We start from the raw sequence: 72,089 nt of genomic DNA on the forward strand, positions 1-72,089 counted from the left end.
ATATGGTAGCAGAGTGGTGCAAAAAGTGGGGTATGCGTATAAATTTGCAGAAAACTGTACATTTGTGTTTTTCAAGAAAACGTACTCCACATCAAGTTAAATACACAATTAACTCTGAGCAGGTTTCATATGTACCCGAGTTCAAGTATCTTGGTGTTTTCTTTACCTCCACCCTGTCGTGGCACCGCCATATCGAGTATATTTCAGCCAAGGCATGTTGAGTATTAGGATTCTGGCGACGCAATACAAAACATTATCCATTCCAAACTAAGCAGCGACTGTATATTATGAATGTTCGCTCTATTCTTGATTATGCTTGTACTATATGGGACCCTTGGTTAAAGAATGACCTCCAGAAGTTAGAAAGAGTGCAAAATTTAGCGGCCCGTTTTGTGTTCCGAAATTACATTAGGAATTTCAGTGTATCGCGTGCGAAAGAGATTGTTGGATGGGAACCATTAGAACAACGTAGAAGGGCTCTTAGGCTGAAGTTATTTCATAATATATTTCACTCCAGGACTTTAAAATAGCAAAGAAAAGAAGAAAATGTGAAATGGAAAAATGGTGTTTGAATGCTTACGCATTATTAGGCAATTTTTGGAATTTCTGTACAATTTCGCTTTTTTCTTCTGTGTCCGGGCAAAATTTAGCTTGCCGAGCTCGCCAAATATTTTTTTAAAGTTTTTTGTGGACCCGGACATCCCATGTGCTGTCCTTAATTTTTTTTCGAGGCTACAGGGAACAAGTAATAATATCAGGTAGAAACTGGAATCGCTTTTCATTCAACTGTATATATATATGTATGTATATATATATATATATATATATATATATATATATATATATATATATATATATATATATATATATATATATACACAAAAATGGTTTCGACCACGGTAAAAAAAGAGAACAGATTTAATAACGTTTCGGCCGAGGGACCGGCCTTCTGACGAAGGCCGGTCCCTCGGCCGAAACGTTAATAAATCTGTTCTCTTTTTTTACCGTGGTCGAAACCATTTTTGTGTATATTCTACCGGCGTCCAGGAAAACTTTGTTGCTGTATATATATATATATATATATATATATATATATATATATATATATATATATATATTGTAAGGCGAGGGAAGACCCCACACAAGTCGGCAGCAGTACCAGCAGTCTGGGTTTTAATCCGCCCGTCGGTGACTCGACAGAACAAGCCACTCGTGACGATGATTATCTACAGATGATGATTATAATGGGTATGCACAGATGAGAGATTGGCCCTACCAACTCACGGCAATTGACCACAGCATATATAAGGGTCCTACAGCGAAGCAAGTGCTCATTAACGTTGAATGCTCTCACCCACGCCCGCAATATATATATATATATATAAGGTTAGTAGAGACAGAGACAAACGAAAAAGATGTAGAAAATAGAAATAAGTTTACTGACGTTTCAGGGAGAGGACTCCCTTTCTTCAGAGTACTCTGAAAAAAGGGAGTTCTCTCCCTGAAACGTCAGTAAACTTATTTCTATTTTCTACATCTTTTTCGTTGGTCTCTGTCTCTACTAACCTTATTTTTTCGCGCTCTGTGTGAGTTTTTATCTTTGCAGACTATATATATATATATATATATATATATATATATATATATATATTGCCAAAATAAAAAAAGGGCTGACATAGCTGTGATAGTAGTATTACTTCATAACTAAACAACGTGTAATCAAGTCATATGTGCCGTGAGATTAATACGAATTGTGGCGTTTTATTTAGCGCACGAGGAAAAACCTACATAAAAGTCGTTTATGTCTTAAACATTGTAATGTGTTGGCACTCATAAGTAACAGGCGCAGTCACGAAAACATTGTTTCTGTTTGTCCGGTATTTTAGTATATTCTAGTCGCAGCTTGAAGACAAAACGTAAATCTCTGCCGGGCGTGAGGTCACAAAGAGCATGCCGGGCGATGTAGGACACAACGACACAGCAATGCGAGACAGAAGGCACACTATCAACGCGTAATGCTGCTGCTGCGAACGGAATTTAACTTCCATCTTGAGCAAATGAAGCTCGGCAGCCGCTAATCGTGTTTGTCTTTTAATAGGCGTAACATTAGTGCTGGTAAATGCCTTAAGTGGAGCGTGGAACGCCGATGATAAGGACACACATCGAAATAAGCGGCCCGAAAGCCGGCGTCCCGCGGGCCGCGCTCGCCGCAACCAGTCCGGGAACGGTGGCGCCGCGGTGGCAGTATTTGGCTCTAGGTGCACTCACGCCGCTTTGGAGGCACGCGGCAGGCCGCATGGTGCCTGGAAGGGGAAGTGTGATGGGCGTTTTATGCGCGCCATGCTTGGGCGCTGCACGAACCACGAGGAAAATATTAACAGTCCGCTAGGGGCGCTGCACTAGGGAGGGGAGCGGCCTTGGAAGGGTTTGTCGCATCCGACTAAAACCTCACCACAAGCGCCGCCAAATCGGCCTAAACGCACCCAACTATGCTGGCAACGCTGTCTTTTTGGCCTCAAAATCTCTCCAACTTTGGTGTGAAAAATCGAGGGGCTTTGGCCATGCTGACAACGCTGACGACGTTGTTTTGTGCCATGTTTTGTGCATTTCTTGTTTCTTGTTCGTCTGTCCGTGCTTTTGCGGCACCGTTTCAACAGAACGGACGGACGGCTTGTACGCTGTTGTGGTTTGAAATGGCAGCTGTTATTCCAGCTGACGTTCCTAGGGTGCTACCGAGCCTCACGTCGATCTGCGCCTCAACTTCAAACATTCAGCTTCGACGACACAAAGGCGGAGACTTAGCGAGCTCGATTTTGTGGCCGTCTACGTCGGTGGTAGCGACAAGCTCGTCGTGTTTAGTCATCTGATATTGCGCTTTTTATACCCCGAAGAAAACACACAAGGTGTTGCTGGCTTAAGGGCTCGTGGTAGAAGTGTAGGCTCATTTTAAAGTGGGTAAGCTACGTGCCATATTTCTTGCGAACGCGCACCCGCAAGCATAGCGTCGTGATTTTATTTTTTCTTACGGGCTCATATGCGTAACTGAGCTCGAATCTGCTAGCTATGGTGTCACTATGCTTACTACTGGTGACAGTTATTACACCGAGGTGAACGTTCACAGCCTCAGTAAGCAGAACAGGGGTTCTGGGTTGCATGCACAAATGCAAAGCGGGCACAGTTTCGGAGGTATTTATTTCGGTATCTTATGTCATCGAAACGTCGCTCACTGCTTCCATTACAGGGGCTGGTCGAAAATTTCCACTACAGCCGGTGCACGTGTACGAGTGGCCGACGGGTGACCTGCGCTGTTTCTGAAGAGAGACAGACCTACCTCTAGAGACTGCTTGTCGATGCCTTGGGCTAAGGGCGTCACTGTTCTCGTTGCGGGTGTAAGTATTTCGCAAAATCTGCGCTTCGCAGTCTGTCTTTCGTAGGCACAGTGCAGTGAAAGTATATTCCTGTGGAGAAGCTGGATTATATAAGCGTGCGTGCGTGTGTGTGTGTGTGTGTGTGTGTGTGTGTGTGTGTGTGTGTGTGTGTGTGTGTGTGTGTGTGTGTGTGTAAAAATACAATTTGCACCTGTCACCACAATTTCTTGTAATTTTTGTAATTTTTTAGGAAACATAATTGAGAATTCCTAGCGCTCGCATGCAGGAGTTAGAAGATGGGATGGATTCCACAGGATACATGCCGCGACTTATTCTGTTCAGGGGAAAGTGAAATGGAGACACTCGATGCTAACAATGAACAAATACTGCGTACCATGTGGTGCACCCACCTAATGCACTCACATTTGGTGCCCAAACATTGGTGTTGAGTGCATTCAAAGCTGCTGTTTCTTTTTTTTTTATCGCTAAGATTGCACTACAGAGGTTGCTGTACATGGTCGTTTTAGAAGTCAGTTATTTATTGCAATTTACTAATGAAATTGCGTTTCGGCAAAAATTTCCTCAAGCAATGCAAGTGGGGTTTTAAGATTAAAGGAGCCTCAGGTAATCGAAGAATAGGTAGCCATCGCTACTTTTTTGCTGACACGGGGCACTCCTTGACCGGCCCCACATCGCCAGACGAGAATTTTTCTCACATTGCTCATGCCGTAGTCATCATCCTGAGTCTATTTGTGTACACTCCAGAACAGAGGCCTGTCTGCTCCATTTCCGATTTCTCCTATCCTGCTTTATCCAAATCCATCTGTTGCCAACAGGTTTTCCTCTCAAACTCATCCACCGAGTGTTCCGTTTTATTCAGGCCTCGCATTCCTTGATTGCAACCTTATAGGTGTGTGCAAGATTTTATGTAACAAAAGGTGCTTTTCAACGAGTAGTGATGCCAAATTCCTTGATGAAAAATTAATCATAATGTTTGACTTCGATCTCTACGTACAGTGCTCAGCAATTGAAACGCGATACTCTGAGCGCGTGGCTGCCGGTGCTTGTTGCGCCACAGGTGAGCGCTTGTGAAAGCGAGCTGATGCATTGTAGTATACGATGAGGGTGAGATGGTTCGTGACGCATGCTTAGTGCATCCGGGAGACAGCCCTTCAGTGTGTGGTTCTTGGCGGCGCCATAGGGGTGCTACATGCCATGGCTTCAAAACGCTGTGCCTGCGTGCTGCGCCTCGCCGTGCGAAGCTGGGCGAGCGGGCACCGCGCGCATTATGAAGAATTTGAATGCACATTTATCGCGATGTGTTATTGTGGCCCGGCGCAGCACGCAGCCGCAGCGTTTTGAAGCCATGGAATGTAGCACCCCTATGGCGCCGTCAAGAACCACGCACTGAAGGGCTGTCTCCCAGATGCACTAAGCATGCGTCACAAATGCTCTCACCCTCACCGTATACCACAATGCGTCAGCTCGCTTTCACAAGCGCTCACCTGTAACGCAACAAGCACCGGCAGCCACGCGATCCGAGTATCGCGTTTCAATCGCCGAGCGCTGTACACGGTCACTGGCCAATTTTTTTGGAATGTCCAATAATTCGAAAGGATCAGTGGCACTGCCATCTACCTGGCTGTGCCAGTGTATAACGACGTCTGAAATTTCATACGGTGAAGTTATTCGCCATCTGATTTTTCTATCTTCTTGTTTGCCGCGACGAGAGGTCCAAAATGGCCGTAATCGCAGCAGCCCCAATTCTGTTCTCTTTATCCCACAGCCTTTAACTGCAATTTTCACGTTCCCTTCCTTCACATGAAGCATTACAAGTTTCTCCGTTGTGGGTTACTACCAGTGAGATTGCGTTATCCGCGCACATTTGTTTTTTCAATTGCTTTCACATTCTCTTTTTTTATGCTAAGTAACTTCAAATTAACCAATATATTGGTTGCAGCCAACTCTTGCAGCCAACATTGGCTGCAAGAGTTCCACTTTTGTGCAAGGCTTTTGTGGTACGCTTTCTTGCATGGCTTTGATGTCGTGCTAAAAAACCTACCTCAAGGAACAAGCCATGCAGTGAGGCTTGTAAGTTTGCATGTTGTGCGGCAGAGCCAACTTTTATTTCTGTATTAAGCTTAAAATCAGACCTTGAAGTGAACCAGAGAACAGTAGGCCATTTGCCCTTAGGAGCGCATGGAAAAACAAGTAACGAAGCAGTGCACAGAGGAATGGCCTGAGCGGCATTTCCAGTTGGAGAAGCTCAGAGTAAAATATGTTTTGAGAGGAGGCTGAGAGCAATGGATCGACGTAGGTGGACAGCTAAGGTGTTCAGGTACATATACATGAAAAGCGTGGACACGCAGTGGTTAAGGGGGACTAGATGAAATGCAGAAACAACAGTGGAGAAGCTAAGACAGCCAAAGCAACCAAAAGGAGGCAAGGCAGATAGAAATGAATAAATGGAGAGAAGAAATGGAAGAATTTCCACGATAATTCTAAGGGAAGCATTTTGCTTCTCGAGGCTAGGACAGATTGCTTGTGAACTGAGAGCTTTTTGGGAAAGTATACACAAAGTGATGGGGTATGCGCGGTCTGCGGAAAAGAAACAAACTATGCGGCACATAGTGTTTGAATGCGAGGGTATCCATCCAAACCTAGAGGGAAATGTTTGGCTTCCGGAAGCCGCAGGGTTTCAGGGTAGCACAGAGGAAGTCAACTTCAGGGCTGTCGAGGCGACAAAGAGAAGATATTCTAATAGAATGCTGGTGGATGAAAAGCAGACGGGAATATTGCCTAGGACAGCTACCACGTGTAACAGAAAGAATAAGTATTCTGTGCCTAATAAGTTTTTTTTGTGCCTGCCCTAAGAGCAGAGCTAGTATTAAATGCGTGTAAAACACAGGTATATTAGTTGGTTTTTTTTTGGTAAGATGACATGTCATCACCCCGCTACAAAAGGGATACCACTATCAGTTATCATCATCATTATTAATGAGGTGCAAGCCTTATCTGCTCCATGAGGCGAAATATTTAGTGTTATAAGCAGTGAATGGCCCTGATATTTATCAGGTACGCGTGGAGCATGGCTTATGAACAAAAGTGTGCTAAAAGCAGAAATAACATAAAAAACGAAAGCAAGTCCTTGGTGGCTGCGTGGCTCAATAACCTCCCATCTGGAGCCATCAGATTGCCTGGTATTTGTCGGGGCTGTTGGGGGACTACATGCTTGTGCCTCAATAGCACGCCAGGCGATCCTATCAGTTTACATGATGTTTCTCAAAGGTATTGGAGTTACTAGCACCGTGTCTTGGTATGGAATGTGCTTGACGTCGGGTGTACTGCTAGATTCTGCACCAGCTAACTTTGGTTGACCAGGCAAGTACAATGACAAGACCAAAGTGCAGGAAGCATATAATGCCAGCTGAAGCCACAATGCTTGTTATTTAAAAACCACATAAGCAGACTAAGTGCCCCAAGGAATTTTTGTAAATTATAAATGCTTCAAACAGTAAACAATGTTGCAAATTGAATTAATAGCAAACACTAATCATGAAGAATTTTAATTTTCCCAACTTTAACATAACATATAAATAGACATTTAATTTTGTCTTTAAAATATTTATTGCCTTGGTGGACTTGCTTATTTTACCCATTTTTTAAATGTAAAACTGATGCTTCACTTATTTATTCAATTGCTTCGGTTAAAGTGAAGCAGGAAATTTGTAACGCAAGTTAAAGGTGTCATGGCCATACAACTTTTCATGTGAAACACATATAAACATTTTTTCTTGCATGCTCATGCTCTCAGCGCTGCTGGAGCAGCAAAAAAAGTAAGGAAAGGACGGAAAAAAACACTTTTCAAAAATGAACAAGGACTGGAGTTAAACAGCTGTATATCATGCTTTTGCTGACTGGGGTAAATTGAACAATGCCAACTGTTCAGCTATAAGGTTAGGATAGGTTAGGTATAAAAGAACTTTCATTGAAACACAGCTTTCTAAGGTAATCTGCTTGCCATTTCTTATTTAGAGGGCACCCCTTAAGTGCCCACTTCGCTTCTGTGGTTTCACGTCGCTGTCGGCTTCGGTGTAACCGAATAAAGAGGGCACCAGAGATAAATGAGATAGAGCAAACAGGAAGGTGGAGGTTCACATCACTGTCGGCTTCGGTGTAACCGAATGAAGAAGAGGGCACCAGAGATAAATGAGATAGAGCAAACAGGAAGGTGGAGGAGGAAAGTATGGTGAAAGTGTGAGGGGGAGGGCAGTAAGCAGAGGCCGCGCGAGACATGCTCGGCGGCAGTGATGCACTGTGATAAAACACCAGAGTTGCGCCCGCTGTCGTGTGTTCACTGATGACGCGGTCACTTCTGAGACACAGCAGCTACGCGCCGTCACCGAGAAGACTGCAGTTTGCACTGCGCTCCGATTTGGCATTGGGGTATCGTAATCTTGAGCAACCTTTTTTTCCCCTTTCTTTCTTTACTCTTTTTTTTTTCCTTTTGAGAATTATTTCTAGCTCAGTGTTCAGAGAGATTCACAGTATACTAGTTACGTATTATCATGTTTGCGATTTCTTCTAGTGCAGCCAGTGGTGAGCAAATTCAGTGTCCGATATTCTGCTACCAATCATATCAAAATCACTCTGTACAAACTGCAATGGAGGACAAAACACGCATGGACTGCCGACATAGCTCATAACATTTATTTTGCATTCCAACTTTTTAAATGCTCCTTTATCCTAATACGCACAGTGGGCAATGGTATCATCACGCTGGACTCCAATGTGCCAGTGTATTTGTCCAACAATGCTCAAACCATAGAAGAAATCATTGTTTCTGAAATAAACCAAACAGAACAAGCTATTCTTAGTTGAGCGCCAGTTTTCTTGTGTGAGCCATGAATCTGGCGGAAAAGCCAGTTTGTTCTATTTCACACATCTGGAGAATGTAGAAATGTGTGGAAGCTTACCTCAGGTGCCACACACACCTGATTGAACATAGCTTGCAGCATATGGAAAAAACAGTGAAAACATGTCTGTTACTGGTGGCTGGTCACAGAAAAGAACGAATAAATTCCGGACATTTTTTGAAAGACAACTCTAGCAGCAAGCCACACGGTCCGCAGAAGCAGCGCGACACAGGACAGTGAGCGTGCTCACCCACTGAAAGACAGCATAACTAATTACTACTACTATGTGTGTTTTATTGGCGCAAGGGCGTCTGAGGCCAAAGAGCGCCAGGACAATGTTTGTTCACGTTTATTGCTAAAATACCATGGCGATGATGGTGATGTACTTGATAAAAATAGTGTATAGATGGGTGTAAAGGGCCCTTACTCTAAAAAGGGAAGATGATTAAGATGAGAGGTAACGATGATGTTTAAGTGTGACAGTGCTGGGGGCATCATAACATGACCCTAGCTCCAGCGATGGCAGTGACGTCCCTGAAACCTGTTATGAAAACGCTCCGAACCATCCTCACTGTCAGCGGGTGGCCCTGATGTCACACATGGTATGAGATGAGTGCTAAAAATCCAATGTCAGCGAGGTAGGCTAAAAGGCGTTCACCTCCGATCGGGGGTTGATCGGATAAAAACAAAGATGGGTGTAAGGGTATCGTGTAGGTGTATAGTTCGGGGAAGTGTCGTTTCCTTGCTTCATGGTATGCAAAACATTCAGTCAATACGTGGAGAACTGTAAGTCGTCGTCCGCACTTCTCACAAGCAGGTGGTGCTGTTCCGTTTAAAAGGTATGAGTGAGTAGCATGTGTGTGACCTATCCTTAATCTACATATTGATATTTCTGTGAACCTGTTCCGTTTGTCTGTGTTGTATAGCATAACTAAATAAAAATACCTTGTATGCATTAAAATTTTCTGCCAATCCATTATGGTGACACAATTGCTACAAGCGCATTCTCATTGCACCATAATTTGTAACAGCGAATTCTGTTTTGTGGATGAATACCATGCTACTTTGACTTTGTTTTTAAGCTTAATGAGTACCCAAAATCGCAATAATTGTAAGTGGCCTTTTAATTTAGCGAAATGTCGATGCTCGTCTGGTAACATTGATGTAAACAAACTTCCAAAATGGCGGCGCCCATGTCTGTTTACGGCAAGTGAGTTATCGAACTCAAATACCGCTTAATAATTATTTACGGTCTATATTACGAGGTTTTCGAGCTTAAGTGACGCCCCCGAAGCCCAAATAGCTTCGAAGCCTAGCGATTCTCTACTGTTAAGCTGTGTATAGTACAAATACCAGTGGAATCGGCCGACCTGCTTACCGGCGTTGTTGCACGTCCCGTGGCTGTAACTTGGTTGCTTCATTGCTTGCGGCTGTGCCGTTGTTTTTATAGTACTCCTTTGATGTTCAGGCATGATTTGCCGTGAATGAAACCTGCCTGGTTGCATCGATATCGTTGAAAACCGCGAAGAATGACCGTTACGATTTGCCGATCTTCGCTTCGAGAACTTGTGACGATGCGATGACGATTGGATGTCTTGTGAGTGAGAGAGTGCGAATCAGTCAGTGATAGAACATTCTTTTGAAAACATTTAAATGTGATGAAATCTGATTTTTATGAGGTTGAAATTTACGGATAAATTTGTCCGCGGTAAGGCGAGGGCGACGCTCACAAATGTTGCACACATCGGTGGCGCAGCTGCGGGTATTGCGGACGTTCAATGGGAATGCGTAGCGAAAATTAGAAGTTGATTAAACACTGAAAGCGTGCATAATAACCGAACATAATAGACAGGACGAGATTGCAATAGACGTTTGCATGTTTTGGAACATGCAGTGAGCACCTTGCTTACACGTTGGTTGACTTCGATGGCCAAACAATTATGGTGGTTTTTGCTTCAGCTTTCAAATATTACCCCACAATGGAGTAAGCTGGAATGCTATCCCCATACACTGCAGGGTGTCGTTACGATCTAAATGTCCATGCAATGCATCCAGTACTGTGGGCCCACTGTCGCTCAGCTGAATGCGGGGGAGTGTCACATTTTATCAGAAATGTGATGTGTGCCTGACTGTATCAAAATTTGCCCGGATCCACAGTAGAAACGTCAGGAGTTCCTCCACCACAATTTAATCTGGCTGGTGTTGTAGTGGCCAAGGCCAAAAGGCGTTGTCTAAGAAGCTACACACAAGTTTATGCATCTTGCCTATGCCACTAGTGCGTATGTATACAAAATATGCGGGCACGCATATATGCATACACCAGCATATATGCTTACAGAATGCAATGCATGCTAGATGAAAAAAAATTGTTTACCTAATGTCAATGGATGTGGTTGTGCTTGCACCGACACTAAGCACTGCTTAGTGACTGTTACTTATGTTGTTCTGTGTGACTAGTACAACCACTATTCTGGGTTCGACAGTGCATGATTACCTTGGCATTGTTTATGCTGTGAAGTTCTAAAGCGTGTGGCTAAGGCGTTGTGCTGCTGAACACGAGGTCGCGGGTTCGATTCCCGGCCACGGCGGCCGCTTTTCTAATCGAGGCGGAAAGCAAAATCGCCCGTGTGTACGAGGTTGCGGCGCACGTTAAAGATCCCCAGGTGGTCAAAATTTATCCGGAGCTTTCCACTATGGTGTGCCTCATCACCTGCGTTGCGTCGGTGCATTAAACCCTACAATCAATCAATCAAGTTCTAAAAGCGTGATGATGAACACAATATCAGCTGAATTGCATGGCCTGTTTCTTTGAAACTATTGGAGGGTAGAAGAGAAAATGTTTGGGCATGTTGGTTCATACTCACACGAGAAACATAGTGCAGTAAAACACAAGTCGAGGACGGGACAAGTGCACAGTTTCAACAAATTCTTTATTGCAGGACCAGCGCATATAAACACATCTGGCTCGTAAGAGGAGAAAAGGAAACAAAAACAAACAACAAAAGATGAGAGACGAAAACCGCCACGTGGTTTGCAGGGCGGGAAAACAAAACGTACAAACCACATACAGACATCTGGCCACTAGAGAAACGCTACTTTTTGCGCACTACTTGCCATGAATGGGGCTCCATTTTTCAAATTGATGAATACCAATTCGGTTGTGTTTTAAGAAATATTACAAAAGGCAAAAGTAGCAACTGGTCCTGATAAATAGTGATTATAAAAGTTCCCTCGGCTTTCTTGCAATTCTCAAACTTACTAAACTTTAAATCGGTATAAATTGGAATCAATAAGCTCACATGCCAAATTGTTTTCGTGTCTGCGCTTGTGTCACGCAGTGGTGTAGCCCCAATCTAGCACATCAGGATGGCTAGGTTCTGCTGTCTCACCCTTCGGAAGACGCTCCTCTCCGTTTTCTTTATGCCGACGCACGGGCAGGCTAGGGCAGCAGCGTCCACCACTCTAGCCAGGCCGTGGCCGACGCTGCAGCGTTTGGGACGCCGCCCCCGCGGATTTCAAGTAACGGCTGGCAGAATCTCTGGTTTCACTCGTTGTAGAGCCACGTGTGAGAAGAATTCAAGGGATATCCCATGGGAAATTGTTGTGGGCGTCGTTTAAAGCTTTGCTTTCCAACAGTTTTTCGTTTTTATGTTTTTCTCTCTTTCTCTCCTATTACAGGCCAGATGTGTTTATACCCGCCGCGGTGGCTCAGTGGCTAAGGCGTTGCGCTGCTGAGCACGAGGTCGCGGGTTCGATTCCCGGCCGCGGTGGCCGCTTTTCTGATGGAGGCGAAAAGCAAAAACGCCCGTGTGTCCGAGATTTCGGCGCACGTTAAAGATCCCCAGGTGGTCAAAATTAATCCGGAGCCCTCCACTACGGCGCGCTTCATCGCCTCCGTTGCGTCGGCGCGTAAACCCTACAATCAATCAATCAATCAGATGTGTTTATACATGCTGGTCCTACAGTAAAGCATTTATCGAAAGTTAGCTCTTGTCCCTTTGCTTCTACTGTGCTGTTTTCTGTGTGGTCTAACATTGTTACTCTTTCTTTTTTTCTTTCTTGCACGCATATTTCGGCAGACTTCACAGGTTGACAAAATGACAGGTGCAATTCAATAAAGTAGGGCACCTAGCAAACTTATACTAAAATTTATCTGTACTACTTGCATCACTACACACTGTCACAGCCATCACTAACTCGGGGGAGGAGCCGCACCCCACTAATGAGAGGGTGGGGAATGATGAGTGGGATCACGACTGTGCTCACAAGAAGCAGATGTGGTCCTCACTAGTGTAAGAAAGTCATGGAAGCGTGATGCAGCTTCTTATGTGTGACAGTTACGAACGAGTAGAATGCCGCTGTCTCCCTTCCACATCATCATTCCTTCTCTCGGTCTTGCCATCTCTGACATGCTGGCCACGTCATCCAGCAAGATGAAGAGCATAACATTGCCCCTTCCAAAGGGGCAGTGTTATGTCACCCATGCCTCATTGACATGTACCCTCCTTTAAGGAGTGCGTGTGTGTTTGCTCATGCATATATGTGAACTTTCATTGTGCCATGTAATCCTGTAAAAGGAGAAATTGATTTTTTTCTCCTTGCAATCATTTGTCTAACTGTTACTGCCCATTTTTTGTCAGGACCTGTTACTCCCAGGGAGCCACAAGCCAGGACGCAACAAATTTGGTATAAACTTGGCACCACTTGTTATGTTGCTGGAGCCCAACTTCTGTTCATGGTCAGCGGAGTAGGGTGCCTCATCTGTTTGAGCAGCGTGTTAGAGCCAGGACACTTGCGGAGCAAGAAGAAAGTGATTGCTGTGGAGCGATTCAGTGATTTTGTTGCTCATGCCCTGCCAAAGTGCACAAAAGAATAGTTTTTGCAAAGAATTATTAACACCGCTGAACTTTTTTCTTTGCGTGTTACATGGCCAGCAGCGACATGGCCAAAGCATTTTTCATTTTGGTTCCTATCGCTTTGGTACGAGGGCGTGGTTCAAAAAGATATCCTGAAGATAACTACATGTACGGTTCTCATTGCCGGCCTTGACCGGGGTCAACTGTTGTATACCCAACTTGGTCACTTGTAGGGCTGGCAAGCCACCTTGAGGAAGGTGCTACAAGAGGGGCGCAGCTTATCTGAAGGCGCCACAGCCCCTGAAGAAAGTTTTGTCGAGTAGTGCTCCTGCTACTGCAAAACATTATGCTTCCGCGCAAGAATGACGGCGTTGCCACGCTTGAAATATGGCCAAGTTGGACCTGTTTTGCACACACTCAAGCGTTTCCGCATGTGCGCAAACGAGCGTCATGCCAAAAAAAGCTTCTCCATGTAACGACAAAGTTGGTAAAGGTTCTGAACGTTTGAATGAACGGGTATGCTCAAAAATTAATAATGGTAGTCAAGCAGGCAGATATAGTACCTGTGTGGTTTAGTTGTGCACTTTGACTTCTGCACAGGTGAGAATCGGGTCCGGCTGACTGATACTGACTTGTGACTAAGTGCTGAATTCGAGGTGCTCACTGGTGATATACATACTGACTGGAACGGTCGGTACTGATTGTTACAGCCACTACATCTTGGGCCAGCAGTCACACTGTGAGAAAAGCGAAGCTGGTGAGGTTGGAGATTATTTAGCCCCTCCTGACGGGGCGTACCGCTCCTACCGAGCAATTGTTTGGCACACTGACCCCCATTGTCGCTGGCTGCCTCGGGTAGGTCACTATCTATGAAGCCAGTCGTGGTTTTAGCCACAGCAAAGTAAAAAAAACAGCGGAGATGGATAGATCCTGTCTTTCATCCTCTTCAGCTGACTATACACATAATCCACATGGATTGTTTATGTATTGTTGTTGAAGTGCAGTTATATTGAATTTAATTTCTCCATGTCAGAATATTTCTCCAATGTCAGAATATAATTTTCAATTGGTACGTGTGCCTTTCATGGCCACTGCTATTGTTTTTGGTGCCTACAGTTTTGTACACCTCAATGTAAGCACGCAAATGACACAAATATATTTGTTAATTGCAGTTGTACGCCTTATAGCATAAAACCTGCATTACAAGTGTATGTCGGTGTATATATTTGTGTGGATTGTTATGAATAAAATTTATTTACTAGTGCGATTCCTTTTTTTGTTTGCATCTTGTCATTATAGTTTGTATCTGCTTGTCCAAGTGTCAGTTCTACCCGCCGCGGTGCTCAGTGGCTAAGGCGTTGCGCTGCTGAGCACGAAGTCGCGGGTTCGGTTCCCGGCAGCGGCGGCCGCTTTTCTGATGGAGGCAAAAAGCAAAAACGCCCGTGTGTACGAGATTTCGGCGCGCGTTAAGACCCCCAGGTGGTCAAAATTAATCTGGAGCCCTCTACTACGGTGCACCTCATCGCCTGCATTGCGTCACCGTGTTAAACCCTAAAATCAATCAATCAACCAAGTGTCAATTCTACAAGTAACCTTGACTGCCAGGTCCTGCTTAACAGATTGAAATGAAAATATGGCAGCAAAGCAAGCCATAAATCCTACTTTATTTTCACTAAGTGCAGACAATATTTTTACTGAAGAGTCGTCAGTTCGTCTGTGTACACTAGCTGGCAGGAAAGGCCTCCACGGCACTATTACAAATTTAAAAGTTCCCAGTCATAACATGAATGGGATGACAACTTGACCAAAATGTTTAGAGGTGGCACAACTTTTCACTGCGACCGATAGCGTTATCTACCTGTCTGCTCTTGCCTGAAACGGCAATATCAGGTGTACACCATGGTTTGCTCACTGTTGAAAGAAATACCCTAAATCCTGAAGGGCTGCGATAAAACACCAGTCTGTCAAGGGAGCACCAAATTTCTAAGTCAATACAAAATCTGAAAGTAAAGGTCCTCTATTAGTCTAATGTAGTTAGGTGACCTCAGCAGCTGAAATACGTATCCTTTTTGCAGGAGGAGAGGGGGGGGCTTTGTTTTACGTGCCGAAGCTGCACATGCTCCTTGAAGGACACCACATTAGGAGCTATGGATCAAGTTGTACCACTTGGGGGCCTTGAAATGTGCAACGAAGTCTCTATACAGAGGTTTTCTTTTCCACCTCTACCAGAAAAATGGCTGCCACAGCTGGGATTGAACCCATGTCTTCGATGATGGCAACAAAACATCCTAGTTGCTGGGCAGTTACAGTGGGTTACTGCAAGACACGCCTGCTTAGGTCGGCTTTATTGCACGACACCTACGCCATGCAAGAAAGCCTAATGCATGCAAAACGTTGCCCAAAGCTAATTTGTTCACTCTGGTGTACATTAGATGAAGTGGAATGTTACCAGTAGAGTTTATGAGCTGGGAAGAACCATCTACTCAAGAGAACGGCATGAGCAAGACATTGAGTTATTACTTGTTGGCAATGCCTGCAGTAACATCTTGGTCCTAGTAGGCATGCATAGCAAGGGCCTCTTTTGAATGACTGGAAGGACTGCATCCAGTCAAATATATACTGCTATTCACAGCATGTTGAAGAACCACATCCATGTTTGCCAAATTTTGTTCACTGCTCCGCTGTTTTTTCTTCACCTTTTTTTTGTACCATTTTCTAATCAGTGCACACTCTCTCGTGTTAGGTCGTGATTGCCCAAGTTATCTTTGACTTCAGCTTTCAAAGCTGTTACACTAAACCAATGATATTCATAATCGAACACAATTTATTATATTTGCAGTTACTTTTTCTACTTGCATGTGATTTGCAGTACCGAATTTTATCATTGTACACTTCTAGAAAAAAGGAATATCGCAGGAGTAGTGCATCTAATTCCTTTGGAAGACAATGTTTTTGTTTTTGCAATCTGATGTAGCATGCACAGTCGGCGCTTCATTTTCATTGTTTTCTGTGAACTACATATCCTCCATTATAAAGAAGAGTTTGGAAGTCTTTTGACTACAGGAAGTGCAAGTAGGAGCGCTTGAGTGGAGGAAGCACAGCTTGGTCATCGTTCTGATTTGTTTTTGTTCAGTACGACGACTGTGTGTGACACTGAGCTTCGATATCAGTTGAAATAGTTGGCCTGTCCTTCCGCCAGTGGAGCCTGTGGGGCCAATACACTGCACAAGCATGAGGCAATAAAGCCACACAGGCCAGAATCCGGATATATATATTGTAAGAAAACTGCGCCTCTCTCACAAAGCCATCTTGATTCCGCGAGCTGGGGCTCCCCGCTTTTTCCGCCCCTCCAAGTTGGTGGCTTCCCTCTTTGCTGTCGTAGTAAATTGACCACTGGCCATGCACAGCTCCTTTTTCCCAAGGCTTCACACCTCTACAAGTACCAGACTCCGCTTAAGATGAACTCCATGTGCCATGATTAAGATGAACAACACTTTTGTTCACTTGTAACATCCACAACGCAATAACGTCCGCTGAAGACGAATTTCTGGTAATACAAATTTTCGCCGTCCCCTCGAGTTTGTCTTAATGTATATATATATAATGCTAACCGTCTCTCCGCACTATCGTCCGCTGCGCATCCTGTGCAGCTACAGCACTCACTAAGTGGGTCCAGATGGACCCTGCTCCTAGTGCCTCCACACTATAACAGTACCCTGTCCTTGCCAATCCCTGAGAGAGCATGCGCCACTATTCAGGGCACACACAGGCTTGAATGACAGGCTTCACTCAACAGCGGGCACAACACTACAAAGTGGGGAACCTAGTGCTCCCGCATAAAAATAGTGCTGGTGGAAACGTTATCTGTTGTGTAGTCCTCTAAACATCTTGGCTGTGACTCTTATAAGGCAAAAGCTGTGTCACCAACGGCTACTGCAGACCATTTTTGAAATAAAACTTTTTCCAAGATCATACCAAGGTCACACCGAAATGTGCACAACTTTAAAAAGGTCGCCTCCAGATGAAATCTTCCGACTGTTTTCGGTACCTTTAAAGTGTGCCATGCTTTGTGCAACAATAACACAAGGAAAGATGCACAAAATTTGTGGTAAGAAGTACGCTAAGCCCCTTGTTAGTTGTGCTATGAGACACCTTTGAGTTGACATAAAGCTTTCATTAGCCAAATCAGCTGATGTATCAGGGACCACTTGAAAATGTGCACCATCGGTAGAAAATACAGTGGCCGCTTGAGTGCAACATTGTGATTGTGCACCCAAGTTGACAAAAAGAAAAATAGTGGAAGAAAGCACGGATGTAATGGCACATAATGTAACAAACATTTCGTATCAAATGAAAGAACAATTTGTGAGTGAGCCCCCTGTTTATCAATCTACTCCAAGGAATGTGCTCTTGCCAAACGCCTGTGACCTTTTTTTATGCTTCTTATACCTGATCCTGTGACCTTTTTTATGCTTCTTATACCTGATCGACATACCCTAAATAAATCGGTTGCAAGTAGCGCCCGTCCTTTCTGTTTAATGTACTTGTGGTCTTCGCACCCAGAACTGATGCACGTACCAATGAGCTCTTGAAGAGTCGTTGGAAGGTAAAAGTAGCTATGGTGCAGCTGTTCCACTAGTAGAAACAGAAAATCCGGGGTGATTGGGTATAAAACAGATTTTCACCCAGAGGCCAAATTGGGCATAAAACAGCACATCATCCTATCCTAACGCCGAATGCAAACACAAAACAGTGCGGCACTTTTCTGCTGTATATGTGGCAATTGTTTGGAAGCAGTCTGTACCTGCCTTGCTGACATAAATATAAGCGAAGCAGGCATCATAAGTGGGTAGCACAGGTCACAGCTGTAACTAGAGCTTCTATGTACAGTTAAAAAGCATTGTGCGTTTCGTTGTTCGCCCTTCGCACAAACTTAAGACTACATGCTCAATAAATTCTTCTGAACGGAACATGAATATACCGACACACGTCAAACTATGCGACTACAGATCCCACAGGCTAGAATGCACTACTAACATACTGAAGCGGAGCTTGCACGCTCTAGTAGAATGTAAAACCATGTTGAAGCACACTAGGTTATCTAGAAGTTGTGAGTTATTAGTCACTACTGCTAGGCATATTCCATCACAACTATGAGATAAAAGTGACGGCCGGAAGCACGCCGGGCAATACACGAAGCAGCACAGGCACCAATGTCGAAAGCTTGCAGGAAGCGTAACGCTCGCCTTCTACTCTCAGATTACTTGGCACAAACGGGTGGTGGTGCTGCACCAAATGCACCACGGTGAGCCAACTTCACACAAGGATCGCACGGAAAACACTCAGCAGCAGTTTGAAGAAAGCAACCAGCAAGAAGGGCACATTGCAGGAGCTTCCAAATAAAGCTGGGCTACTGATTCACTGTAGCTCGGCAGACGCGTCCTGTAGGTGATGGGCAGCATAGCTGAGCGAAGCGACTAAAACCTGACCGCAACAAGGTCATCGTTCAGTGCGCGTTGCAACACTTCACACAAGGATCGCACAGAGAACACTCTGCAGCAGTTTGAAGTAAGCAACCAGCAAGAAGGGCACATTGCAGGAGCTTCCAAATAAATCTGGGCTACTGATTCACTGTAGCTCGTTAGACGCGTCTTGTTGGTGATGGGCAGCACAGCTGAGCGAAGCGACTAAAACCATCGGCGATGCTAAAACCTGACCGCAACACGGACGTTGTTCAGTGCACTTTCAAGTGTTGCCAGCGTAGCCGTGAGGGGCAGCGTTCAGCGTCGGTTGCGGTCAGGACGAAGCAGTGTTGCCAGCACGCGTTTGTACAGTATGCTGGCAACAACATCCGTGTTCCAGTCAGGTTTTAGTCGCTTCGGGGTCTGTCGCGTGCGTCGTTCGGCGTCGTGTGTGTTCACCTCTCAGCCGAGTGTGTCGTGCTGTGAAGTCTCTTTCGTTTTTTTGCTAAAGGCTAAGTGTGCGCGCTGTGTTTATCGTCTTGAAGGTACGTTGTGCTTTTTCCTTGTGTATCAATATTGTCGGAAATGTAGTTAAACTTTCAAGCCCGTCATGCCGCCGAAGCCACGGACATGCTTTGTGCCCGGCTGTACAAGTGACTACAAATCTTGTACGAGAAAGGCATCGCTATTTCGACCACCGAAGGACGCTTTGAAAAGGGAGCAGTGGGCTCGTAATATAAAACGAGCGGACAAAGAGCTCTCCGATAACTGTGGTGGTTGCGAGCGGCATTTTGAAGAAAGGTTCATTGAAAGGTCTTGGCAACATGTCATCGGCGGCGAAGTTGTGCACGTAGCGCGCAATCGACCGCGTTTGACTGACGACGCAGTACCTACTGTGTTTACCGATGCTCCGAAGTATTTTACGAAGAGAGCCCCGGTAAAACGAAAAAACAGAAATCTCTGTGAGCAAGGCCCACCACCGTCCAAAAGGAAACGGATATCTGCAGCAAGCGACACGCCAGCAGTCGTCTCGGAAACAGACGTGGAAGATGCAGATGAGGGAGCCCAGCAAGAGATATCAAGAGAAGCAGGAACGCAAGACATATGCGGCAGTCTTCTCTTGCCAGGCCCGGGCTGGAACAGGCTGTGCTTTTCAACGGATCCAGGCACTGTTTTGTTTGGCCTTTGCGAGCTTGAGGGCAATGAGATGGACCATATGTTGTTGCCGAAGTCGGTTCAGTTCAGAGAAACCAAGGATAATCCGGGCGAGGCGTTCTGCTCAGTGTTTCTCAGAGGGAAAGTGCATTTGGAACGGACTGTCATCCCGTCACAGGAGCTAGCTCAAGATTTGCTTGACGCAACTCATTCACTCGCACTGTGTGTAGGTTGTGGGTTGACGCCGTCAAATGGCAGCACGTATGTATTGTTTGCTGGGAATTACCACTCCGTGAAGTATACTCTTTCTGCTTCAGAGAGTGGACCGTGCATTTATTGTAAATACTTGCGCAAGCTCCTGCAAAACCAGCTTTCAAGGAGGAGAAAGAGAGGTGTGCCAGTAAACCGCGTGAAGAAGCATGCGAAAGTACGCCACCACCTACCGATAGCTCAAAGGAAACTGCACAACATTGAGAAGGAACTTGAAGCCATGAGGTCAGCCGATGAGCAAATTGCAGATGAAGTCCTGGATGAAGTTCTGGATGAAGGGCTGCCATCGAAGCAGCAGCTGGCAGTGAAAGCATGTTTTAAGGCAGCTGCAAGAAAGAGCACATCTGGAATGAGCTACGAGAAAGAGTGGGTATTAGAGTGCGTGCTTCTCCATATGAAAAGCCCCAAATTGTACGAACACTTACGTAAGCACAGCACAAGATACTCGTCTTACCCAGCCGGACCTGCCTTCAGCGCTACATACGCAAGTTTAAAAGTGGCTTTGGCTTCAATGACAATGTGTTCAGCGCACTTGCAGTGAAAACAAAAGAGATGGACACCTGTGCTCGTCATGGTGGCATTGTGTTTGATGAAATGAAGTTGTCCGAAAACTTCAGAGTAAACACAGCAGGTGAGTAGTAGTTAAAACTGCCATTTCAGTGATTTCTTTGACCGTTCTTTCATCCTCTATTATTGAACTTTAACCCTCAGTAGATTTCAATTCAGTGACATCCTCACTTTAATTTTGGCAGTAATTATGGGTACCATTTATATTTAATTTCAGGGGCTGTTCAAGGGTTTGTTGACCTTGGAAGGTTTACGCCTGAAGGAGAAACGACAACTGCGGCAGACCATGGGATGGTTATGCTCTTTCAAACATTTCAAGGTGTGTAACATTTATTCTCTTTCATCGTATTGCTCTTGTTTAATTATTGCAAAAAAAACTGTAATTGTTACTTGTTTAGAATATAATTTGCTTAAGAAGCTTGATTTGTACATTGAAGGCATGAACCAAAGAGAGAATTTACTGAGTTTACCCAAATATGCCCGTGAGCTTTTCTACATGCCTCACAGACAACTTCCCCCTTGCCCTCCCCCCGAAAGGATATATTGGCAGCATCTGCTTTTCTTTTTTATGCTGCAGGTAACTGGACCCAAGTGCTCGGTGTCTTTTCATCCAAGGCCAATGTCAAGGCAGAAATACTTGAAAAGATCTTGCTTGAAAGGATACTTCTGGCTGAACAGGCTGGCCTTTTCGTGGACTTCGTGACCTGTGATGGTGCCTCATGGAACTGAAAAATGTGGAAGTCATTTGGGATTCATGGTACTAAACTGTTCTTTTTCAATTGCGTCATTGTTGCAACATGACTAGCTGTAAAAAGAATTCTTGATGTGCATAGCCCTATTGTTTTCATAACAGGCTGTGTGTGGTTCTGATTAGCAGTGCCCTCATTCCAGATATCCAGGAATCTTGACTATTGCTAATCAATCTGTTTGTTTTCCAGCACGACCAGGTCAAGTCAAATGCAAGACTACGCACTCTGTGGATCCCACGAGGTCTCAGCATTTTTGCTCAGACATCCCCCACCTTGTGAAGTGTCTTCGCAATCATTTGTGAGCACAGGTTTCACTACACCCGATGGCAGGGCATGCGTTCAACATATAGAAGGAGCTTGAGAGAAAGACAGAGGTTCTGTTACCCTGAAGGCCATGCCAAGTCTAACAACAGCACACATACGCCCGAATTCATTCGAAAAAATGAAAGTTAATCTTGCTTTCAAACTTTTCAGTGATGAAGTGCTGAAGGGCCTGTTTCTATACAAAGCAGATTTAGAGAAGTCTGCTGCTGACAGCATTGCACCAACAGAACAGCTGGTGAAGCGCCTGAGCAGGGTAATATCTATAATGACGTCAAGACAGCCACGAGATGGACTAAGGCCATCATCGCAGAGCACTGCAGACCTTGAGGACTTCCTTAAGTTTTTGGATAACTGAGAGGAAGCAGCAAAAAAAGAAAGAGGTGGGTTTGTAAGTGGGAGTACTGCTGAAGGTCTTCGGGTCACGATACACGGTACGTTGTCATTGCTGAAATATTTAACATCTGTAGGCTTCAAGTTCCTCCTAACCTCTAGGCTCAGCCAAGATAAGTTGGAAAACTTGTTCGGAATTTTCCGCCAGTATTCAGGCAGTAATGACCACCCATCCCCAGACCAGCTTCTCGTTACCGTGAACTGTTTGAGTTTTTATAACTTGGCGCGAGCCCCAAAGTCGGGTAACAGCCAGGCGGAAATGGTGCAATCCCTGCTTAGCTCTCCATCTACAACAAATGATGCTGTTTTCAGCCTTCAGGACATAATCGAAGACATGCTGGAGTTTGGGGATGTTGACGGTGCGAGTGGGGCAATTCGTTCAGCATTGAATTCTGACCACAGCAGCTACGTGGTAGAATGTAGTGACAGCCGCCTAATTTATTACATGGCAGGCTATGTAGCGAGGAAGTTTCGAAAAAAGAATGCCTGCTCGGAGTGCGCATCATGCCTCACGTCTAGCCAAACAGCAGCTATGTGCAACGAAAACAGCACGTTTACAGCACACTTTGACAAAGGAGGCCTCGTGTACCCTTGTGAGAAGTTGGGCAAGCTTGTGTCTGTGCTAGAGGACGCCTTCACAATGTTTTTCTCACAGGAAAAACTTCATGCTTTCAGCATGCATGATTTCGTCACTTTTTTAAGCAGCCTAAAATTTGAACAAGTTGGTTGTGAGGCTCACTGTACACAGCTTACAGCAAAAATCGTGCATTTCTATGTAGTGACACGACTGCACTTCTTTACTAAGGCCCTGAATAAAGAAAGAGTTGCGCAGAGACAGCGTCAAAAGCATTTGAAGCTTCGGAGATGCGAGTAGGCGCTTTCACGCTGACATACTCGACGTGATTTTGTGAAGTGTAAGCAAAAAATAAACTGGAACATGCCTTTCAAAATGTGCTTGTGTGTACTTATTTTGCAGGTGTGTACTGATTCCCAGCAAACTTAAACTGACAGCAATTATGTTTCCGAAGTTCACTATTGTAAACCAGTTTTATTGGGCGTCACACGATTTGTTTAAGGAATGCATAACAAATAAACGCGATCAAGGCAGCTGAACCACGAAAACCAAAGTTAAATCATAGGCCGGGAAAGGCCGATACTTGCGCAGGTTATTTCGCTTTGAAGGCGTGCAGACTGCCCTTTAGATAGAAGTGTTATTCAACGTCGTATTCCTTCTCCAGTAGCTAACGTGTTTTACGTTTTTTTCTGTTCGCATTTCTAGAATCCTGGTCGCGTTTGATTTGTTGATAGCATACTGTTTCATAACTGCAGTGCTGAAAGTTGGGCAAGTTTGTGACCGTTCGTGATGAAAAATAGCGCGGAAGGAAGACCGACGGTACGATGCAGACAAGAGGAGGAGGAAAATGACAACATAGCTATTGTCTCAGTTGTGGTGTCCCCCTTCCTTCTGCGCTATTTTAATCATTCAGTATGCGTTCATGTTCCAAGCTCGTCCGCACGCGCACGAAGGCCGCCCTTGCCTCGATATGCCAATAAAATATTGGCGGCAGTTACCAATGCACCTGGATCAATATCTAGGCGCATGTTAACATTGCTAGTGGATGCATTCATTAAATAGCTGTTCTAGCTCTGGAAAAAGAAAGGAGCTCGTCTGCGTAGGTACTGAAAGACGCGAACGAAGAGTGCAGCAACGAAACCGTCTGCACGCGACATGTATCAGCACCAGTTCCAAAGTACATCGTCCTGTCAGTCCAGGCTTCAATTGAGCAACTGCTTGCGCCTTTTTGCGTAGCATATTTAAGGGCGCAAATCAAATTTCCGCCTATCAAGGGTGATTTCAGAAGGAACGCAATGCCAGTCGCCTGCACTCCGTACTTGCGGTGCTTGCAGAGGCGGCATAAACGCGCTAGCGCTAGCTCCCTCCTCCATTGTGGCGCCACCTAGGAGCTGTACTCGCTGATCTGCGCAGCCGCTCGCTTGCGCCCGTCCCACTTCCCCTTCCAGACACCATAGCTACGCTGGATTCCTGCGATGTCGCTCACGCTGCTGCTGCTGCTGCTGCTGATCCTTGGCGGGCGCGGCGCCGCCCGCGGCGGTTGCGGCGCAGCCGTAGTGGGGGCTTTGTGCGGCATGGATAACCGGAGTGACGTCATTACGGCGGCTCGTGAAAAAGGGTCGCGCAACTCTTATAGCGTCTTCGATAAACCCGCACTGGTGTTGCCCCCAAAACCGGCGTGGTGCACAGTGCCCCACGACGGTGCGTACCGAAACGGAGCGTTGATCGAGGACAAACGGGGCGGCTATACCCAAGCGCCATCTCTTAATCTGAGAAATCAACTCATAAAAACATTCACAAGTGGCAATGCAGCACTGTAATGAGCCACTGCACTATTAGAAAGTGACATTTATTGAAGGCCAATGATTATATGTACGCACAACTTAAATCTGTCACAAATGCGGAACAATGTACCGCCAGCGCTTCCGCTAAAGAGCTACATACAAGCTGCTTCTAATCTTCGCTTGAGCCATAATGCGAGTGCCTGTTTTGTTCCGCCCTTCCGTTACAGCAAAACAAGTAGGTCTTCATGGTCTAGGCACTCCAGTGACAGTTCATGATAATTCGATCGAACGAAACCCAGATGGAAATGATTTCCACTCCCGGCTGTGTTATGAAACAGGAAATCATTTCCAGCCGGAACTGGAAAACCTACTTCCAGCCTGGAATGGAAAAAAATCTGGCTGGAGGTTACAAATTTCCAGGCTGATTCCCAGGTAGGAATCGCACTTTTTCCGGCTGGAATTGGCTCTGATCTTTGTAAAATCTATCATTTCCAGGTGGAACTGCTTCCATTCCCAGCTGTAAATAGCTTTATTCTCGCTGGGATTTGCAGAATTTCCAGCCGGAAGAGTGTGTATTCCTTGCTGGAAATAGCTGGTTTTCCTCAAATTTCTTGGTGGAAAAGCATGCACTTCCGGCTGGGAATTATTTTATTACTTGCTGGAACATGCACAAAATCTCACGGGAATTTACGAGACTTCTTCCTGGAAATTGTTGGAATTTTCATCATATCCAGCCGGGAATTCATGCCTCGCTGGGAACTCGTTTCTAGCTGTTTGCCGAGATTCCAGTGTGTGGCCACTACTTGCCGTAAAGTGTAGGAAAATAGTAAAACAAAAGCAAAATTGTTCATTTGAACAGCTGTATTGTACACACTCCTGGGATTTACATGAGTTCACTCAGGCGCATCTTTTTCAAGTCTAAGCTTCCGCTTGACGTCTTGGATCTTGTCGCTGAGTGTGCACAGCACACGAGCCGCAGCGACCTTCGTATCTTCGTTGCGGATGCGCCCCCAGTGCTCCAGGCAGGCTACAAAAAGTAGATGAAAATGACATGAATGACTGCTAGCAATTCCGTGTAAAAGTACTCACCATACACAACTTCCACCTTCGCTGGTGTGAGCTGTTTTACAGCTTCCTCCTCGGTGTCCTTTCCAGATGCCAGCTTGGCCCTCACCGATCGTTGGGAAAGTTTTTCAACCCCCCAAATAGCTTGGGCTGCATCGCGCACCAAAATGGTGCCCTTCTTATTTTTGAACATGTTTTCCGCCTGCTGCTTCTGCACAAAAGTGTTGTTGCAGAGATGAAACTAGAAAACAGAGTGCAGTGCACAAAATATAAGCTCCGATCACACAAATAGTACAAAGCATTTTTCTGCTGCTTGCACTTAAAAGTGTTGTACATAAGTACTTACAAGTCCATCAGGGGCCAACGAAAAATCCGGGATGCACTGCTCATTGTCCGGAAGCGGTGCAGAATCCCCTGCAGCTTCAGAAAAAATGACAGCAAACGTCAATACTCATTTACAACAAGGGAAAGCCAATAACCAGAAACACTAGTCCCCAACAACAATTATTTTACAGTAGACAAGATTACAAGTATATATGAAAATTCACAAACTGAGAAACAAAGCAATTTAAATATTAGAATCACACATAAGGTGAACATTATCTCATACCGCAAGCACTTCACTCAAAGTTGGCCAGTATTTCACGCTAGAGTATGACCACCTGGGGTTAATTATTTGCAGTATGCAATTTCAATATTAGAAGTTAATTTCTTCCCTGCCTGGCAATTAATCTCCTGATAGGCATTGTGATGATGCTCTTAATTGTGATGCTTCACTGAGAAATGCCGTATTCCTGCTGGGGGACACTGAGAGCGGCAGCCCAAGCTGCACAATGGACTCCAAGGGTACAGTTAGGGTGACTGAGTATCACATGATGGTGGTGGTTCACTGTCTGTACATTTTTCTTTTGAATGTTTGCCAACTAGATCTTTATTCATTGCACCCATCTCGTCAAGATATGGTCGCCAAAAAATTGGCGGAGGGGGGGGGGAGAGGGTAATTTAGGTTTTTCGAATGTAAGCACTTTGTGCATCGCGAGTCTGCAAAAAATGGGTGCTTAGAATCGAGTAAGTACTATAACTATCCAGTACTCAACCATCGGAGAAAAAATTAATTTAATCGTTGAAAACTCGCACTGGAAACTTTTGTTCCCAGGTGTACCTGCTGAGCGATGATGGCTTCTTGAGCCAAAGGCATAATTTCTACTCTTAAAATGAAGTGTTGATCCAGGCATGAATCCGTCGCTTCGAAAAATTATTGAATGCGCTTCACACTTGCCACCAATTGCCTACAACACAAGAGCTTGATTGCACGCCACACTAAATTAAATATTAAGTAAAAAAAATTGTACCATTCTCACAAGCAGTGCTTGTTGTGTCACTTGCTGCCACAGATGGTAACGGCACAACCTGCTCCTGGGTGGCCCTGCTGCTGCCTGAGGCTATTCCTGCATGAAATAGCACAGGAAGCTTATAAATCAATATGTAAAGTGTGGTGAAGGCGGTAGCAGCATCATCATGCCAGCCATTTAGGCCCACACAAAAAATTAAACGTAGTCATACTCAACACCCTAAAAACTATGACACCCCAGTTTGGAACAACCAGTACTTCAAAATTTTCTTACCATTCACACTCACTGCAACGCTTTGCAGCAACTGGTGTACTAAAAAAAGGAAAGAACAATATCTATGCACATCCACACAACCACAAAACCCCGATTAAAAAAAGGACACAAAAACTCACCTGAGCTTAACTGGCTCCCTACTTTCCCTTCAAGAAACTTAATGCGTTCTCGAAGAGAAGCAGTGTGCTGCTGCTCAAGCTCGAACTACTGGCGCCAAAATAGCGCCTCTTTTTCGAACTTCTCAAGCTCTCCAGTAGAAATGAGCTCATCATCTGACTCTGAGGAGCTCTCAGGTTCCTGTCGGCGTTTTTTTGGTGCCTGCACATAAAAACGTAACTCGTGTTCCGGGTCAAAATACCCAGGCTAACAATGCCTGAATGAACTTTTTTCCAGTAGCATAGCCCTCTTGCGGTGGCCGACCAAACTACACTTTGGAGATTATAAAAGAACACGCCCCCTCTTTTCCCACCTTACCCGCACAGTTGAGGAAGCCGTCCCAGGCGTCACGCATTGGTTTTGGTGGCAGAAAAAGTTTTCAATGGCAGCTGTAGCGCCTACCTATCGGCCACTTTTAAGGCTCAGAAAACGGAGCAGCACTTAGCTGGCTCGGCGTTCGCTATTGGCTAATCCAATATGGCATCGTTTTGTTTACATTTTGCCTCCCAAGAGTGGCGGATCGGTCCCTGGAAGCGAGTAGCGCATGCGAAGAGCGCTACTGGAAAAACGTCCATTGAAGCGATCAAGCAAAAACTAGTGAGGTCAATCATAATAGTAAAAATTACACCTTGAACTGGAACTGCATTCACAGCATAAATATCCTTGTTTTGGAGGGAGGGGGGAAGGGAGTGCAGGCATGCGAAATGGCAATACATTGTGCAGTGCAACCTTCCAGCAAGCACTCGTTTGGCATTTGCAGTTAGTGACGATCGAACAGGTGCCCATGACTGGCTGGATCTCAAACAAATGTTAGGGTCGGACCGGTAAATAACGCTTCAGAGAAAAACCTCGACAAAAGGTATTAGAGCTATGCACTGACAATTAGGCATTTAAAATATATTGTTCCTTTTAGTGTTGACATGTCTCATAGCACCTTTGCAGCTAGTTAAGTATAGTCACATGCAAAATTATCTCCTGATAACTATAAAACTAGATATTAAAAAACGCTTTTCCAAATTACAATAAACTTGTTGCAGCTGGAAGAGGTGATTGTGTTTCGCCTGGAGTTTTTTTATACTGCACGGTTTTACATCCTGAAGAACACGAGCAAAACCAACGGTAAATTTCTTAGAGGTCTGCTAGAATAAAAATCAACCTAAAACTCCTAAATGGCACAGAACAACATGGGGGTTCTTTACCTGTGCAGTCCCTCGAGTGGGAATCGCAGCTGCAGTCGCCTCCAACATATGTCATATGTGCTGTTCCAAAACGGCTTGAAATTGCCGCTTTTTTGCAGCGGCCTGATTGCAATGTTTCTTTTTGGTCCTGCAATATCAAAGTATTCTAGTAAAAATCTAAAGAAATAGGTGAAAATGGAATACACACTCAAATATGGCACAAATACTTTGGCCTTTTGGAAAATCAGGCCACATGTCTTGCGTTTTTCCGCGCAGCTGCCGCCTCATCGTCATTTTCATCCTCAAGGTCAGAAGCATTAATGTGCGGAATGGGAGCTCGCTTCGTACGCCGCTTCATCGCCATGTATTCTCCCGTGGCTGCATAAAAACCCGAAAAAATAACAGATTGGACTTTTAAAAGGTGTGATAGAAAAACAGGCAAGTGGAGAAACAAGTTATGCCTATAATGGTCACACATGCCCGGACACAAGCAATCTCAATCCACGCGTTATGAGCAGATGCCTCTCGGACAGTCCGCAGAACGGAAAGTCCACAGAACAATCAAGCGCACCCCATGTACCAAACCACCCGTTCCGTCATTGAAAACGATCGCTTTTGGCCAACTGTCACTAGTGGAATTGTTCGATTTACAGTCCAAGACCCAGCGTGGAAGTCTGCGGGTAGCCCACGGATACCCCTAGCGCTAAATACATGTGCAAAAACGAATGCAGGATTGCTTTTCTGAGGGTGATACGGTGACTGATAATCGAAGCGCCACAATACTTCCTTGTGGCAGTAATTTCCGCACAGCGCCACCAGCAGAGCAGCGTTAGGGCTAGACATGTAACTTCGAACATTCAAACACACATTGCCAAAAGCATAAGTGGGCGTAAAATTTGAAGATTCAGTTAAATCAACAAAAATGTGCACACACATGCGAGTAGGAGTATTTGCACGACATACTCCTCACTATTTTCCTCGCTCGTGGGGTCTTCCCATTGGGCTGTGTAGGTAGCTCTGTTGTCGAAGTCGTTCTCGTCACGCGGGTCAAAATTCAGTATGTCCTCGACTGGTATCTCATGCAACCTATTGTCGATGTCTTCGACGAAGCGCACGAGAGCATACATGCTTTCTTCGAAAGCGGAGCGATACCGCCCCAGCACGCCAAACGATTAAACCCTGACAATACAATACGCAATACTACGGTGACCACGACGACCACAGCTTGGAAAAAGACGCGCCTGAACCTGTTCAACGCTGAACGCACTTGTAAGCGTGAGCACCGACCCCTAGGTTGCCTATCTGTTGCAGTAGACAAGCATGGTCACAACTGCCGTATTATTATTTCACCTACGTGTTTTAATAGTTTTGTTTTTATTTATAGAACAATTTATTATTAAAACCTAAATATTTTTGGTTCACGAAAAAGTAGTGCGACATTTTCCCCACATTTTTTTATGCAATGAAATGCAAGCAAGCGAAGCCGGCGAAGCCGCCAAGCCAAGCTAGACTGGCAGTTGTTGGGTCCCGCCCGTTCGTCGGCACACCAACTCCGATCGAGTTTCTTTCCGTGTCGCTTTAAAGGAATACACAACCATCATTGTACACGCTGTGCGCGAAGCATGGGGCCATCGAAAAGACGGAAAACCCATCTTGACCCTGGTTCCAGTGCCCCCATTCCGGGGGCAATACGGTGGCGTATGTGTAACAATGCAAGTGCTGTCAACGCCGCAAATTGCGCACTGCGGCCCCCGAGTCCCGGTAGTCAGGGATTTGCGCCAGCAAACGAAGATTCTGGGCGAGCAAGCGAGGACTTTGCACAATCCAGCAAAGACTGTGTAGAAGGAAGTCCTCTGTATGGCGACTGGGACAAGCTGTCTGACGATCCGGGATCACCTGCTCCGGAGGCACCGCTCCCTGTACCGGAGACATTCAGCGACGCGGAGGATGACGCAAACGACGTAGATGAAACTCCAGCAGCACACTCCAGTCTGAACAAAAAAGCACAACCCCGATCTTCGACGCCAAGGAGCTCTTGAAGCCGTTCACCGAAGATTCGGCTTTCACGCGCGGTGACGCGTACACAATGCTCTTAGACGTCGCGATCCGGTTCGGGCTCTCTTGGACGGCAATCGAAGCTGTGCAAAAGCTGTTTAACAACCTCATTGGGCAAAAAGCATTTCCTGAAAGTAAATACCTATTGAAGTTCTTCGGCGTGGACTTGGGTGATCTAGTCTTTCATTTTTATTGTGAGGACTGCATGCCTCTCCTAGCCAAAGCCACCGCCAGCGTTGAAGAACGCCAGCAGCTGGAAGTCACGTGTGGACAGTGCGGCAAAGAGTACGTGGGGAGGGAGCTTGTGCGTTCGGGAAGCTTTTTCGTTGGTCTGCCTTTGAAGAAACAGCTTGGCTCGCTACTTTCGAGCAAAACCGTCCGCGATGCTGTAGCCACAACTTTAGGCAAACCTTCCCACAACGTTGGTAGTTCAGGAATGAACGACGTTACTGATGGCCACCACTATCAGTCTGTGCGCTGTCAGAGAGGAGTATCTTCCACTGACTTGACCCTAACCTTGAATTCGGATGGGAGCCCAGTTTTCAAGTCATCAACGTACAGTATATGACCTGTGCAAGCCCTCCTGAATGAACTCCCCCCTTTGCTGCGCTGGGCCAACGTGATGATGCCATTCCTTTGGTATGGCAAGTCAACATCCAGATATGACTCTTCTCCTTCAAGATTTCGTGGATGAGATGGAGGAGCTCAACAGAACTGGGGTCATCTGGACGTCCCTGAATGGATGTGTGCATTCCAAGGCAAGTTCTTTCTATTTTTGCTTTATTGTATGTTTCAGGCCTAACCTTGTAGCATTCTTATCACTGATTCTATACTTTGTGTGCAGGTGTTCTGTATCTGTTGCTGCACGGATGCACCAGCTAGGGCAGCAATGCAGAATGTGAAGCAATTCAACGGCTTCTACGGCTGCAGCTGGTGCTACCATCCTGGCACCAAGGTTAGAGGTAAATTCTCTATTGTTTTATTCAAGTTGTCATGGCGAAGTTTTAGCACGAACAGTTCTTAAGGGCTGCCTGTTGTTGGCTTGTGTTAAAGGTACTATATATTTGTAAACTAAGTTCACAGAGCAAAATTTAGCTTGCAACCTTAGTAGACTCACACTATTCGCAGAGTGGGCTGTCACTGATGACATTGCTCAGTACACAAAAGCGTGTCAGTGGTTCTTTCCTCAGCAGATAGCTACGGAAAGCGTGCATTTGTCAAGAAATGGCTGCCGAAAGTACCATGAAAACTCATGAACACTGCCCCATTTCCTATTCTGGTACCGCCTCCTTCCCTATATATGTTAAGCCAATGTGTTCAAGTTTTTGGTGGTAAATTTTTCAAGATGGTTGCGCATATTACAAAATTAAGGCATGAATTTTTTTATCTTCCAATTTAGGCATTGTGAAGTACTGCGTAGACGAGCTTTACCCTGACCAAACTGATGGTGAAGTCGTTGAAGACACGACAACCGCCTACAATGAAGATCAGACGATCCGAGAAGTTAAGGGGTCATGCCCCTTAATAAACTTGCATGGATTTGCTGCTGTCTGGTCATGGTGTCCAGATTATATGCACTGTGTGCTTTTGGGTGTAGCACGTCAAATGGCTGACATTTGGTTTTCCGATCGCCTGCACAAGCCGAAGAGTTCAAAGGAGCCTGATGACTCGGAACCAGGGTTCTACATTGGAAAAAAGTCTCAACTAGACTTTTTAGAAGAAAGACTGTGCTCAATCCGCATGCCGGAGTGTTTTAATCGCTAGCCACGATCACTACTAGCACGCAGCAACTGGAAAGCGTCAGAGTGGCAGTGTTGGTTGCTGTATTGCAGTGTGCCCTGCCTCAGTGGTGTGCTTGATGACACCTACCTAGACCACTGGAGCCTTTTTGTGGCTGGAGTGTACCTGCTGCTTAAAGACTCTGTCACGAAGTCGGACATCGACCAATATACACGGCTTCTAACTCAGTTTGTTGTTGGCGTGCAGTTCCTGTATCATGATCAGGAAATGATGTACAACGTTCATCAACTGCTGCACTTGCCGAAGTCTGTTCTGCTGTTTGGCCCATTGTGGGCACACTCCTGTTTCACATTTGAAACAAACATAGGCCGACTTCAGAAGCTAGTCACCTCAGAAAATGGTGTTGCCTTACAAATAGCAACGCGACTGCTCCTACAAATCAGCTTTTCTGCCATGAAGGCTTCAGCGTCGGATCATGCCCTTGCACGCATGGGAAAAAAACAAATCCCACTGGCGACCTTACTCTACTAGGAAAAGCAGAAGCAGTAGAGGGCACCCTTATTTCTGAGCATGTACAGTTTCATGGTAGCGAAGTGACAGAGTTCAGGAGGTTGAATGTCAGTGGTGCTATTATTTGTTCCACCAAATATGACCGACATGTGCGCATTGACAGCACAGCAGTACTGCTGCAAGGGGGCATTCGCACCAAAACAGAAAGAATATTTCGGGCTAGAGAGGCGAGTGGCACAGAAAGGTTTTCCATTTCGGCACATGTGTATGGCCCCAAACCTCTGCAGCCATGTGCACACATAAATGAAGCTCGGCGCACGAAACGTCTAAGGTTGTCTAAATAGTCTAAATAGACCACAATGCTAAATAGACCACATCTAAATAGACCACAATGCTAGACCTTGCGTGCACCTCTCCATTGCTGGCAGGGATTTTTTTGTGTGACCTGGTGAACAGCTATCAGTGGTCATGAATTAATGCATAAGGGCATATATTCATTCTTAAGAAAGTTTGACTCATGGTAGCCAACTTATTGTTACTTATTAAGAAATGTATTTTAATGAAGTGTGTGCTTTGTTTTGTTGGTTTGTTTACCACTTGTCAGGAAATCCTCTGCTGTTACTGTGCCTTTTCTGTTTTTGTCATTTTTGAGCGGTTTGTGTTTTCCATCTGTATAGCTATGTTGTTGATAACATGTTCCTGGTTTTTTCAGATATTTGTGCGTACTGGCTTCTCCAGTCATTTTTTTCTGCTGTTACAGAGCTATGAGCGATTTTCATTGCACCACCGTTCTTAAATGTTTTTCTCTTTCTGTTAAATGAAAAGCCTTGGGCTATTTGTATTGTTTTTCTGCATTGTCTGGCTGCACACCGGTTCCTCATCCTGTTGTGTTGCAAGTTTCAGACTGCATCTGACCATCTTGAATAAGAGAGAGAGGGTTGTACTGCTCAGATCATTGTGGTTTGATCTTCAGTGTTGCTGATATGATGGCATGGTTGGAGAATGGTCCTGATTTGTGAAAAATAGTTTGCAGAACTGTGTGGTGCGTGAATGCTAATTGTCAGCGGTGGGTTTACATTTTCCTGACTGCGTGTATTCTAGTTGATCGAAGTGCACCAGCTTTTACTCTGTTAAACTTTACTTTGTGCTGAGAACTTGTGTGCTCTGTGAATTCTTTACATTCAGTCACTTATTCAAAACTGCTGCCTGTTTAATAAATCTTTTTCCTGAGATCAGACAGCTCATGCGTGCCTGCCCTCCTAGCCCCTTAATTCACTTTTCTAAGAAAAAAAAAACACGCCACCGACGTAAAAACCCTTAGGAATGTGCAATGCTGAATCATTGAACATTTGCTAGCAGTTTATGCCATTCCTGTTTATCCACAGTAATGAGTGCACAACCAAAACAACAAGTAAACAGATCAATGCACACTGGTCATCAAGCAGCCAGCGCCAAAAATGTTCATTTCTTTTCAACTCTGCCTAGGAGACAGCAATACAACTGAGAAAGTTGGTGGCAGTATTTCCAATGAAAATGTCAATTTAGGGCGGGAGCACTATGGAGCTGCTGCATACTGCTTTTTATGTTACCTTGTGCATAATTGTTAGCAGTGTGACACCAGCTGGATCTCCTCCAGCTACACAGTATAGTGGTCATTCTCATTGAGGAATCAAAACAAGAAACAATCTAATGTAATACAGTAAAGTACTATCTTGTGTGTTCTTTCAATCGGAAAACTTGGAAGTTGGGAGAAGAACGTTGCCGTCACGCTTGCACATATTGTAATTGAAGTAATTACTTTTGTTTGGAAAAGTTAACTTCCAAAGAAACTGCCCTATACTCAATGCTGCCAGAAATCTGGGTAAATATAGACTGAGAGGGGTAATTATAAAGCAACAGTTGCACCAGGGTACGCAAGTACAGATTACAGCATGGTTGATTCAACTGCACCAGTTCAGAGTTTGGAAGAACAGGATCCCAAGTTCTGTGAATTAAACCTCTGGAACAGGCATAATACACAAGTGCTAGAATTCATGCACGCTGTACCCTTCTAATATGATTCCTTTTTAACATTATCTCTACAGATGCAAGTAGCATTGATATAGCTTTGAATCAGGGGAGTGATCCGAGAAAAATTAATTTCCAGCAAGAAATCGTCATTTCCTGGCTTGATATGCCCATTTCAGCATGCTGGGGAAATATGGTTTACAGCTGGAAAGGATTCCAGCCAGATCGTAAAATTGCCGGCCGGAAAAATTGGTGTTAAGGCTGGAAATTCTTACATCCAGCCTGGACTGTTTATGCTTCCAGCCAGAAACTGCTGTTTACAGCTGGAGCTGAAAAATCATGCTGGAAATGTGGCTGGAAATGCTCATTCCCAGCCAGAAAATAGAGCTCATTTTCATCTGGGAACGAATGCCAATCCCCAACCGGCTGGCAATGCATGCACCCTTCACTAAAGTACACGAAGTTCGCTTCCTCATTTACAATCTCTGGCCGTTGTTACCGCCCGTTCGGAGCCTGTCGCATCATTGCCCGATGAATTCGCAAGCAAATCATCCTTGTCAGCAACAACCCCGCACGGGGCACCTTGAGCAATCTTGGTGACGGTGAGTGGCGACACCGCGTACCCCGAGCCCCCCATACTTAAGCTGTCACCTACCGTGGCTAGAAGTTGAAAGGTGAAGGGTTAGAAGCCATGAACGGTGGCCGTCGGAGCCTTGGTCAAGCTCCGGCCGATGGGCTCCCTGCCTGTCTACCAGGCAGGGAGCTCTGGGACCTCTTTGACAACTAGGGTAAGGTCAAAGAAGAAAGTACCCCCGTATCCCTGCTTTCCAATGTATCGTATGGCATTTTCCAAACCCCCCCCGCCCAGACGTGATCGGCCCCCGAAAAGGGGCCGCACCGAAGCATCTTTTCCTCCGTTGCAATCAATCTCGCTCAAAAAGCCCGATAATTTCTCGCGCTTTCTGATCATGGAGTCTCTTCACAAGACAAAACCAATCACTTCCCAGTCCGTGTTTCTAATCTCCAAGTATCTTGAAAGCCTTGTCGGAAAGTCGTACAAGGCTAAGAAACTGAAAACGGGAGAACTTTTGATTGAGGTAGACAACAAACAGCAGTCCGCAAACCTTCTTTCACAAAGGCGCATTGTCAATGTTGACATCAAGATCACACCTCATCGCAGCCTTAATAGCTGCCAAGGCGTGATCTCTGATCCAGATCTTATAAGTGAAACTGAAGCCAATCTGCTCGAGGGCCTCCATGATCAGGGCGTGACGGCAGTGAGGCGAATAACCATACGCCGAAACGGTCAAATCATACCTACCAAACACATCATCTTGACGTTTGACCGCTCAACACTTCCTGAGTCGGTCAACGCAGGCTTCGTTAGATGTCCGGTCCGACCCTACGTGCCGAATCCACGCCGCTGCTATAAGTGTCAGCTGTTTGGCCACGGCACAAACTCTTGTCGTGGGAAACTGACGTGCGCCAAATGTGCAGCACAAGATCATCCAACCGATAATTGTGAACTGAGCACTTCACATGTCCGAACTGCCAGGGACCGCACGCTGCTTATTCCAGAAGTTGTGAGAAGTTCAAACAGGAGAAACAGATCATTGCCTTGAAAGTAAACGAGAACATCACCTTCCCCGAAGCGCGAAAGAGGTTCGCCTCCTTCCCTCTGGGCAGGTACGCCGACGCAGCTCGCCGGGGGGCGGAGCGGCGTCCGGTTTCGGCGGGGACCCAGTACCGCGAGTCGGACTTGGTCCCGCCGCCGCCCCCCCCTGGGTTGCCTCTGGCAGCCCAACCCGCCTCCGCACCGCTCGCTGAGCCGGCAGCGGTTGTGGTGGCAACCTCTTCCGTCAGGACCGGTGCCGCTCCCGTCCGTGCCTCCCCATCGTCCAGTGCGTTGGAGGGTGCCATGGACACCACGAGCCCCGCACCGGCTCCCACCGCCACCGCACCGCCCGTGCCACTTCTGGTGCCTCCGACACCACCGGCGGTGGCGGGTCAAACGAAGGGCCCCCGAAGGGGGGCCAAGTCCGGGGGGGCCCGGTTCGACGGGCACACCCAGGACATCGGACGACGAGATGGACGTCGTGCCGTTCTTGCCTGCAACGCAGCGCAAGGAGCGGCCTCCGACGTCCAAGCCTACAGATAGGCCGCCCAAAACGCCCAATCCAATAGTCACAGCCCCGAAAGACGACACATAAACATACACACTCCATTAGCTCTCACACTAAATAATGGGAAGAGAAAATATTGTTCAATGGAACTGCAGAGGCCTTCTGAATAATCTTGACGACGTGTATGAGATTATGCATACCAATCAGCCAAGTGTAATGTGTGTTCAGGAAACACATTTGAATTCTAAACACACAAATTTCTTGAATAGTTACCTGGTATACAGGAAAGACAGGGATGGCTGCACACACTCTTCTGGCGGTGTGGCCATAATCGTCCGGAAATCCTTAGCATGCCACCCTGTCACCTTGAACACTATCCTTGAGGCTGTAGCAATACGCTTAATAATATTTAATAGGTTGATAACGGTATGCTCCATATACATTCCTCCTGATGTTACACTTTTTAGCTCTGACTTCGAGGCGCTGGTTGACCAGCTGCCCGAACCATACATTCTAACAGGCGACCTTAATGCTCACAATTCTCTTTGGGGCTCTTCTCGTACGGATGCCCGGGGTCGCCTGATAGAGAGGTTTCTTACATCCTCTGGAGCATGCCTTTTCAACAATAAACAGCCTACATACCATAACATAGGTGACGACACATACTCACACCTTGACCTGGCTATTGGCTCTGCAATTCTCTTTCCATGTCTTGAGTGGGGTGTGGGTACGGACCCATATGGTAGTGACCATTTCCCCACTTCATTAACGTATATAGGTACAGGCCCGAGCAGTCCATCTTCCCATAAAAGGTTTAATGAAGCAAGAGCTAACTGGAATACATTTACAGAGACATCCAAACTACACCACACATTCATAGGACACCTACACGTTGAAGAAGCTACCCAACTGCTCACGGCGCACATCCTCGACGCCACCGAAAAGTCCATTCCCCACGCCTCTGGTGCCCCGCGCAACCAGCGGAGGCCGTGGTGGAATGAGGACTGTAGGCGGGCGCGAGAGGCCCAGAACAAGGCGTGGGGTGTCCTTCGTCGGTACCCCACGCCGGGTAACCTCATTTTGTTCAAACGGGCCAAGGCGTTAGGAAAACGTGTGCGCCGTGAGGCAAAACGAGAGAGTTGGCGTTCCTTCATAACATCAATAAACTCCTACACAGACCCACGGAAAGTATGGACAAGAATACGCAAACTCAAAGGACAACAAACACACAGCCTGCCTCTGGTCAGCACAACAGGGGACACACTCGAAGACCAGGCTGACACCCTCGCACAACACTTCCAACACGTGTCCAGTTCGGCACACTACGCAAACACTTTCATGAAACACAAAGAAACGGCCGAAAAGAAGCCTATACTAGATAACAATAGGTCAACATCTTCTTATAACTCAGAGTTTTCACTGCATGAGCTGAGGGCTGCTTTGAGCACGTGTAAACCCTCAGATCCAGGCCCAGACAACATCACATACACAATGATACAACACCTGCATGCAGACGCTCTTCTAACACTCTTACACCTATATAACAAGATATGGCTTTCGGGGCTCATTCCAAACTCTTGGAAGGAGGCTATAGTTGTTGGTTTCTTGAAAGAGGGAAAGGACCCGTCGTCCCCCTCAAGCTACCGTCCTATAGCCCTGGCGAGCTGCCTGTGCAAGCTCTTCGAGAAGATGGTAAATCACAGGCTCGTGTACTTCCTCGAGTACAACGGTCTTCTCGAGGGCTGCCAGGCAGGCTTTAGGGTGGGGCGATCGACGAACGATCAACTGGTAGCTCTTGACTGATACATCAAGGATGCCTTCGCGCATAAGCAGTATTGTTTAAGTGTCTTTTTCGACCTTGAAAAGGCATACGACACCGCTTGGCGTTATGGGATCCTTAGTGACCTCAAGACATTCGGTGTTTCGGGTAACATGTTGAACACTCTTGTTAGTTACTTGTCATACAGAACGTTTCGAGTAAGAGTTGGTTGTGCACTCTCAAACGTTTACGTGCAAGAAAATGGCGTGCCACAGGGTGGCGTGTTGAGCTGCACTCTCTTCATAGTAAAAATGAACTCTCTTGGTAAGGCACTGCCACCTACAATCTCTTATTCCATGTATGTAGATGACGTGCAGATATCCTATAAATCATGCAATATGTCAATCTGCGAACGTCAAGTCCAGCTTGGTGTGAAGAAACTTGCCGGCTGGGCCGACAAGAATAGTTTTGAATTAAATCCTGTAAAAAGCTCTTGCGTTGTGTTCTCCAGGAAGCGCGGGGTCCATATGGACCCAGACATTACTTTTAATGACGTGTCGCTTCCTGTGAACAAGGAGCACAAGTTGTTAAGTGTTATGTTTGACCAGAAACTCACATTCATTCCACACATCAAGGAACTTAAACATAAATGTCTGAAAACAATGAATATACTTAAGGTTCTCTCCCATCAATCTTATGGTTCCGACAAAGAACTCCTACTACGGCTCTATACTGCTTTGGTTGGGTCTCGTTTAGACTATGGCAGTGTGGTATATGGGTCGGCGACTAAAACAGCGTTGCGAATGCTTGACCCAGTGCTACACCTGGCGCTTCGTCTCGCCTCGGGTGCTTTTCGCACTAGCCCTGTCGAGAGTCTGTATGTCGAGTGTGATAAGTGGAGCCTTGAGAACCAACGAACGTACATGGACTTGCTATATGCTTTTAAAATTTCATCACTGAATAATCATCCTTTTTATCCTGTCTTTAACGATACATCAACATCTCTGCTCTTTGCAAATCGCCCATCCGTTCTCTGCCCTTTTCACTTAGAGTGAGAGAGCGAGCCTCGGATCTCAGTGCTTCGTTTTTAGATGTGTACAGGTCATCCTTTTCTAACAGTTTACCACCTTGGCAAGTTCGCCCTGTGTCGTGCGACCTTTCTTTTATGAGACTTGACAAAAATCGTGTAGCACGAGCTGCAATACTGCAGCACTTTCTGTCTTTGCAGTTTAAATACGCATGTGCAGAATTTTATAGTGACGCTTCTAAAACCTCCAGTATGGTGTCGGGCGCTGCTCATGGTCCTAATTTCAATGCAGCCAGAACCATGAGTGTGCACGCATCAATTTTTTCAGCGGAAGCGTATGGAATTTTACTGATTGTACGACACATTCTTGAAACTCAAATTCCCAATTCCATCATCTATACAGGTTCTTTGAGTGTTCTTCGCGCACTGTCATCGCACAAGCCCCCCCCAAACCACATAGTTAATCTTGTATTCAGCACTATCATGTCCGTGTATGCACAAAAGCATGAGCTGGTCCTCAGCTGGGTCCCAGGACACGCAGGGATCGCTGGGAACGAGTTGGCAAACGAGAGGGCCGGTGCTGCTGCACTCAGGAACACTGTGGACATTGCAACGGTACCCTACACAGACCTCAAGCCACACATAAGACAACACCTGCGCAGAACATGGCAAACACACTGGGACGAACAGACAGACAACAAACTACATGTAATAAAGCCACACTTGGGATGGTACACAGCTGACTCACACAACAGACACACGGAAGTCGCCTTGGGTAGGCTACGGATAGGGCACGCCCATGCGACGCACTCGTATGTGCTGACGGGATCTTCGAGACCCAAGTGCAGCAGGTGCGGAGAGGCCCTATCCGTAGTGCACATACTAATCACATGCAAGGCACTTCCCACAACACCACACAAACACTTCAGAGAACTCTACAGACAACATATTCCCCTACATCCATCGTTTTTTCTAGGTGACGATGCCATTGTTTCTGTGAAACGTGTGTTTGAGTATTTGTTAGACGTCAAGTTTTTAAACCTCATTTCCTATCAGGCATCATGAAATCTGACCCTATACACCAGCCGTGCTCATTGTCGTTTTGTATTTTCTCTTTTGTTTTTGCTGACTTTACTTAGTTTTTAAGGTTTCACCCCTCATATATGACTATTGTTTTGGTGCTCTTTGCCCCAGTTGGCCTTGCGCCATAAACATCCAACCATCATCATTGTCAGCAACAATATATAGCTCCTTCCGCCTTGACACGAGTGCGTCGATGCGCCGTCACTGCAGCAGACGGCGGAGGAAGCCATAGAGTTTCATACTAATGAAACTCTATGCAGGAAGCTGCTTCGCCGGCGTCGTCCGCGATGCATCTCGGGATTGCACCCCTGCTCACCGTCGGCTTTCTTGGTGCGCGGCAGTGCAACCAAAAATTGCCCCGCGACGGTGGGCCCGGTTTATCGAGGACGGACGGTACACACCAGTGCGGTTTATTGGGGATGAAAAGGTGCACCGGTGTGCCCCGGTGTGCACAGGTGCGGTTTATCGAGGATGCTGTTAGCTCCCTGGGGGCGCTAATAAACTCTAAAATAGACCGTTGTATTAAAAAAAAACACATAAAGGAACAGGAAAGCCTGCAATTCAAACTTTGTTAACTGGGGACAAGTTTTTAAATAGGGTAAGTCTCGTGCCCCACGCGGGGCACGAGATCTAGCCCTCTCGCGGTGGCTCCTGCCCCGCAGAAGTGACGTCAAACTAAACTCGTCACGTGACTTCCTGTGACGTCACTAAATCTTTTTTTTTGCACAATCGAGGACGTTGTTTGACGGCGTGTGTGCGCCATGTGAGATTCCGGCCGTGGCTCCAACCGCAAGCCTGCGCAAAGTTACGTCTTTATCGCCTTGCACAGCGGCTGCCTCGCAGCGCTTTTTTCTTGTTGGGAGGATTGTTTGCAATTAATTTATTGAGTATTTTTCGTGATCTTGCTGCTGCTAGTCTTGGTAAGCCTAACGCATCCTATTTTGGCAAGCTGCTTCGCCCCGCTTTTTTCCGTGCTCCTTTTGTTGCCATTAAATATGTTGCTAGCTTCATATTGTCTTGCAGTTCACGTGCCATCGGCTTTATGCTCCTGCATTCGTTGTCTACTTGTTCCGATCGCTACTTGCATTCCAAGCCTTGTATTTTGATTCTGGCGTAAAACGTGCGGATCAGTTTTCCAGCGCTTCGCGACGTGGCTAACGAGGTAGCTGACTTTGATGACGTGATAACGCGAGCGACGCTGTGTCAGCCATAGAGTTTCTTATTAAGTATACTAGAGAAGAAACTGCGCCTCGTAAGCCATGTCGTCATGGGGGTTCGTTGGAAGACACTCTTTTTGGCTTGGGCTTGGCATGACAACTGGATTCTTAAGCGGTTTTTGGGATTTGGTTTCTTCACTATGCATTGACACGTTTACGATGTTTACGAGCTACAAGGAAGCCGAAATCCTCCCGTTTCTGTGGTAGCCGTGTTCAATGAAACAGCAGGCAATGCGTGATCGCACCTGACGTTGCTCATGCCGCAGTCGAAGGACGTATGACTGAGCGGGTAATATGCCGCCGCGAAATTTGTAGCCGACGAAAAGAAGAAACAAAACGTACTTCGACGAAGACAAGATACGGCAGATACGGGCGCTTGTATGCGTCCTATCTTGTCACCATCCACGACTGTTTAACGCCACATTTTCATTTTTCTTGTTAAACTAGCTGTTCACCACGAAGGCAACGTTTTCATAGGCACGCTCAAAAAACTTTGGAAACTCTTCAAACAACTTATTTTTTGAAATAATGGTAAAATTAATAAAATCACATTCTCGAATGAGTTACCCCCCAAATAATAACATTGTTCGTAACCACAACCTTGGCCTGCGGAATAGCAGGCACAACCGTTCCGGCAAAAATACGCTTTACTTCTTTTTTTCTTAGTTTTAAAACAGCGTGTTTTTATTTTTCACTTACATAACTGATCACTATTTTTCGCGTTTTTGTGGCACTTTTTTAAATTTGCGGTCACTAAAACGTTTCAATCCAAGCCAATGATGAAACTAAGGGTCTATTCGTTTCGGCTGCACCGCTTGCACCAGTTCACAATGGCGCACGGACGGGTTCCGTGTTTTTGCAGCGCCAGTTCAAGGGGTGCAGCTGCAGCGCGACACTAGCGCCACGGAGAAACGAATGCCAAAGTGCAGGTGTTGTGCAGGCCGTCTGCTTCGTGTTGTCGTGCGCGCCGCATTTTGTTTTGCTGTGCACGTGTTTTGCGCGCCAGAGAACTTGTTAAGCGCACTTTGCGGCACGTGCGAAGGATATTTTTGCTTGTGTGTACATCGCTGCTGCACCGAAGGACGACGATGGACTGTGCCACATTAGCAACTGTCGTTCAAGTAGCAATGGAGCTCGTGGACTCCGACAGTGATGACGAGGAGTTCGACGACTTGGTCGCAGCGCTAGCTGTAAAGCTGGTGAGAAAGGACAGAAATCGTATTCCACTCTACTGTGAGGAGGTCGTTGGCAGATATTTTGACTTCGAATTCAAGCGGATGTTCCGACTGTTACGCGAGACCTTCAACGATCTTGCAGACCGCTACCAAGCGTCACCTTTCTTCCCGGAGTTCCATGGAGGGCGCCCACGAAGCAGTGCTCAGAAAACGTGTCTTGTCGTCCTGACCTACCTAGGGAACCAATGCAACATGTACTCGATCGCCGACAGGTTTGACATATCAGAATCATCTGTGCACGCGTGTATTGAGAGGGTGCTCAACCTCTTGCACAGCCTCAGTGCTGAAGTGATCTCTTGGCCGGACGAGCGACAACAAGAACGCATCAAGGCTGGCTTCTTGCTAAAGAGTGCTGGAAAGGGGCCACGCAACACCATTGGCTGCGTGGACGGAAGCCATGTGGAGATCAACACCCCAAAGGAATCTCCGCAGTCGTACTTCAACCGGAAGAAGTTTCCGTCACTGATTCTGCAGGGGATTTGCGACAACGCAAACAGATTCACGGACGTGCTTATCGGATTCCCGGGTTCGGCCCGTGATGCTAGGGTACTCCGTGAGGGACCCTTTTTCGAGGAAGCAACACAGAAGTGCAGCAACGGCTACATACTAGGGGACTGTGCCTATCCGCTGCTTCCGTGGCTCATGACCCCCTATAAAGACACTGCACAAAGCTTCCCCACCTGGAAGAAGAAGTGCAACAAGTGCCACTCCCAGCAAAGAGTTGCCATTGAGGTTGCATTTGGACTTCTGAAGCAGCGCTTCCGGAGGCTGTACTTAGTAGATGGAGCCAGCATCAAGCAGTGCTGCTTGATAATCATGGGTGCGTGTGTCCTACATAACCTGTGCAATGACGAGCGAGATTTGTTTGATGAGCTGCAGGATCTACCAGACCTGGAAGAAGTAGGCAACAGCGAAGAAAGTGGCGTAGTTGTTGACCGCATTGTGGCGGGGTACAGCGAGTGCCTGCGAAAAAAAATTGCTGAAGCGCAGTGCTGAAGCACAGTACATTTGTATCTACATTATGTAGTTTCATCTGTGCCATTAAGAACGTTACTTGCTTCCCATTGCATTTCAAATGCTGCAGTGAAGATTGCATGTCATTTGATTGTGAGATAAAAGGATGAAGATGTGGGGACCCGTAGTGGCACCATGGCTACTCAATTTGTCACCTTGGTGTAGTCATAACTCACATACCCAAGTTTCAGTTTCTTCAGCATTTTTATTGGCCGCAGCCAGCAGCCATTTTTTCGACAGCAGTGACCAGGCGGTCCAACAGCGACATTTTTTTCTCAAAGCGGTCTGCCCGCTCCTTCTTGGCCTCTCTAAATTCGAGAAGCATTGCTTCCACAGTGGAGCCATTGCTGCGTCTTCTTTTTTTTGCTGGGGCACTCCTGCCTTCTCCAGGTGCCGCAGCTGATGCGGGGCTGGCCGGTGGCTCCTCACAGCTGCTGCTGTTTCCGTCATCCGAGTCTTGAGGTTGGCTAAAAACAAAAACGCAGTTTGAGGAGGAATAATGAACTGAAATCAAAGGGAGGCAGTCACACCTGCTGGTTTTTTCAATTGTTGCACCAGGCCTCAAGACAATTGTGGGGCTGATGTGGTGCTCCTTCTCGAGCACGTCGCTGAGTTCACTAAGAAGAAAAAGAGCACCTGTCAGTGCATGCAGTGGTCAGCAACAGCACTTACTCTTCATACTCGCAACTCGTCCAGCCCCACTCGATCCGTTGTTTGCTTTCACTTTTTTATATGCCCTCTCAAGGCTTTTCCATTTGTTCTGCACCTGCAGGGCGGTGATTTCCGCGCAGAACTCGGCTGAGATCAGCTCAGCAGTTTTTTGCCACATGGCCTTTTTTGTCCTGTAGGGAAACGTCATGGATTACAACGTGGATTACAACGTCATGGATTCCAGCACATTAAAAGCAATATATGCTAACAAACGCCTAAGCAAACAAGGATCAAATTTATTTCGTAACAATTTAGCAATTCACTGACAAGGTAAATAAAACTTGCCGAAATCCGCCCTTGGTCCCGACCAAAGGGTTCAATTCTTTGTACTTGGCAATGATGAACCGGGTCCTCCGGCCGGTCCAAAGATCGGCCTCGGGGGAGCTGGGGCGCCCATCCACCTGTGCAGCGAGGCTGTCCGCTCGAGGTTGTTCGCCCGCAGGTGCAGCGTCCAGGCGAAGCGCCCCAGGCGAAGCGTCTGGGGCACTTAGTGCCTCCCGAAAAACAACGGAGATCACCGTCCCATCTGCGGCAGAAAATAACGCATTGAGTTGGGATATGGCCGTAGCCCTGGCAAACGTTAGGACTCCTACTCGGACCATGTGGTCACATTGTTTGAATCTGGGAAAATATCGTGCCAAGAACTTCAGAAAGATTAGTGCTATATGAATGGAATGGGGGGGGGGGGTGAGGGGGGAGGGGGGGGGTTCCGACATTGAAAGTGAGGCCCCAACAGAGGTGGTGGAGCCTAGGAGAACTCGTCACTTGTGAACCCGTCACAGCCAACTCGTCAGAGGTCATGGGTGAACTCGTCAAGCAGGACAAGTCGTCATATGTCATCTCGCACTAGGGAAACTCGTAACTTAGGACAACTCACAATTTATGTTTTTCGCTAATCATGCTCAAATAAAAATAAAGCATTTCGTATAATTGTTTGCTCACGCGTCAGCACTCTTACACCCATCATTCTATTCACCATTACGTTTCCCTGGTGGCCTTGGAGGAGCACGCCAGACGACACAGCGCATTTTGTTGGTTTTTTTGGTGCTTTATTCAGCTAATCACACAGGCCATATTAGATTTTGTTTGCTCGTTCTCAATTTTTTAAATTTTACATTTTTATTTCCAGGTAATCGGGTGACGGCGCTGTATTGAGCAGACCTTCTCGATTTCGCTATTCTGGTGTTTATTATTTTTACCTTACTGTTTTTATGCCTCATAATAAAAAGGGTAAAAGAGTATCAGCTAAAAACCTCTGACATGCTGGGGGGTAACGAGGGGGGCGGGGGAGAGATGAAAACTAACCAGCCTGTAGTATGGTGACTAGTTTTGTAACTAACTTTTTCTTGTTAGTTCTAAGCCAGGCATCGAGAACAGTAGGACAAGGCTTGATAACCCCTTAGTAACCGAACTCAGTAACCATTAAGAGTTAGGAATGCAGAATTCGGGAAAGACTTTTGCTAGCGTTCCAGATAGGGTTTTGACATTGGACTTACGAGTGCCAAGAAGTGCCTTACTTATGTAGAACATACCCGGCGAAATAATTAGATTGTGTGTCGACACGGAAGCGGTGTATACAAAAATGTACGAAGCATATCGAGGCATTCTTGTCTATATATGCCACAATGCTGTAAAATGTTTCGGATCAGAGTAGGGACTATATAGACACAAGGAGATCCGTTATGGCAGTACCATCTGCGCAATGTACAGAACGAAAAAATTGTGGAGACAAATTTCGCGCATCACAAAAACAATAGAAAGCACGCTCGAAATAAAAGACAACTAGTACAAAGACACCAAATTCTGTTAAATAGTCTCTCTGTAGAGAAAAGGTTTGCAAATTACATAGCGAAAAGGAAATTAAAAAAAAACGTACTGAAAATTTCGTTGCAAGAAAGGCCGGAAAAAACACTTTCGATGAAACGGCTTCGATAAAACGTCCGTCGATAAAACGGCGTTCGGTATAACGGCGTTCGATAAACTGTCCGGACCCCCATGTGAACAGCACGTGGGAACAAAATTCACACCGTGCACTATCAGTACTGGAATAACAACGAACAATCGACCTTCTGCAACTTAACGAGGTCGTACAGGTGCAGTAACAAGAATTTCGGAGGTTGAAAACGATGGCACTGACCACGTGCGTCCAAAAGTTAACATACCAGGCATCCTGTAGGCAAAACCATCTCCCAGCGGCACTCTATTTCCACCTTCGCCGATGATCGGTGTAATCGGCGTCTGCGTTCCATTCACTGGAACAACCAGCGTACGGAGGTCTTCCGATGTCGACATCGTCTGCTCACAGAACAGGGAGGATTGTTGGCGGGTTGACAACAACAAGCAACAAGGCCCTTGCACCAACGCGGCACCACCGTCTGAGCGGGTGCCGCAAATTCCAGAACCAGCGCTGCACCTTTCGTGAACTTTTTTGAAACGAACGGCTTGGTGCAGGGGGCGCTAGGCTGCACCGCTGAAACGAACGGCAGGGTGCGGCACCGCCTGAACTGGTTCTCGTGGTGCAGCCGAAACTAATAGACCCTAAGGCGAGAGCGATGTATAATGGCGGTCTATGACGACACAGACGACCTTGATGTGAGCCGCATAGACGCTAGCGCCAGATTCCTCTCTAGTGTATACTGTAAGAAACTCTGTGGTGTCAGCAGCGTCAGTGTGTGCACGAATCAAGTATCGTCAGGTAGCGCAGGGCACCGTCGAACGCAATCCGTCCTCGCATGTAGCCTTTTCTGCAATTTTTCTCGCGGGGCAGTGCAAGAAACCTTACCACTGGCCGGCGACTTTGGCTAGTTTCGGTTTCCGAAATTGTGGCGATCCTAGCGGCACGGTGCTGCGGCGTGGCCCTTTCCTTACCCTCAGCGTTTTTTCTTTCCACACCGTGAACGCTTCCCCGCATCCTCACGCATGCGCAACAGCTCACCGGCGCCAATATTTTTTTTTCTTTCTCTCAGCGCGCACGGCGGGCCAGTTCGGTACTACGTGCGTGAGCGAACCGGCGTGGGAAGGGTTGCGCGGGTTGCCTAAACGCCTCCACGGGCTGAAAGTTTCACTGCGTTATAAAATACATTCGAATGTATTCTAAATATGGGCAGCGGAGGAAGGAGCGTTATCGCTCCTGCGCAGCTCTGTGGTGCAGCAACACAGGGAGGTACAGTTAGGCCAAGTTTCTCGCCTTCTCCAAAGACGACAGGTAAGAAAATTAGCTTTGTACAAGTTATAGTGAATTTCTTAAATGCCGACCGATCGCACTCTTCTGTTTTCAAAATAATTCGCGCATGTAACGTGAATTTAATGAGACATGTCACTCGTCTTGGAGTGGAAACTAATGTGCAAATACATCCCAGCTGTGCAGGTACGCAAAGTTATAGTAGAAGTAAACGCGTCTTTGGCACGCACACTCTTACTCACAAGATCAATTTGTCGTGGCATTGCCGTTTTTTGATTGCTTTAGTAACTGCTGGAACGTCGATTCAGTGCACTTATGTAGGTATTTTTTGTTGTTTCGTGCAGAAGATATGAGTCTAGGTTTGGGCCCCAAGTCGAGGACGGTTTGCGACTTCATTGGACGTTTCCTCCGGTGACTCTCCTCAATCCATCCAATGTCATCACGACGCACCTGCTCACAAAGAAGGCAAGCTCAACTGTATACGCGCTTCTTGCCTTTCACGGCGTACCTACTACCACAGCGATTGGTGGCGTGGAGGTGCTGCGCCCTAAGCATTTTTTCCTCCTCCGTCTTGCTCCAAAACACATATTTGCGGCGAAACTAATGCCAAGCGTTGCTGCAGTGCTCCGAAAAATCTGACGTACACCGCGGTTTTCAATGCAAGTTGATTTTCACATGAAGCAGTGGAAGGCCAAACCGAAATACATGCGTTGTCTGCAGCCGCCATTGCAAGCGTTTGGCTCATTAAAAAAAAAAAATAAAACCGGCATTGCCGGCTTTGCTGTTCAATCTAAACTGCGCGCCCGCGCCTTGTCATCTTATCGCGAGTGGGTTTGGTGTTCCATAGAAGTTATAATGGTCATGCCGTATCGGACAGGATGAGATAAGAGGTGCTGCCCAGACACGAGCTAGAAGGTAGCTTGTAACAACCTGGCCGATATCTGCGGCTTACAATACAGGAAATCTTTTTTTTCAGGGTGCCTTCTTCCTCCCGCCTTCCCTCCCACCCCCGGTAAGACGACTGTTTATTCACGCGCCATTAAAAAAAAAGACGGGTGCGTTCGATTTGTGTTCTGTGTTCTACGACGTGCACATGGTTGCGGATTGTTTTTGTGCATAGATATTGCCGCGAACCATGCATTGGATTTGTTTATTTGTGTTTTTGCAGCTCGCAGAATGCTTTTTCTTGGTCGTTTTCCCAGCTGAAAGGGGTGCTATCTTTCGTCAAGCGCGTGAGTGGCTCTGCAATGCGGGCGAAGTTTGCGACGAAGCGCCGGTAGTATGCGCACAGCCCGAGAAATCTTCGCACGCCCTTCTTGTCTTTCGGCCTTGGGAAGTTCGCAATGGCTGAAGTTTTTGCCGGGTCAGGTAGGACTCCCGCGGCGTTGATGACGTGGCCCAAGAACTTGAGCTCCCCGTATGCGAAACGGCACTTTTCAAGATTCAGCGTCAACCCCGACGTACGAATGGCCTCGAGTACAGACTCCAACCTTGCAAGGTGTTCGTCGAAAGTCCGGGCGAATACCACTACGTCGTCGAGGTATACGAGGCAGGTGTGCCACTTAAGGCCAGCTAGCACAGTGTCCATGACTCTTTGAAACGTCGCTGGTGCTGTGCACAGCCCAAACGGCATCACCTTGAACTCGTATAGGCCGTCTGGGAGCAGTCTTCTGTCTTCTTCTCAGTCTTCTCTCAGTCTTCTCTCGGTCTCTCTCGTCCACTTCAATTTGCCAGTAGCCGGTCTTCAGGTCCATCGATGAGAAGTACTTCGCGTGGCAGAGGTGGTCGAGGGCGTCGTCGATTCGGGGGAGGGGGTACACGTCCTTTTTCGTGATTTTGTTCAGTCGGGGGTAGTCAACACAAAACCTTAATGTGCCGTCTTTTTTCTTTACGAGTACGACGGGCGCAGCCCAGGGGCTTTTCGATGGCTGTATAATGTCGTCGCTGAGCATGTCGTCGACTTGAGTCCGGATGGCTTCCCGTTCGTGTGAAGAGACGCGGTACGATGACTGTCGGGTAGGTCGGGCTCCATTTTCGGTTATTATTCGGTGCTTCGCTAGAGGGGTCTGACGTAGTTTTGCGCTCGACGAAAAACATTCGCTATAGCGACGCAGCAAATCCAATAATTTGTTCCGTTGTTCTTGCGGTAGCGCCGGATTCACGTCGAAGGGCTGCGGGAGCTTGAAGGTTTCTACGGGTGTGCGTTCAAAGTCGGTGACCGCGATCACGTCACTTGCTTCTTGCGCTTCTTCGAGGAATGCATTTGCCGCGCCCTTGTTTAAATGCTGATACTCCTCGGTGAAATTAGTAACCAGAATGTGGGATTGGTGTTCCTTGAAGCGCGCAATGCCTCTTGCGACCGACACACCTCGGTCGAGAAGCACCCTTTGATCAGTGTCTACGATAGCGTCGACGTCAGGAGCAGCATCTTCACAGTAGACTGCGACCATCAAGCTTGCGCGGGGTGGCAGGGTGACATGATCATCGGCAATCCTTACAGCAGCCCGTCGTTCGGGGTTCGGTTCCGGCGTCATGGAGTGATTGGGGGAAAAAGTTATTGACTTGGTCTGCAGATCGATTATTGCACCGTTGTCCATCAAAAAGTCTATTCCAAGAATTACGTCGCGGGAGCAGTTAGGCAGAATGACGAACGCCGCAGGGTACGTTGTGCCGTCTATGGTGACGCGCGATGTGCACGTTCCACTTGGCGTCACGAGGTGGCCTCCTGCTGTGCGTATGTGCGGACCGTCCCATCTGGTCATACCTTTCTTCAGTTTAGACGCAAATGGTCCGCTCATTACCGAATAGTCAGCTCCCGTGTCTACGAGGGCGACTACGTCAAAGCCGTCGATGGACACCTTGACGTCAGATGCGGTTTTCCTCGAGTTCCGGGTTCGTCGGGGCGTCGTATCTCTGCTTGTACGTGTTGACGGTCGGGCAGTGTGCATCGTCGTTGTCGTCGTCTTCTCAACGGACGTCTCGGTCAGGTCGGGTACGCGTCGCGCCGTGTACCTGTCGTCGTGTTCAGGAGTTTCGTTAGGGCTAGGTCGGGTCGTCGGGATGAGGGCATGTCGTGAATGATGGTCTTCAGCGAGTCGCTGCGTCGTTGGAGGGTTTTCATTTTTCCGCCGTTGTGCAACTTTACCTCCCGAAGTTGCTGCTTTTAGTTTCCCCCGCGTGGGCTGGGGGACCTTCCACGTGATAAGTCAGCAGTGCTGCGGCGGTTCGGTGACTGAGACGGGTAGGGCGACGGTGAACGGTTGAAGCGGGCTGGTCCTCGGTTGGTGTTGGAGAGGTATTCTTCGATCTCAGCAGGGCGCTGGCCGTATCGGGGGCGTGGGGCGTCGACGGAGAACCTCGCAAACCGAGCCTCTTGTAGGGACAGCGACGGTAGATGTGGTCGGCCTCTCCGCAGTGGTAGCACAGCGGGCGATTATCGGGCGTTCGCCACACGTCGGTCTTCCTTGGCGTCTGGTACTGGTCTACAGGGTGTCGGGCGGGCGGCGTTGGGCGGCGGTATGGCTCGGCCTCTTGACGACGGGTTGGAGCAGGGCGGGGTTGACGAACAGCCGAGGAGTAGGTCATGGCTTGTGGTTCGCGGGGTGCTTCCGACGGCGTAGAAGTTCCCAGTGCGTTTTGGACTTCTTCTCGGAATACGTCGGTCAGGGAAGCCACTTGAGGTTGCGGCGTCGTTGGAAAAAGCTTCCGAAGCTCCTCCCTGACCACTGCTCGGATGGTCTCTCGCAATGTATCGGAGCTTCCATTTGCAGCACCGATGGTCTCCGAGAACAGCGCGTTGACAGGGCGGTCGTACTGCCTCGTTCGAATTTCTAGCGTCTTCTCCATCGCGGCCGCCTCAGACGCGAATTCGGCCACTGTCTTCGGAGGGTTACGGACTAGACAAGCAAAAAGCTCTTGCTTCACTCCTCGCATTAGAAACCTGAGCTTCTTTTCCTAGGTCATTTCAGGTTCCGCACGACGAAAAAGTCGCTTCATCTCCTCAACGAAAATCACGACTCCTTCGTTGGGGTGCTGCGTTCGAGTTTCAAGCAAAAGCGCAGCTCGCTCTTTTCTCACCACGGTAGTGAAGGTCTTAAGGAACTCCCTCTTGAATTGAGTCCAGTCGGTCAAAGAGCTCTCATGGTTCTCGAACCAAGTTCGAGCAGCATCTTCTAAGTAAAAGAAGACATGCCGGAAAGTTTCTTCGTCGTCCCACCTGTTGAAGATGCGGACGCGCTCCAACTTCTCCAACCATTCTTCGGGGTCTTCAGCGGGGGCTCTCCGGAACGATGGCGGTTCTCGGGGCTGCTTCAGGATGATTGGCGACGTTGTTTCTTGCACCATGGTGTTGGTTGCAGCGTTCCTTCTCTTGGGCCCTTCTGGCAGAAGACCAAACTCGGGTAGCAATCCTTGCAGTCGGGGGCTTTCTCTGGTTGGACTGGCTTGGCGGCTTCGAGATGTCGTAGAGGGCATAAAGGCTTAGTACCCAGTACCTCCACCAGATGTCGCGAAGACAAGGACGATGCAGTTGTCTTGAATGAGAAACACGTTTATTGGAGCGAACTTGTGCTCCCCTAACAATTCAAAAGAATACAGAGGCGGCGAAGCAGCGGTCAGCAAAGTGACTTGCGTCGGCGAGTGTCGTCGAATCGAATGCCCCGGCGTCTGCTCTGCAGGCTTTTTATCTTTCGGCGCGCGTGGTTCTGGAACCGTCGATTCGCATCGAGAACATTGTAGATGCAAGAAGATTATTCCGGGATGTTCACGTTAGATCGGAATGCTCTCCCTATCAGAACAGATAACACATGCGGTACAGAAAGAAAGAATGGAACACGCGCTTCCCTTGGCGCAGAGATAACACAGACCGGCGCAGCCGGGCGGTAAGAGAAAAACACAAATAAACAAACCCAATGTATGGTTCGCGGCAATATAATCCAGCAATGAGTGTATACAGTGCGGTCATTGTGTTGCAACAGTTTTTTATGGCTGCATTTTGTTGGTGTGAACACGATTTCTCGGAAGTGTATGCAGGTTAATGGGCGGGTCAACGCTTTCTTTCAAAGTTTGCGTTAACTTGCCCGAAAGGTAGGGCTTGAATCATACGTGTGCGTGCTTTCTTTTAACATATAGGTTCCCAATTATTGTGTCTCTGAAATGAAACGAATTTTTTTAATGTCTAAGGAACATTCCTGTCACGAGGTGAGCCCAAAAAATAAGCATACATTGAGTGAAACTTTCAAGTTCTTTTCTTCTCCCACCAAGATGTGCGCGAAAAAAAAACCTGTGTAGGGACTACCTAGAACTTTAGAAGTTCTTCTTTCGTAATCAAGTATTGTGTACCTAAATGCGTATGCATGGCTGTAACTTTTGCGCAAGTTTAGACAGAGACACATACAAAAAGGGACACGAAGACCTTTATCTGTCTCCGTCTAAAGTTGCGCAAAAGTTACAGCCATGAATTCAGAATACCAACTAGCCCGCCTAACCGTGTTATTGTAAATGTGTACGTAGCACGTTTTTTTCCCTTCTGTACAATATTGTATGCCTAAATTTGCATATGTCATATTTTTGCTTAGTCCAATACCGTGTACATAAAATGTATGTGCAATATATGAGTGTAGTAAATGTGTTTTCATGACTTGGAATCAAAGACGTCCTCATATGAATTTTAGATGCAGAGCATCTGATTCACTCGCCTTGTCCCTCCGGCGTCGTCGTCGTCGTCGGTGTTGTCCACCCCTCCCCCATTCTCCTCGCCGCGCCAGCTGGGCTCTCCGCCGCTAGCCCCCTCTCCTCTCCGATAGCGAACACTCTCTCGCGAGGGGCATTGGATTGGGTTCGATTGGATTGGCTTGGCTTGGCTTGGAATGGATTAAAGTGGATTGTGTTGGATTGTGTTGCGTAATAGCCGCGGCACGTAGCGTCATAGCCGCGGCAGACGCGCTGGGGCCGGCGCGTGTGCAGTACTCTCTCTTCCGCGGTTTTCTCTCCTTCGGGCGCGCTGCGCATATAACCGGTGTGCCGTTCTCCGGCGAAGCAACATCCACGCTTGGATCAAACACCTAGAGACCACGCCGCTTTACAAGTACGCCAACGTAGTCATCGACTGGGACCGGCTTACGCAGTCCCCTCAACGTTATGCGCGCTATAAAACACAGTCCCTTCGCCGCTCCGCCTACGCGTCGCATCAACACAGGGGTTCCCGCGAGGGGAGGTGGGAGTTTTTGAATTTTTGAATAAACGCAAAGCAAAAAGAATGTTTGTGTAACATTCCAATTATTATCGCCACCAAGACAATAATTCGACACCAGAAAGCATACTATTACCAACATGTTTTCTTCGTTCCATTGTTACACCCGTCACTGCACACATAACAAGGGACGGGCAGCGGCCATTTCGTGTCATCGCCGCCGCTCGTCCAACTTTCGCGCCTGGTGCCATTGCCGAGCGGCCCATGAGGCAGCTTTCGCGGCTGGTGCCATTGCCGAGCGGCCCATGAGGCAGCGACCGGCGGCAGGCGCGAAAGTGACGAGCGTCGGTTTCAGGGGCCGTTGCGCTGCGGCCCGGCCTGTCTGCCGCAGGGAAAATGACGTCAGCAGCGTCCGCGACGTCACCAACCTCGTTTCTCCCCTCGCCACTCGTTGCCATGACGATACGTGCAACGTTTTTCAGACGCCACGTACCACTATGGGAGGATTTGGCGCTGTTGTTGCGAATTACGCGGGACCACGATGGATGCTACAGAGGCCGCCCCGTGACCTTACTACTACGCGGAAACAATCCGTGCACGCTGCATGCAGGGAGCGCAGCTCCACTTTCGTGGGTGGCCTGGTGAATGGTAGAGCCCAGCAGCTGCCCGTCCATGGGCAGCATAGGTACTCAAGCTATCGCTGAAACCAGCCGCTCACTGGCTGGCTTCCTGTGCAAGGAGGCTGAAGCACCAAATGTGCACGTTCGGGAGAAGTCAAGCTGATAAGATCGCCGTTGGTGCCAAGCTTAACACTTGTGTTAAATAGTGCTTTCAAGTTTAGTGTGCTCAAGGTAAACAAGTGACACTTGTTGTTCATCTATGTTTTTCAAATTTGTTGCTTCGAATATTACTATCGTGCTTTCATGATAGGCAAGAGCTCAAATGAGCTGCGAATTCTAAGCAATCTGTAGGCAGCCATTATTGAATGCACCGGAAACAACGTTTTGTCTACCTTGAAATTGTTTACATAGGGTACATGGAACTGCCAGCTAGCAAGTTTAATGAAAGCTTGTTATCTGCTCAATTATAGTAAAGAGGTAGCAAGGGATAGATAGGATAGCCCTCCCTCCTCACCAGCTGATCATCTGGCAGCGTCTTACAACTTCGTTCACAATTACTGCGTGGATTTTATTTCCCTAATCTTTGCCCCACTGCCTTCTGCCTTCTTCAGCCCGGTTAGTCAACAAAACTTCATCCTGCATCTGTTCTGATTATGTATTTTGGTACGCTAGTTTTTAAAGCAAAGCTTTTTACCTCTACCCCCCAAGGGTTCTCTCGCGACCGTTGGTGTCACCAGAAAACTCCAGCGAACAAATAAAAAAATTTACTGGCACCGCCGGGAATCGAACCTGGAACTAATAGACTAACAAGGCGAGAGCCCGTTGTCTTACCGATTTAGCTACGAGCCCACGCGAAGACTGGGAAGACAGGTGGTGTACTCACCAAGCACATCTACGGGTTTACCCCCTGCGTTCTCGCTGAATGCCACGTGAAAGTGCCACGCAACCACTCACGCCCGTCTAGCGGCCCTGTGCGCACCTTTCTCATGTGCTAAGAGTTACAAAAATTAAAGGTCACACCAATGCATAGCATCTCACTTCTAGTACGCCAATATACTAAAGCCTGTGGCCTCCAGTGTTCACGTAAACAATCACCCCCCTGTCTTCTTCTCGACAAGGAAGACATAGAGATGCTTTATTTAATGATTAGAAAGGCGGTCGAGCAGGCCATTGGTCTTCTCATGAGTGCGTCCACACAGAGGCTGCTTAGCATGGGGCTCCACAACACGGTGGAAGAGCTGATGGAAGGTCATCTTTCTAAGCAGGAAGTCCGACTCAGAACTGCGATGGGTAACCGCATGCTTCACCAGATTGGCTGGGCAGCCCAGAATGTCACTCCGCTTGACGTACTCAAAGACTCTTGGCGACTAAAATTAAAGATGGTCCCTTTGCTTAGAAATATGAACCCGTCACATGACAAGCGTCACCGAAAAGCACGGGCTCAAGCGCTAAGCCCCACCCACAGTGGGGATCATGCAGTTATCTGTCTACACAGACGCCTGCAAACATCGAGGGCAGCAATACGCCATCATCGTGGCTACCTCCAGAACCAACCTCCTTGCGTGTACCTCGCTTAGGACCCAAGAAATGACGGCAGCAGGAGAGGCAGCCATCACCTTGGCTCTCGCTCAACTAGGGGTTCGGAGGGTAGTAATCGATTCCCAGCAAGCCTACTGGAATTACCAGTCGGGTTGGGTATGTTGACCTACACTGCGCGTGCTAAAAAACCACTCCCCGAACGGTTCCATTCAGCTCATCCGGAAACCCCCTCACGCTTCAATGGAGGGCAACAAATACGCCCACCCAACAAGCCTGCGCTTTTACCTCCCGAGCTATGGAGCTGCACGAGGACAGTCACCCGCTTGTCACGTTCAGGGAGATAACCCAGCATTATCGCCTTCTGAGGCAGACCGTACCTTTGCCTTACCCTGGCCTTTCCAGAGAACAGCAAACTACCCTACGGCTCATACAATCCCGGCTCCTTCCCACAGTCTACGCGTCTTCATTTAATGTATCCGAATCGCTACTACTCTGAATGTAAATTTTGCTCAGAAGTAGGAACACTCCGCCCCGTAATCGGGGTGTGCGACTTTAGCCCTGAGCACCCTCCTCTCTTTCCGTCAACTACCCAACAAGAGCAATGGGAGGTGCTGCTGTCCAGGCCCTCTCTACCTACCCAGCTTCAGCGGGTGGACAGAAAAAGGACGTATACCCCATACCACGAATCCACGACGCCCTCGACCACCTCCGCCACTCGAAGTAGTTCTCGTCGATGGATCTGAAGACAGGCTACTGGCGAATTGAAGTGGACAAGAGAGATCGAGACAAAGCCGCATTTATAACCGAAAGAAAGCCGCATTTATAACCTCGGACGGCCTATACGAGTTTAAGGTGATGCCGTTTGGGCTATGCACGGCGCAAGGTACGTTTCAACGAGTCATAGACACGGTGCTAGCTGGCCTGAAGTGGTACATCTACCTCGTATACCTCGACGACATTGTGGTATTCTCTCAGAGTTTCGACGAACACGCTTCAAGGTTGCAGTCTGTACTCGAGGCCATCCGTACGCCGGGGTTAACACTGAAGCCTGACAAGTGCCGCTTCGCGTACGAGGAACTGAAGTTCTTGTGCCATGTCGTCAACGCCGCGGGAATCCTGCCTGACCCGGCGAAAACTTCAGCCACAGGGAACTTCCCAAGAACGACAGATAAGAAGGGCGTGCGAAGATTTCGCGGACTGTGCGCATGCTACCGGCGCTTCGTCGCAAACTTCGCACGCATTGCAGAGCCACTCACGCGCTTGAAGAAATATAGCACCCCTGTGAGCTGGGAAAACGCTCAAGAAAAAAGTTCGAGTCAAACCCTGCCGTAACCGTCATGTAGTAAGTGAAACGATCCTGGCCAATCCCCCAAGTGGGTATGCGCCACAAACTGCGCAGGAGGCCGCCTGGTTTTTGCTGCGGCAGGAAACTAAACATCCCCCTCGTGAGGGGCACGATCAAATGCAGAGCATTTCCGGGGGCGCACTACGTTAAGTAGTTTGCGTTTCGTTAATGTTGTTGCACTTGTTGCTGTTGGTTGTTGTATTGTAATTAAATGAGGAGACGTAATTACGTGGTCACGTGACATCATTTATTAGCAGGTGGGTGTGACATCATTTATTAGCAGGTGGGTATGATTATTGTGGCGCAGTGGGAAGAGCACCATGTACAGTCGGGGACTTAATTTTGCAGACCACGCGAGCGCGTGGCAAAAGCCACCCATTCGCGCTCTGGAGGCCGGGCGCCTGTTGTAGAGACCAGCGCGGCGCGCATGCACGTCCTGTTTTACTTGCAGGCACGCCGATTTTCTCGCTTCCTGCAGCGGTGCTGCAAGGGTCACTCAAGCACCGCATAGCGACGCCTTTGTAGCATTCCTTTCTTCCAGATGGCACATTTGGGGCCTGACGTGACGATTGCGAGGGCTTTGGCGCAAGTGCGGCTCGCGTCCTGATAAACACTTGCGCGTGATGTTTTATTTGTTTGTTTTGTGCTTTATCGTTTATAGACGATGAGACTGGCGGCTTGCGAACGGCGTCCCCGAATGAAGCTCGCACGAAGCACAGTCTCACGGTACCGCGGTACCGACGACGAAATGCCAGCTATATGAATAGCGAACCTTTATTCACCTTGTTTATTGTGTTATTTGGCCACTGAACATATATTCCAGCTCGCTCTCCACTGCCCATAAAGTAGGCAATTTGCAAGTTTGATAAAAGAAATTATTTCATGTTTTCGCTGCGTACTTCATTACTTAAAAATGTAGATATACGTGCTCGCATAAATTGTCTGTTCGCTCTGCCCGTCGCATCTGTAAAAATGGCACCTCGGGCTCCCATTGAATGCCGTAAAATTATTCGCTACTTTTGAGAAGCTGTTTTTCAAAGGGACATTTGCCGGCTTACTAATAGGCCAAGAGATGCTGTTAGCCGAGGAATTCATTCCTGCAGGGATGAATTGCTTCAAGGCCGGAGCAATTCTTCAAGGTCGGCTTGCATTGATTGATTATGAGGCTTTAACACGCCGATGCTACACAGCCGATAAGGCGCATCGTAGTTGAAAGCTCCGGATTAATTTTGATTACCTGGAATGTGTAACATGCGCCGAAATCCCGAACACACTTGAGCATTTTCGCTTTTCGCCTCCATCAGAAAAGGGCCACCTTGCATATGCCCAGCGGAGCGGAAGGACAAGGTCAGCAAGAAAACAGGAGGACAAGCTGATTGTTTTTCAGTGGTTAAACACCCGTTCATTAGTGACAACACCTTCGAAAGGCCCTAAGTAGCAATTAATATTAAGTAGCGAATAAGGTTATGGCCTTCTTCGACGAGAACCACAGGTGCCGTTTTGAATAATGCCGACGCGCCGAACGAACAGACAATTCATATGGGTATGTCTTACAATCATTTTTAAGTAAGGAAGTGGACATTAAAATAAAACAGAGGATTTCTTTTATCAAACTTGCAAATCGCCTACTTTATGGGCAGCAGAGATCGAGCTGGAATATATGTTCAGTGGCCAAATTACACAATAAACAAGGTGAATAAAGGTTCGCTATTCATATAGCTGGCATTTCGTCGTCGGTACCGCGGAACCGTAAGACTGTGCTTCGGACGAGCTTCATTCGGGGACGCCGTTCGCAAGCCGCCAGTCTCATCGTCTATAAACGATAAAGCACAAAACAAACACATAAAACATCACGCGCAAGCGTTTATCAGGACGCGAGCCACACTTGCGCCAAAGCCCTCGCAATCGTCACGTCAGGCCCCAAATGTGCCATCTGGAAGAAAGGAATGCTACAAAGGCGTCGCTATGCGGTGCTTGAGTGACCGTTGCAGCACCGCTGCACGAAGCGAGAAAATCGGCGTGCCTGCGAGTAAAACAGGACGCGCATGCGCGCCGCGGCGGTCTCGACAACAGGCGCCGGGCCTCCAGAGCGCGCATCGGTGGCTTTTGCCACGCGCTCGCGTGGTCTGCAAAACTAAGTCCCCGACTGTACCTCGCGTTCCACCCACAGGTAGTGAATGCGTTGTATCAGCAGCTTCTTGACGTAGTTTGAATGAGTCAAGGATATAAGGCGCGTTCGTAGCCCTCCATTCTGTGTCGGCTTTGTGGCGCAGTGGGTAGAGCACCATGTACCTTGCGTTCCGCCCGCAGGGTCGTGGGATCGAAACCAGGCGCCGGTAAGTATTATTTTTTTTTATATAGTGTAGGGGGAGGGGTGCGGACTACGATGGACAAATAGAACGGGTGACATCGTGAGTTAAAGAAATGCTCTGCATTTAAAACAGGCCGCGCGGACTGCATATGGGCCCCGAGAAGAAGGAATCACTCCCCAGGGCTGCACTCCGGGCCGTTCAGAAATCTGAACAGAAGTATTTCTTCCTCCTCCTCCTCTGCCGCAAATCTCGTCGCCTCCGTCCGCGGAGCAGAGATGGAAAAGACAAATCGTCTAACACCGGCTTGGAGCTTACTTTAGTTTTATAAAAAAAGTTTCCACTCTTGTGCTACACCAATACAACTCAACCAAACACCGTTCATTCTTCATGCATTGATTTAACCTTAACAAGAATATCTCTTTGAAGTAATAAATGGTGTGGTTAAGTGCATTTCACTTTTCTGTGGTTTTGCTATTTCTAGAGCGATGTGAGTGAATTTAAGTGACGTCGCATGGGTAATCGTTATGGGTGCCGTTTACAGCTTTGCTTTCCAACCACATCCACGGGGTGGATTGGCGTGATTTTTTTACTCTTGTTTGGCCTGGAAGTCAACATAACCAACAAAAATACTTTCACGCGCACTGAGTTGGATGGCCAGTAATGGTGAGAGCTTCTCTCGAAGGCTTACAGTGGATTCACGAATTCTGATTGACTGTGACATCAATGTACCCATCTGGAGCACCCTGTGGAATTCAATTCGACGTCAATACTTGTGTTCACAGCTGGTAATTGTCTGCTCTGTGTTTGGGGGAGGGGGGTGAACAGTAAACGTTTCTAATTGCAAGGAGGTATTTCAAATTCCATTGCTTTTAACTCTGTGCTTTGTAAAAAACTGTTTCGGCTAATTGTTTAAGTGAATATGCAGTGTTCCATATTTTGTTTGAAACGATGCAGGCCCAGCACAGCGCAACTGCTACAAAGCACATTCTCGGGTGGTGGTCATTAGCTTGAAAAAAAGGGCACTATTTTTTAAGCTAACAAGCCTAAAAAACAGTTTATGGAGCACATCTACAAGTGAATGGTTCTTCTACAGCTTGACATTACCCTCTCCCGAGAGTACTTAATACCTTGTGCAGGAACTGGAGCCAAGAACACCTATGTGGACATGAATGTCTTTGTTGGTGTTTCTGAATATTGCAGTACAGCTGAAAGCTGTATGCATCCTGGAAGGCTCCAACAATAAAATGACTCCACCGAACGTACTTCTGCTTTGGTGTCAATGGGCAGCATGTGAGCATTGGTTAGTGCTTCGCTGTTCACATTTATGTTACACAAAAACGGGCATGATCAGGCACTGTAGCACGTCTTTATGAAAAAATACGGGAAAGAAACTGGACAAAAAGCTGTGAACACATGGACACTGTTAATCACAGCACCTTTCCTTGTACTTCAGTACTGTTATTGTCGCTGTAGTTTTCGCTAAAATATAAACCAACTCTCCCACCTTCACACCTTCAGACAGAAAGAAAACATGGTGTTTGTCGATGACAAGTGATTGTACCAAACTTCTGTGGCTGTGAAAAAAGTCAGTGAGTAGCTCTACTTTCTCTGCTCAGTCTGTGGTGTGAAGTTCCTTTTCCAAAGAATACACAAGGGTTTCTTGGCACAATACACACAAAAAATGCCAAATAAGCTAGTGATGCCTTCTAGCACTACACTATAGTCCTGCAGGAAAGCCAAACCACCAAGTGATCTTTTTGCTTGAGTGCAAAGCTCTGCAGAGAAGACAAGAAAGTTTCCTTTTTTGTTGACACCAAAGCTCTGCTGGAAAGCCAAAACGTGTGGCTTCTGTCACTGCTGATTAGCTGTAAGACAGAAATGTGAATGTATTGCAGTTAGGAATTTGTTATGTAGATGTCCTTCATACCCGGATAAATATGAATCAGGCTGGCTTTGTAACAAAAACGTCAAGTGAGGTTACAACAAAATGTTTATGTAAAATGTTAGAATACTGTTTGTTATAAATAGCAATTAATGTTTTAATATGGTTTTGACAGTAGTTAAGTGGCCTGCTGGAAATCATTGGCTAAAACTAAACAAAAGCAATGTTTCATACAGCTGCAATCGTGTGAAATAGCAAAAGAATGGTTTGGACCCTAAATTCAGCAGGCATGTTCCAGCTGGGAATGTGTTTGTAGAGCACAACAATAATAAAGGCATGGGAAAAAAGGGTGACCGTAGTTAAACAAAAGCAATGTTTCATACAGCTGCAATCGTGTAAAATAGTGAAAGAATAGTTTGGGCCCTAAATTCAGCTGGCATGTTCCAGCTCAGAATGTGTTTGTAGAGCACAACAATAATAAAGGCATGGGAAAAAGGGTGAGCTTAGTTGAGTTACCCCCAAAGTATTGGTAGACAGTTAGAATGCTTACAAAATTTATATTCACTTGCCCTGGTTTTACGTTTATTAATACTGAGCCTAATGTACCCCACAACACCATTGAAGAATGTTACGCCTGCATGGACACGGCAGTGTTTAAGGTATGACACAGTTTTATTTGTACAGAGCAAAATAATAGAATATTGCATAATCAATCCATTTATACATAAAGTAAAAAAAGCAGGGTTTTTAAAGTGAAGCTCGGAAGCATGCTAAATGAAAGGGACGAATGGCGAGTTGATGTTACTATTCATATATTTCAACTCAACCACCTTGCCAGAAGCAAACCCCTTTCATGGAGGGAGTGTGTGCAATCGCAAGATTTTTTAGAGAAAAGTTTGTGAATCCACTGTACACGTAGGCCAGAAGGAATTTTGACACGTCAGCCGAGGACTCTGAGTCGTCATCGCTCTTTTCTGCTGTTTTGATGATCAAGGGCTGTTTGTTCAGGAACCACCCTCTCTTCTCCCTTTGGCCACCATCTTTCTCAGTCACTGCATTCATGTGCTTGCTGAGGGAGCTAGCAAACATGAGGACCGCCTATAGGCAGGGTTACCTCAGGCTCGCACAATTGCTGGAGAAGCTAAAGAATGTTTTCAAGATTCCCAACTGTGCGCTTGCACTTTTTTTTGCGAAAAAAAGAGACATCTAGGTAGGCCTTTGAGAGCTGTCTGAAATCACAAAAGTGTATTTTGTGCCCACACTGGCCTGCTAGACCTCACTAGTCAACCCACACGTTGAATGCCTCGCATAAAAATCAATGAAAACCTAACCTCTTAACACTACAGACTCACCGCATTGGCTTATTGCATGGCATTGTGTGGGTGGGCTTCTGGTTTCCACCTATGCAGCCTGTTGGTTGTGTTAGTGTCCAGTCCGGCTGTCATACTTTTTTTGAGACTTGCACTGTCCTGGAGTGTACCACCGTGGATTCCTTGGAATTTATGTTGGACATGAGAAATCCTAGTAAATCGTTACAAGCCCCTGAAGCTGGCTGGCAAGTGGGTATTTGTTTAGCGACCACTGTTTAGGGGCACAGTAGGCAGGCTGTTACAGATGCTGCGACAAAAAAATACAAGGTTTGTTCATTAAAAAGACTTCTTTGCTCAAAAAACAAATGAGATCAATTTTATTCTAAACTTTAAACAAATAAGATAGTAAAGAAAATATGTAGAGCAGTGGAAGTTTCATACACACTTTCCAGCTATTTTTCTATGCCATCACAGAATCTTGTTTGTGCAATTGACAGCCACCGACCTAACCCACCGCAAAAAAAAAAGCATAACTTGGCGATTACAGTGGGGCCTCCATTCCGTTTGATCGTATCACTTGAGTGCTAACGTACAGTTAACACACAGATAACTGTATTTACAGTGCACGTCCATATAACGTCACTCGTGCTCATATTACATCAATGTAGTTTGAAATTGGCATGTTTTTCACCATTTCTTTTGGTTAAACTAGCACCATTACAGCATTGACCTTTGCCTGTCAATTAAATTTGCAGTGTGCTCGCTGGTTATACCCATGGACACAAACAATCCGCTGAGGCTTTCACGTTCCAGGCACATCTTGAGATGCTCTTTGACGTTGACTATTGAGCCTGCGTAGAACCCATGGGCTTTCATATGCTGGAGTGCATGTATGTGTATATGGTCGGCCAAGTGTTGCCAAGAGGCCAGCAGTCATTGCCTGCTCCTTCTTCTCCTCCAGTGGGTCGGCACCGTCGTCGCCTTCCTGTTACCGTCTGTACAGCTTCTTCTCTGGCCCTATCGGCTGGGTGTCCTGAATTGAGTCCCTTTGCATCAGGGGACTCGGTAAAATCTGGCCAACATAGCTTATACCGCCAGATATACAGAGAGACGTGAAGGTTATGCTAATGCAGCAGCTATGGCATGAAGCGCAGAGCTAGTGTACCTTTTGGAAGACCTAGGTCCTGATTTGTCGTAGCATCATGTGTCTGCCAATGTGAGGAGCGGAATGCATGACGGCAACTACCCAGCCACAATCTGGGCCACGGGATACGACACTGCCAATGTTCTAACTCTTTCACATCTTTTGTATCGCAGATGTATTTCTGCCACATTTTACTGTAGTGAAATGGCTCACCACTACAGCTGCAATAATTTCTTCTGAAAAATCTTTTCAAGCGCTGAACACCAAGCATTTATGATGCAAGAAGCGCATGCTCACCAGACTTTTCCGCGCACAAAACGTATTTCGGGTAAACAATTCTAAGCCACAATTCAGCCCACTCGAAAAAAAAGCGCGACAAACTGCCGATTTTCGGGTCTTCTTTGCTAATCTCCTTAAAGGGGAAACTACTGTGCTGGGTTGTACGCGGTAGATGTGTGGGGACACCAATGATTACCTTTTCTAGCTATCCGTGGTTTGGACTTGTAATGCGCACACGCGACCAGTAAAATATCAGTGGCCGCGTCTAGCCTACGTCCTGAGCACTGTAAGTTCCGCGCTGCTGTCATTTTTAAAACACACCGCGATTTGAGGCCACCCATTTAAGCATTCTGAACTTGCCGTGGTGCAAACTGTTGATAGCAGATGCCGCCGCCCGGACATGCCGCAGCAGGCTCACATAATCACGCTCGGACGGTGTCTTTTCTTGCGTGGGACGTGGGTTGTTCGAACGGGGCCACTCGGCTGCGCGATGTCGTCTAACGCAGGTACCATCGGCATACAGCAGGCAGTCACAGGTCAGCATTACTCGAGAGCGGATTTCGCTACCGTGTGGAAAGGCTGGCTTGGTACCCGCATACGGCAACGTTCTCGCACTTTCTGATAGTGCAGTGAAACTCTGTCAACTCTGCTTCATCTACGTTGTCGACCCAAGAAATTCAGGGCTTTCGGATACGCCATACCGCCAGCAGTGGCAGCACCGGCGGCTTCCGCAGGAACGGACAAAAAAATTGTTTTATAAAACTTCTAGCAAATGAGTGGTTTTCTAATTTTTTATTAAAATGTAAAAAATGTGCTTTTTGTATTCTACTACGCGGTATAATAACAATTGCTGTTAATATGACGTCACGCGGGGCAGAAGCCGTTGCGAGGGGGCTCAATCTTGTGCCCCGTCCGGGGTTCCAGACGCTGCCTTTTAAGTATCGTTTTTCATTGGGTAAGGCTCGTGCCCCGCAGAAGTGACGTCAAGCTAAACTAGTCACGTGACTTGCTGTGACGTCACTAAACGACGGCGTGTGTGTGCCATGTGGGACGCGGCCGTGGCTCCAACCGCAAGCCTGCGCAACGTTACGTCCTTATCGCCTTGCGTAGCGGCTGCATCGCGGCGCTTTTTTCTTTTTGGGAGGATTGTTTGTAATTATTTATTGAGTATTTTTCGTGAACTTACTGCTGCAAGCCTTGGTAGCCTAAAGCATCATATTTTGGCAAGCTGCTTCGCCTCGCTTTTTCCCGTGCTCTTTTTGTTCCCGGTAAATATGTTGCTAGCTTCGCGTGCCATAGGCTTTACGCTCCTGCATTCGTTGTCAACTTGTTCCGATCGCTACTTGCATTCCAAGCCGTGTGTTTTGATTCTGGCGTAAAACGTGCAGATCATACATTTTCCAGCGCTTCGCGCCGTGGCTAACGAGGTAGCTGGCTTAGATGACGTGATAACGCTAGAGACTCAGTGTCAGCGGCGTCAGTGTGTGCACAAATAAAGCATCATCAGGTACCGCAGGACATCGTCGAACGCAATCCGTCCTCGCATGTAGCTTGTTCTGCAATATTTCTCGCGGGCAGTGCAAGAAACCAACTACCCCGCGGAACCGATCCGTGCACGGTGCGTGCAGGGAGCGCAGCTCCACTTTCGTGGATGGCCTGGTGAACGGGAGAGCCCAGCAGCTGCCCATCTATGAGCAGCAAGGTACTCAAGCTATCACTGAAACTAGCCGCTCACTGGCTGGCTTCCTGTGCAAGGAGGCTCAAGCTCCAAATGTGCAAGTTCGGGAGAAGTCAAGCCGATGAGACCGCCGTTTGTGCCAAATTTGACATTTGTGTTAAATAGTACTTTCAAGTTTGGTGTGCTCGTGGTAAACAAGTGACACTTAGTGTTCGTCTATATTTTTCGAATTTGTTGCTTCGAATATTACTATTGTGCGTTCATGATAGGCAAGTCATCAAATGAGCTGCGAATTCTAAGCAATCTGTAGGCAGCCATTATTGAATGCACAGGAAGCAAGGTTTTGTCTACCTTGAAATTGTTTACATAGGGTACGTGGAACTGCTAGCTAGCAAGTTTAATGAAATATTGTTATCTGCTCAAATATAGTAAAGAGGTAGCAAGGGATAGATAGGATAGCCCTCCCTACTCACCAGCTGATCGTCTGGCACCCGCCGCGGTGGCTCAGTGGCTAAGGCGTTGCGCTGCTGAGCACGAGGTCGCGGGTTCGATTCCCGGCCGCGGCGGCCGCTTTTCTGATGGAGGCGAAAAGCAAAAACGCCCGTGTGTACTAGATTTCGGCGCACGTTAAAGATCCCCAGGTGGTCAAAATTAATCCGGAGCCCTCCACTACGGCGCGCCTCATCGCCTGCGTTGCGTCGGCGCGTTAAACCCCACAATCAATCAATCAATCAAGCTGATCGTCTGGCAGCGTCTCATAACTTCGTTCACAATTACCGCATGGATTTTATTTCCCTAACCTTTGCCCCAGTGCCTTCTGCTTTCTTCAACCCGGTTAAGTCAACAAAACATCATCCTGCATCTGTTCTTTTTGTAGGCTAGTTTTTTGTTTACTCCTGTGTTTGGCTTGGAAGTCAACATAACCAACCACAATACTTTAATGCCCACTAAGTTGGATGGCCAGTAATGGTGAGAGCTTTTCTCGAAGGCTTACAGTGGATTCAGGAATTCCGATTGACTGTGACATCAATAGCTCCATTCGATTCAGACGCGATTCCCTGCAACGCCTACACCGTTGCACGGTGCGCTGCACCAAAGCGCTCGATTCGCCGATGCAGGAATGGTGCCGTGCACCGCGTCGCTCGATTGCTCATGGTGCAGCAGCGGTGCCGCCGTGGTGCAGAGAACCGCGGCACCTACTACGGAGGAGGTGCAGCGATTCAGTGTCGTCAGCGTTGGGGCGTTGCGGGTTTGCAGGCGGGTACCGGCCGTTGCGGCGACCGCGTGAAAATGTCCGTCGAGCTCGAAGATACGCGGGACGAACTGAGCGTCGCCGCTGATGCGTACGACGCAACCCAGATGGCCGTAAACATCCAGTTGTAGAGGACGACAGGCGAGGATGATTAGCAGACGACTATGCCTGCACCTCGCTCGATTGTAAACACTCAGGGGCGCTCCTGAATGTGCAGCCGTGATGCACGGCACCGCGGAACCACGCTGCTGCACTGCAACGACACCACAGAACTTTCTATGCAACGTTGCCGTGCACCCCATCTGAATCGAATGGAGCTAATTTACCCATCCGGAGCACCCTGTGGAATTCAACTCGACGTAATTACTTGTGTTCACAGCTGGTAATTGTCTGCTCTCAGTTTGGGGGCGGGGGGGGGGGGTGAACAGTGGAAGTTTCTAATTGCAAGAGATATTTCATGTTCTATTGCTTTTTAACTCTGTGCTGTGTAAAAAACTGTTTCGGCTAACTGTTTAAGTGAATATGCATAGTCGTAAGGGCCATAATACGGTGTCCCATATGTTGTTTGCAAGGATGCATACCCGGCAGAGCCCAATTGCTAGAAAGCACATTCTCGGTTGGTGGTCATTATCTTGAAAAAAAGGGCACTGAAACTATTTTTTAAGCTAACAAGCCTAAAAAACAGTTTATGGAGCACATCTACGAGGGAATGGTTCTTGTACAGCTTGATATTACCCTCTCCCGAGAGTACTTAATACCTTGTGCAGGAACTGGAGCCAAGGACACCTATGTGGACATGAATGTCTTTGTTGGTGTTTCTGAATATTGCATTACGGCTGAAAGCTGTATGTATCCTGGAAGGCTTCAACAGTAAAATTACTCCAATGAACGTACTTCTGCTTTGGTGTCAATGGGCAGCATGTGAGCATTGATAAGTGCTTCGCTGTTGACATTTTTGTTATGCAAAAACAGGCTTGATCAGGCACTGTAGCAAGTCTTTATGAAAAAACATGGGAAAGAAACTGGACAAAAAAGCTGCAAACACATGGACACTGTGTTCATTACAGCACCTTTCCTTGGACTTCAGTACTGCTATTGTCGCTGTATTTCTCCCCCAAATATAAACCAACCCTCCCAGCTTCACACCTTCAGACAGAAAGCAAAGATGGTGTTTGTCAATGACAAGTGATTCTACCAAACCTCCGTGGCCGTGAAAAAGTCAGTGAGTAGCTCTAGTTTCTCTGCACAGTCTGTGGAGTGAAGTTCCTTTTCCAAACAAAACACCATGGTTTCTTGGCACGATACACAGAAAAAATGCCAAATAAGCAAGTGATGCCTTCTAGCACTACACTATAGTCCTGCAGGAAAGCCAAACCACCAAGTGATCTTTTTGCTTGAGTGCAAAGCTCTGCAGAGAAGACAAGAAAGATTCCTTTTTTGTTGACACCAAAGCTCTGCTGGAAAGCCAAAACGTGTGGCTTCTGTCACTGCTGATTAGCTGTAAGACAGAAATGTGAATGTATTGCAGTTAGGCATTTGTTGTGTAGATCCCCGCACGGGGCACCTTGAGCAATCTTGGTGGCGGTTCTGGCGATACCGCGGACCCCGAGCCCCCAAACATAAGCTGGATCCAACCGTGGTGATGTGTTTTTAAGGTGAAGGGTAGAAACCTCTAACGGTGGCCGTCGGAGCCCAGGTCAAGCTCCGGCGGATGGGCTCCCTATCTGTTTACCAGGCAGGGAGCTCCGGGACCTCCTCAGCTATCAGGGTAAGGTTGTGGAAGAAAGTGCCCCCGTCTCCCTGCTCCTATACTATGATATATGGCATTTTCTAAACCCCCCCCAGACGTGATCGGCCCCCGAAAAGGGGCCGCACCGAAGTTTCATTCCCACCTCTGTCAACAACTGTCCTTTCAACAAACTTGAATAACTATTCTCGTTTTCTTGTGATCGAGTCAGCTGACCCAACGAGACCCGTCGCTTCACTGTCGGTATTCCTTGTCTCGAAATTTCTGCAAAGCACATTAGGTGAAAAGTATGAAGCCAAAAAGCTCAGGACAGGAGAAATCCTTGTCGAACTCAACAATGAAAAACAATCCCGCACACTTCTTGCCCAAACTCGCATCCATGATCTGGACATCAAGATCACGCCCCACCGAAGCCTGAACAGCTCCCAGGGTGTGAGTTCAGAGTCGGATCTGCTTACAGAAACAGATTCCGACCTTCTTGAAGGTTTAAAGGACCAGGGCGTCACAGCTGTGCGGCGCATCACGATGCGCAGGGACGATAAGATAATCCCAACCAAACACATTATCCTGACCTTCGACCGTTCGACACTTCCGCAATATATAAATGCAGGCTACATCCGATGCTCTATTCGACCGTACATACCGAACCCGCGCCGCTGCTTTAAGTGCCAGCGGTTCGGGCACAGCACAACCTCTTGCCGCGGCAAAACAACCTGTGCGAAATGTGCAGCGCAGGACCACCCCACTGACAATTGCAATTCTGGCAACCTCACATGTGCAAACTGCAGGGGCCCTCATGCGGCCTACTTCAGGAAGTGCGAGAAATTCCAAGTGGAAAAGAAAATAATCCATCTAAAAGTGACAGAAAACATCACCTTCCCAGAGGCGCGGAAGAGGTTCGCCTCTTTCCCCCTGGGGAGGTACGCCGATGCGGCTCGCCGGGGGGCGGAGCGGCGTCTGGTTTCGGCGGGGACCCAGTACCGCGAGTCAGACTTGGTCCCGCCCCCGCCCCCCCCTGGGTTGCCTCTGGCAGCCCAGCCCGCCTCCACGCCGCTCGCTGAGCCAGCAGCGGTTGTGGTGGCAACCTCTTCCGTCGGGACCGGTGCCGCTCCCGTCCGTGCCTCCCCATCAACCAGTGCGTTGGAGGGTGCCATGGACACCACGGGCCCCGGACCGGCTCCCACCACCACCGCACCGCCCGTGCCACTTCTGGTGCCCCCGACACCAGCGGCGGTGGCGGGTCAAACGAAGGGCCCCCGAAGGGGGGCCAAGTCCGGGGGGCCCGGTTCGACGGGCACACCCAGGACATCGGACGACGAGATGGACGTCGTGCCGTTCTTGCCTGCAACGCAGCGCAAGGAGCGGCCTCCGACGTCCAAGCCTTCAGATAGGCCGCCCAAAAAGCCCAATCCAAGAGTCACAGCCCCGAAAGACGACACATAAGCATACACACTCCAGTAGCTCTCACACTAAATAATGGGAAGAGAAAATATTGTTCAATGGAACTGCAGAGGCCTTCTGAATAATCTTGGCGACATGTATGAGATTCTGCATACCAATCAGCCAAGTGTAATGTGTGTTCAGGAAACACATTTGAATTCTAAACACACAAATTTCTTGAATAGTTACCGGGTATACAGGAAAGACAGGGATGGCTGCACACACTCTTCTGGCGGTGTGGCCATAATCGTCCGGAAATCCTTAGCATGCCACCCTGTCACCTTGAACACTATCCTTGAGGCTGTAGCAATACGCTTAATAATATTTAATAGGTTGATAACAGTATGCTCCATATACATTCCTCCTGATGTTTCACTTACGAGCTCCGACTTCGAGGCGCTGGTTGACCAGCTGCCCGAACCATACATCCTTACAGGCGACCTTAATGCTCACAACTCTCTTTGGGGCTCTTCCAGAACGGATGCCCGAGGTCGCCTGATAGAAAAATTCCTTACATCTTCTGGAGCATGCCTTTTCAACAATAAACAGCCTACATACCATAACATAGGTCACAACACATACTCATGTCTTGACTTGGCTATTGGCTCCGCAGTTCTCTTTCCTCTTGTCGAGTGGGGAGTGGGAACTGACCCATATGGCAGTGACCACTTCCCCACCTCACTCACATACATAGGGAAAGGCCCAAGCAGTCCATCTTCCCATAATAGGTTCAATGAAGCACGAGCTAACTGGAATACATTTACACAGACATCCAAACTACACCACTCATCCATAGGACACCTACACGTTGAAGAAGCTACCCAACTCCTCACGGCGCACATCCTCGACGCCGCCGAAAAGTCCATTCCCCACGCCTCTGGAGCCCCGCGCAACCAGCGGAGGCCGTGGTGGAATGAGGACTGTAGGCGGGCGCGAGAGGCCCAGAACAAGGCGTGGGGTATCCTTCGTTGGTACCCCACGTCGGGTATCCTCATTTTGTTCAAACGGGCCTAGGCGTTCGGAAAACGTGTGCGCCGTGAGGCAAAACGAGAGAGTTGGCGCACCTTACATCCATTAACTCATACACAGATGCACATAAGGTATGGACAAGAATACGCAAACTTAAAGGACAACATACACATAGCCTGCCCCTGGTCAGTACAACAGGGGACACACTTGAAGACCAGGCTAACACTCTTGCACAACACTTCCAACACGTTTCCAGCTCCGCACACTACACAAACACTTTC

The 72,089-nt window shown here is 47.4% G+C and overlaps 1 pseudogene; it reads left to right on the forward strand.

Annotated features, from left to right (window-relative positions):
• Positions 1 to 19,211: 19,211 nt before the first annotated feature.
• On the forward strand, positions 19,212 to 23,992 carry LOC144165574 (uncharacterized; annotated as a pseudogene).
• The last annotated feature ends 48,097 nt before the right edge of the window (positions 23,993 to 72,089 follow it).

Source organism: Haemaphysalis longicornis, unplaced genomic scaffold, assembly GCF_048455015.1.
Source record: "Haemaphysalis longicornis isolate Haplotype H1 unplaced genomic scaffold, Haemaphysalis longicornis Haplotype H1 scaffold_1, whole genome shotgun sequence".
Classification (NCBI taxonomy): Eukaryota; Metazoa; Arthropoda; class Arachnida; order Ixodida; family Ixodidae; genus Haemaphysalis; species Haemaphysalis longicornis.